At 48.4% G+C, this 61,249-nt stretch overlaps 6 protein-coding genes across 6 annotated transcripts; 2 read left to right on the top strand and 4 right to left on the bottom strand.

Moving 5' to 3' along the window:
• Positions 1-4,547: 4,547 nt before the first annotated feature.
• N7506_000124 (uncharacterized protein) lies at positions 4,548-9,360 on the bottom strand (the record flags this gene model as incomplete). The annotated part of the gene is made up of 2 exons (XM_056949420.1): positions 4,548-6,959; positions 7,048-9,360. The coding sequence occupies 2 exons, from the start codon at positions 9,358-9,360 to the stop codon at positions 4,548-4,550; spliced, it is 4,725 nt and encodes a 1,574-aa protein (XP_056815335.1).
• A 13,507-nt stretch (positions 9,361-22,867) lies between these two features.
• On the bottom strand, positions 22,868-24,490 carry N7506_000125 (RING finger protein; the record flags this gene model as incomplete). Its single annotated transcript, XM_056949421.1, has 1 exon — positions 22,868-24,490. The coding sequence occupies one exon, from the start codon at positions 24,488-24,490 to the stop codon at positions 22,868-22,870; it is 1,623 nt and encodes a 540-aa protein (XP_056815336.1).
• Positions 24,491-24,910: 420 nt separating this feature from the next.
• Positions 24,911-25,636, top strand: N7506_000126 (uncharacterized protein; the record flags this gene model as incomplete). The annotated part of the gene is made up of 2 exons (XM_056949422.1): positions 24,911-25,347; positions 25,411-25,636. 2 exons carry the CDS (start codon positions 24,911-24,913, stop codon positions 25,634-25,636), a joined length of 663 nt encoding a protein of 220 aa, XP_056815337.1.
• A 978-nt stretch (positions 25,637-26,614) lies between these two features.
• On the top strand, positions 26,615-28,045 carry N7506_000127 (uncharacterized protein; the record flags this gene model as incomplete). Its single annotated transcript, XM_056949423.1, has 1 exon — positions 26,615-28,045. The coding sequence occupies one exon, from the start codon at positions 26,615-26,617 to the stop codon at positions 28,043-28,045; it is 1,431 nt and encodes a 476-aa protein (XP_056815338.1).
• Positions 28,046-48,849: 20,804 nt separating this feature from the next.
• N7506_000128 (something about silencing 4 family protein) lies at positions 48,850-49,460 on the bottom strand (the record flags this gene model as incomplete). Its single annotated transcript, XM_056949424.1, has 2 exons — positions 48,850-49,371; positions 49,425-49,460. The coding sequence occupies 2 exons, from the start codon at positions 49,458-49,460 to the stop codon at positions 48,850-48,852; spliced, it is 558 nt and encodes a 185-aa protein (XP_056815339.1).
• Positions 49,461-55,288: 5,828 nt separating this feature from the next.
• Positions 55,289-55,852, bottom strand: N7506_000129 (ankyrin repeat domain-containing protein; the record flags this gene model as incomplete). The annotated part of the gene is made up of 1 exon (XM_056949425.1): positions 55,289-55,852. The coding sequence occupies one exon, from the start codon at positions 55,850-55,852 to the stop codon at positions 55,289-55,291; it is 564 nt and encodes a 187-aa protein (XP_056815340.1).
• Positions 55,853-61,249: the final 5,397 nt, after the last annotated feature.

Below are 61,249 nucleotides of genomic sequence, written 5' to 3' on the forward strand. Positions count from 1 at the left end.
CTCGCGCAGGCAATGGAATTGGTCAATCAACAGAGCGGCCAAATCGGGCATATTCACTAGATTTTCATCAACTCGCCCCTCATTATATTTCTTGAGAAAATGCTGGATCAAGAAATATCCAAGTAGATACATCCGGCTCGGGGCAAGCTGAGCTTTCGTCAGTTCCTGTTTGCATACGGCTGTCTTCATTGAAGCGGATCGAGCAGATGTCCGTTCTTCGAGCTGAGATTGTAATGCCGAAAGGTGTGCATGAAGAAGCAAAATCCGTCGTGAATTGCGATGAGCGGCTTGACTCAATCTCTTCAGCTTCGGCCAGTTGCGTCTCTTTAGAAGTTGAATCTTAGTCACAATTTGACTTGTGTTCACTAAATTCCGTAATGGTAGCCGGGCCTTCTTGAGAGGGAGGGTTATCTTGTCAATACCCTTCCTCCCCTGCGAAACTTGTGTAAGCTGTGCTTGAGCGAACAGATCCGATACCGAAGTCATCGGGGCAAATGCTAGATTCAAACGTGGACGGTGAACTTTGGGCATTGTCGCCGGCAATGTTCCCACTGGCCGCTCTAGTTCATTGGTGACGACAGTCATACGATTCACTGGGGAGGTGCCCGAAAAGAGTAAGAACAAAAGTATCATACAACTGATGTAGCTTTCATCGGAGCCTTGACTTCGCTCATTTGACGGCTTCTTTTTTTGTAAAGCTGTGCCGAGACTTTGCTCAAACAAGTGATTTTTAGAATCCGTGGCCGGGTTGGCACAGGTACCGTGAGCTTTCATTTGCGCCGTGAATTTGGTATCTTCGTGCATTAAATGACCTGTCTGCACCGGACTATTAACCTTAAATAGTGATTGAATACGATATAATAACTGAAACGAGTTTTGAGTTTGGCAGTACATTATAATGCCACCTCGGCCAGCACTGTCGATTTCTGAGGCTACTCTCTAGTTGCGGGCCCTTTAGAATCAACGGTATGATGGTCGTTCTGGCAGGCAGCGAAATTGGACGCTGTGCAGCCTCACTATGGGAATGGCAATGGTCATACCAGGCTAAAGTCAACATCTAGAAATGGTAGTGTACATGCTCAAAACACGACCGAGCTTACAATGGGTTGACGATGACGATCTTCACCGTATTTACTCATTCCATTGTCATTCCGCTATGACTCCATGCTCATGCTCAGTTTTACCACTGGAAAGTAGCTGGGGCTTGAAATAACAGTTTTCTCGACATGATTGAGTCCTAGGTCTGGATTCCGTATCCCAAAGTCGGGTTGGAGAGGCAAGCTGCCCTGAGAAGAACTGTTCGCTCAAACTATCAAAATCCAGATCTAGAGAGCTATTGCAGATTATGTACGTTAATAACTTCACGAATCCCAGCCACTATGCGATATATATTCAAGTGTCAATTGAAAAGTGCGAAAACTCAGCTGTCCTAGGCAATATTCTCTTTTTTTATCCGGAAAACTCACAGCCGCATGCGGGCGAACAGCCACCGACCCCCCAGTCTGCTTATGCAAACGAAGCAGGATAAAGCCACGTATAGCAAAAATACCGATCAAAACGAGAATGCCACCGAGGACAATACTAAGTAAAAGCGCCACGCCCTGTTTTGAAAACCCCACCGATATGTTACTGCCTGATATTGCCGTGTCTTGCCATTCACGATTTGAGGTTTTCGTGACTGATATGGGTCCTATTGTCTGCGAACTACTTTGAGAACTGGTTGTTTCTGCCAAAGTTTGTGACAAAGTTGGGAAATCATGAGTGGTGACCTCAGATGAAGAATGTCTCGTGGTCTCACTGATATGTCCAGCAATGACAGACCTCCCGGTACCAAAATTGCTTGTCATCTCTTTCTGCGAGAGGTTCCCCTTGCCAGTTTCTGTGCCCATGCCATCTTTTGTATGCTCCTGGCTCAAAGAAAAATCTAGAGGCGCCACGTAGGATTCCGATGAATGTTCTGGATGCGATGTATCCGAACTCGCAAAGCCTTGAGGAGGAACACGATCTAACTCAACCGGTAGAAGCGCAATTTTGCTAATGACTTCCTGAAGCAAGCTTGTAGCGTCGCTCTTTGAATCTGCTTTCGGTAGGATGCGGTCATCAAAGCCAGTGTTGATGTGTTGTCCTCTTATGGTACCAGTTGAGAGATCTACCCCGGTCACTCTTCCACTATGGTCTAATTTCGTTGCAGATGCAACGGCAAGGGTGTTGACTGGAGAGTTGGACTTTGATCGCAAATGATCACAATATAATGGTCGGTGCAAGGTCAGCGAGGAAGACTGTTTTGAGACTGGCATTTCGTGAAGTCTCGAACTGTCCTCAGGTGATACCTGGCTTATCTCAGAACCAGTGAAATGATTGGATGTAGGCTTCCGCGAAGCAAATGTCGGCTGCGTGTTCCTTGTTGTCAGCCATATGTCCAGAAAAGCGACAGTTGATCTCGAGATGTCGTAGGAAACAAGGGGAAGTCGGGATAGAGGCATGTACGATACATACGTTAGCTTGGCGGTAGTTGCCTTTTTCCATTGCAAGTTGCTTCACGTGCTTGATGTGAAATTAATCAAGCAAGGGAAGGCCAGAGCATCTCTCCGCTTAGTCTCATACTGATATAAGCTGACTAGCCCAATATGTTGGGTCTTTGCCAAATGGCTGGTATGATTCCTTGTATCCAACATTAGAATTTGAGGTAAGATCCAAGGAACGTAGACTCACATTGTTACTTTATGCCTCATGCTGGGGATAGAAAATGTCAATCTTGCATATCAACGTCGAGCCGCATTTCTTGAATTCTCTAACCCGCAATTGGTCTAGCCCGCAATTTATATCGTAACAGGTGAGAATCGTTGGGAAAATCCGCGGATGCGGTGAGCATCGTTGAAGTCAGCTTCGATGCTCAGTCCATGGCATTGCGACATACATAAATGCTGCATGCAGCCGTGGCAAACTGCTGTTTGATTGCAGTAAATTAATCGACAGATGGCGCCTGCTCTAAGCCGTGTCGAGCGAGAGGAACTCCGCAAGCGCCGGGTCAAGCGAGAGCAACTCCGCAAGCGCCGCAACAATCTATTACGGCGCCACAATGAATTTTGGCTTCTATATGGGATGAAGAGCTGGCTCATCATGGAATCGCCTGATGGTCAGATTTTCACATATCACTCTCACCCAGATACCCCTCCACCCTCCAGGGAAGACATGGTAAGACGATGTTGACATAAGGAATGGTGATTTGCCGCTGATTGGTGAAAGAAAATACGCCCCAAGTCTACTGTTGTTCGAACGCCTCGCTATTATAGCTCCATGGCCTCTGCTCAGCCAGTCGACAAAGAGCCCCCCCGTTCTCTGCGCTCCAGTTCGTCAATACAACAGATGGGAAGCTCTAGCGCAGCTTTTGGAGAATAGTCGTCGCATGTTTTCGTGATCATCGAACCCTTTTGCGCCTACTTAGTTCACTTTGGTGCACAGTGGGATTCGAGAATTAGCAGATCTCAGCGCAGTCGCTGAAGCAATATATCAGCTCTGTATGACATTAAATCTCTTTGGGTTGCTAGCAAATCTTGCTATGTTTTTTGTGTACCCCATACATGCTCTGTGGACTGTGGTATATTGTTAAAGGGACAGTATCTGTCGGATCCGAGGGATGCAGGCACTAGTACTCGAACAAGCACCAGCAAGAAACAGACCAAAAAACGAGTGATTCAACATACATAATTTACTACCCTCTTTGGTTTGTGAAATGGCTTTGGCTCACTGACAGGAGGGGACCGACCGTCGGTGGGTGCTTAGTCACGATGATGGGTTGATGGGCCCCAAATGGGCCCCAAACAGTACAAACATGCCGAGAATTCAGGTGCCAAGCAAAGTTGAACCCTCTTTTTCGGATTTATCAATTACCTTCCGTTTTAGTTACCACCGTTTTTCTACCTTATCACTAAGGTAATTTTTAGTTAATTTTGTTATTTTAGAATTAGTTCCTATTAACTCTTTATATGACGTCTAAAGTCGCGAAAAGACGCGTGTATTTAGGAATTTTATAAATTACAGAGGTTCACTAGAAAGTGGTGGTATATATATCCAAGATCAAAACATGAATATCAACATTTTTCGCGATATCTTGACTTCCACCGGTCGGATCCAACTCAAAACTGAAACATGTAATAGTATCACTACTATAAATCTATCTTTCAAATTTGAACTTTGTACGACTAGTTGAAGTTCGTGTTACAGCGATTACACATGTCGATTTGTCAGCGTTGAAATGGGTTTTAACTAGTTGTCGGAACGTGGTCGTTACAGTACGGACTAATACGGGCATAGCCAATTGAGTACTTGAGAGTGTGTTTTCTATATACTATAGAAAGTGCAGAATAAATAGGGGATGAGCTTAGTAAGGTCGTTGAGAGCCTTACGATCGTCAGGCAGAGGGGGTGCTGAATATTCCTCGGGCGCACTAGTAAAATGGCGACCCTCTTTTGTTGACACACCCCCCAGCAGCCAGCTCATGTCTGAGAACGCGACGTTGAGTGCGATCTTCTTTTCTCACTTCCACCTCATTTGATAAGGTGCTGTATGTTCGTGAGTCCGAGAGCGCGCATGAAACTGCTGTGATTTTGAGCAGGTAAGAGCTTCGTGAGTCCATCCGCGGCCATATCTTTGGTGGGAACCCAGCGGATAGCGATTTCTCCGGCTTGGACGGCCTGCCGAAGCCAGTGATTGTGAATATCAACGTGGCGAAGCTTAGTACTGAGTTGAGGCGTCTCCTTGGTGAGAAGGCCGACGGTCTGGGTGTTATCGCACTGAATTTCCATCGCTTCTGAGTTCTGGTATTCGAGGTTGACCGCGGCGAGTAGACGTTTCCACCAAAGAGCTGATTTCGCTGCCTCGGATAGGGCTAGCAGCTCTGCTTCTGTGGTAGAAGTTGTCACGGTCTTTTGCTTTCCAGCTTTCCAGTCGACTGCCCCGCCGAACAGCTTGCAGAGGTATCCTTCCGAGCTCTTGCGGTCCTTATGGTCGCCGAACGATGCGTCGCTAGCGAATTGAAGGGCAGGCTCGAGGTCATGCATTGGATGGTACTCGCGGGCGAAGTAACGAGTGGAGTCGAGGTAACGGATGAGCCGGTCGGCTGCTTCAAGGTGTTGAGGTCCGGGATTAGTGAGGAATTCGGCCAAGTGGCTGGCAGACTTCGCAGCATCTGGACGGGTGATGATGGTCCCGTATAGAGCGGATCCAACCTTTTGCTGATATTCGTGGATCTGTGAGGCTGTAGCTTGGCCTGTGAACGAAGCCATACGTTCCACGGGCAGTGGTGAGAGATATTTCCGACCACTGGAAAGATGATAGCGTGCAGCTACCGATGAGAAGTAGGAGTCTTGGCAGAGCCAAAGCTTATGATTTTGCCGGTCGCGCAGGATTCGAATCCCAAGAAACCAGGTGGCTTCTCCCATATCGCGAAGCTCCCAGTGCTTCTGGAGCTGCGTGCGGAGCTGACTGGCCTCGCTAGATTTCGAACGATGGTAGACGATGACGATGTCGTCTACATAGAAGAAGACTATGATGCCGCTGCGGGTGAAGAGGCAGAGGTCTTCTGGGACGGCCTGAAAGCCCAGCTTCTCGAGTACCCGGGTGGCTTCTTGTTGCCAGAGTCTCGGGGACTTCCGCAATCCATAAAGGGCTTTATTCAGCTTCCAGCAGCTCTCTCTGTCCGTGAATCCTTCGGGCATCTGAGTATAGACCTCTTCATCGAGAGTACTGTTCAGGAATGCGTTCACGGCGTCGAGCTGCATTGTTTCTAGGTCGAATGCGGCCACCAGGGCGAAGATAGATCTTGCTGTACGAGCTGCGAGGGTTGCGGCTCGTTTCTCTTCTGAATTGATGGCTTGGAGGTCTCCACGGACACAGATGCGAGCCTTGAGCTTCTGAAGAAAGCCATTGCAGTCAAATTTGTAGGTGAAGACCCAGGTGAGAGGCAGCACCTGAACGCTGCGGTCTTGGGGCCTTCGGGAATTGGTGAATGTGCCTCGTATTCCTAAGGATTCAATCTCGAGGCCTGCTGCAGCCAACCAACCTTCGCTGAATGTGTGGCTAACGGCTTGTTTCCAGTTCTGGGGTTCCGGCGGCAGATCATCGCGATGCTTTCGGTGCTGATCAGGCCTTGGTGCAGAGATTGCAGTGGCAAAGGCAGCTAAGACCCCCTCTTGCTCTTCCTCGTCATCGTACGTAAAATAACTGGCGAGGTATGGGTCTGAAGGTGGTTTTCGCTTCCGTTTTCCCTCCACGACATTATCTTCTGATATCCCTTCTTGGCGCCGATGTGGTGGCTGAAAGCCCATCGAAGGTCCGGGTGTGCCTGCTGGAAAGCTGCTTGTGATAGCTGCCTGTGGTTGCCTTGGCGGATCTAAAGATGTTCGGACCGGACCTGGCGGCATCGAGTCTTGAATGAGCTGCTCTGGCACTGCCGGGAGCGAATGTGTGTGTTCAGATGGTATCTGAGATGGTGTTGAAGATGGTGTGAGTTGCCTCGCTAGCGGCGAGGGCAGTGACACCGGAATGGGTGGCTCTGAATGAGCTGGTGAGAACTCCGATTCAGCTGGATGCGGCTCCTTCTCGATGCTTTCCTGCGGGGTTGCGGCCCGCTGGATGTCTGAGAGCGGAGATGGTGCAGCCTGGGTTTGAGATGTCGCAATGTCTTGTGACTGGGCCGAGAGTCGTTGAAGAGCCTGTTCGAGCTCGATGTCTAGCTCATCTTCTTGTACGACTTCTGTGGCTTCTGGAACGAGCTCGGGAGCTGGTTGTCGGGTGTGTTTGTGATGTTTGAAGCTAACATTCTCATCGAATTTAGCGTCCCGTACAAGCTTTACCATGTGAAGCCTAGGGAACCACACACGCCAGACATTCGTGGTTTTATAGCCAGTGAGATAGCCAATCTCAGCTCGTGGGCGCATTTTATCGGACTGAGGAATGCCCTGGATGCGTACGTACGTACGGCAACCATAGATACGAAGATTAGAGAGGTTGATAGGGATTTGGATGCCTGTCCCTAGGCGGTGGAACTCCTGCTGCGGAATGATCCAGCGTCCATCCGGTAGCCTCGTGGGCGATCTGTTGAGGATATATACCGCTGCGTGTACAGCTTCGGGCCAGAGGGACCGCGGAAGGTGGGAGTCGTGAAGCAGTGACCGTGAGGCTAAGATGATCACCCCCCCCAGATCGCTCCGCGTAGCTATTCATCTCGGGTGTGCCTACCAGACTGTGTATGACTACAAATCCACAGTCTTCGAGGTACTGCCGTACGGTATTACCCGCTGAACGTTCGTTGTCATAGTGGAAAACCCGGATTGGAAGGTTGAACCAGTTACGAAGGGTGGCAACGAATCTCCGTACTGCATCCTGGCAGCCGTTCTTCTTTGGGTGCGTTTCCACATGATGATACCGGATACCATCAAGATAGAAGTGAGTGATCCATAGATCACCATTGAACCCTTCCTTGATTTGCATGAGATCGAAATGAACTCGTCCAAGAGCCCCATATACCGGTGCTTGGGCTCGTCGGGAGACTTGACGAGTAGCTTTTGTCAGTTGGCACGTCTCGCAATGCTCGGGGTCCTCTTCCGTGCGCGTCTCCGCTGTGAGCTCAATACCGTCCGCCATCTCAGCAAGTTTTTCGACCCTCTGCTCGTACATATGGGCCAGACGCTGATGCCAGCGTTTTGGAGTGGCTTTGGATGTGAGAGATAAGGCCGAGCGCCGTGGGTGGGTGCTAAATGCTGCTGGCGATGAGAATTGAGCCTGATCTAGCATGAATAGCCCGTCCCATTCCTTTACTCTGGCTACCAGTCTTCCAGATACGGTCCCGATAGCCTCCTTTTGTGTATCCCAAAGTACGCCTTTCTTCTTCATCAAGCCCACGGATAACAAGCTGGTGTGAAATCCTGGTGAATAACGAACGTTTTCGACCGTCAGTGGGACTTGACGGTCCGTTTCTGGGTTTCTGCCCCAGATTTTTACTGTTCCTACTCCGTAAACGCCTGTCTCGGTGTCTCCAACCTGGATGTTTGCGCTAATCTCTTTGAATGAGATAAAAGCTTCGCGGTTATTGGTCACATGACGGTTGGCTGCGGAGTCAATTAGCCAGGCGCTTTTGAGTGGATTCTCGGCGTTATGCGTGAAGAAAGCGTAGGGGACTGGCCGAGGAATGTTCTGCTTGAGCGTATCCTCACTCGCACGGTCGGACTGCTGAGTAACATCATACGTGAAAAAACCGAGTCCGGTGTCATTGTCCGAATCCATGTTGGCAAAGTTCACGCTGTTCTTCGAATACACCTCTTTGTAGAGCTTTTCCGCCTTTGCTTTGGCGAACGGACTAAGCTTTCCGATGGTTTCTGGGATCTTCCTTTCGATAGCAGGATCTGGTTTCCATCCAGATGGCCGTGCGGATACAACTAGGTATGGACATGACTGGAAAAAGTGCTTCTGCCCACAGACACAGTCCGGGAGCTGTCTGGAAGATTTCTGCCGGGCTGACTGCGCTGGTGTTGATCCAGCTTCCTTCTGGCCATCCAAGGTGGCGAACCCCACTGCGGATCCTTTTCCACTCCTTTTCTTCTGCGACGTCGCGCGGAGCTGGCGGAAAGCGTTGATCACGCTGGTGAATGAGACAACATTATCCTCCTTCGTCTCCTTGAAGACTTTTTGGTAGGTATAGAAATAGAAATTCTCATCTAGCGGACGGGCGGCGCAGAGGAAGTCATATACTGCCACACGAGAATTGGTGGTATCAGGGACTTGAGCGCCGACGGCTTCTGTGTATAGATTTTCCCATTCCGTGAGCCATGCATCCACCTGCGAGTCCTTTGGAGACGACCTTGCCTTGTTGAGCCACCTCACCCGCAATTCCAGCATGCGTTCTATTTCCGAAGGGGAGAAACGGTCCTTAAGGGCTTGAAGGAGTGTTCGGGGATTCTCGATATCGGCGATGAGGTGTTGGTGGCTGGTAGCAACAGTCCGTCGGATTTGCTGGCCAACTCGGTCCAAATTTCGTTGTGTCCACCTGAACTGAAGGGTTTGACGATCTTGATGGGCAAGCAGGCGCTGAAAGACCTTGTAATTATCATCTGTCAGGTCTATTATTTCCTGAGCTCCCTCCTGGGCGTCGCCAGGCTGTGTTTCTCGGGGCTCCTCGGGGATCTTCTCTGGATTAGAAGCATCTGGATCCAGATACTTCCACACACCAAGGCTCTTAGCGGTGACCTTGATGGTGCTATACCAGGTCCTCCATTGGTCGGAAGAGCCTAGAATGATGCCTCCAGAGGCGCTGGGGCTGGATCCAGTGTCCAGGGCCTCGAGGTCTTGATATGGAAGTGACATCTCGCGTCCGGTTTGAAGGGACTGTATGTTGACAAGGACGTTCGGCTATGTATAGCTGCAGGGTGGTAAATATCGGTCGATATTGTGTTTACCACGGGCTAATCGGGCTCATAACTGTCGGAACGTGGTCGTTACAGTACGGACTAGTACGGGCATAGCCAATTGAGTACTTGAGAGTGTGTTTTCTATATACTATAGAAAGTGCAGAATAAATAGGGGATGAGCTTAGTAAGGTCGTTGAGAGCCTTACGATCGTCAGGCAGAGGGGGTGCTGAATATTCCTCGGGCGCACTAGTAAAATGGCGACCCTCTTTTGTTGACACTAGTTAATGGGGTGTATGGCCCCCACCAATGGGCCGTGGGCTCGAAGTTTAGGCCCAACCGGCTTATTGCGAGAGTCTAGGTTTACAATAGAGGGTGGTGGAGATGATATGATTCTCGACGATGAGGAATCAAAGCAAAGAATATATTCACCATGGGTACCGGCAAAACCGGTTGCTCAGCCTACTTTACCTTCTATGCCCTTAGTTCGGCGGCAGGTAACATTATCTAGCTGTGAAATAAAAGGTTAGACATGTTCTAAATGCCCTACACGTGTTCAATAGCTAAACATATGTTCTTATTGTACTTTTGATAGTGGACAAAATCGAATGGTTTTTGTTGTGATATGAGGCTGGTGCAGATCAGGAACCAAGCCGCACCGTCGGAATTAGCTCCGAAGTGTCTATACAGACGACCAAGTTGATTTCCAATCAACTTGGCTCATTGTTGTATATATAGGCTCATGTATTCCTCTGAAATAACAAGTCATTTCATACCTCTGAACAACAACAGGTTATGAGCCCGAGAGCAAAATCTCGGGTGCCGTCTCTACTCATCTGAGAATCAACTTGTCAATCTTGATTATATATCTACCCCGCTTTAGCAGTCATCACTATGTCTGCTCTGGTCCATGACTCGCCTGACCGAGCTGTCACGGCCATCGAACCTCTGACAGGAAGCGATAACTTCGCGACCTGGAAACGTCTCATGACCTCCTACCTGAAAGCCAGGCAGGTCTGGGATGTAGTGTCGGGCGACCTTCAGCGTCCCGACTGTCTATTCAAGTACGCCAAACCTATTACGGCGGACATCCACCCCTTGGTGGAGCCCCACCTCAATGGGGCGGTGAGGCAGCGAGCCATGGAAGCGCGCCTCGAAGTGGAGGTCCAGGCATTCGAGCGCCACCGTGAATGGTCGCGCCGCGAAGCCGAGGCCTACCACACCATCTTCCGGTACCTGTCCCCCCACATCAGCATTCATGTCGCGGGACTCGAGACGTCTCGTGACCTCTGGAATGAACTTGAAGAACGGTACCGGCGGATGGAACTCGCCACTTTCTGCGAACTATTTGCTCAACTTCGTGAGACAACCGGCGAACGATGTGCCAGTGCGCGTGATTTTGTTGATCGCGTACGGCTACTTGTACATCGATTGAATGCCATTGCTCCAGGATCAATCGGTGACAAGACTCATATTGCGATACTGCTTACGCAGATCGGACCGGAATACATCCTGGTTGTGGATGCGATCCAGAATGACAAGGATCCGGTCAACCCGACCACGATCGGAAATCGGCTGTCCAACGCCGAGCAGACGGTCCGACGAAAGGAGTCTCCCGTGCCCCCACAGGGAGTCCCAGGACCGTCAATAAATGCAGTGCAGAGAAATCCCAAGAAATGTACCTACTGCAGGAAGCGCGGCCATGTGGTCGCGGAGTGCTGGAAGAAACAGCGCGAAATTCACCTGCCTAGGGACCATGCCCTGAAGGCTGAACGGAGTGCTTCCGGCTCACCAAGAAACAACATGCAAAATATACCGTCAAGCCAGAGAGAAGATCGGCAGGGCCCGCCGACTTCCAAGAGACCGAGGATCAATATCGTGAGGGCGAGGGTGACGACCCTCTATACCCACGCACCGCAACCCCGGTGGATCCTGGACTCGGCCGCCACCAGCCACATCTGCTGGGACCGGAGCTGCTCCAGCAGTCTACGGCCCCACCGCGAGATGTTGGACACGGCGGGCGATCCAGTGGAAGCCGAAGGGATTGGTACGGTGAAGCTCACGCTCCGGGGGAAGTTCAACCAACCCCTGGTGTTAAAGAATGTATACTTCGCGCCACGCGTCGGGATGAACCTGATCAGCGTGCCGAAGCTGTTGCGAGACCGCTACTCGGTGGTGGCGCACCCGCAGAACGTCTTTGTGCAACGCCGAGGACGGACCGTGGGGACTGCCTACCATGCGGAGGAGGATCTGTTGATCCTGCGGTGCCATGTGAGCAGAAGATCTCGAGAGCGAGTCCAACTGGCGAGGGCGCCGGCGACCCGTGGCCATGCAGATTCCCTGGAACCGCAGGCGGTGGCCATGGACGTCGACGACCCTCAGGAGTCAAGTGACGCAGAATGCGCAACGTCAACCTCTGAACTCGGTGGTGAAGCTGTGATACTCGAAGAAGATGCGTGCAAAGGAGTGGACCAGGCATCCGAAGCGATGTGGCACGCTCGGATGGGACATCTGAACCGGGGAGACTTGAGGGTGGTCCTCCGGCAGACCGGCACTCCGTACCGACCGCTAACGCAGGCGCAGCTGCTGGCAACGCCGCAGTGCCCAGCGTGTATGTCGGGTAAGCAGCATCAGAAGAGGAACTCCCGTGCAAGACGGCCACGTCTGCATTCAACGAGAATCTTTGAAATGATCCATTCGGACATCATGGAGATGCCGATCGCCAAAGATGGCTCCAGGTACGTGATCACCTTTACTGACGATTATTCTCGTGGCTCGTGGGCATATGCCATGAGATGGAAGCATGAAGCGCTCCAGAAGTTCCGACAATTTGAGGCCTGGGTGCACCGACAGTTCGGCGCCCAGATCAAGAGGTTCCTCACCGACAATGGGAGAGAATACCTGCCGATCGGAACACACCTCGAGACCCAGGGAGTTGAGTTTGACACCTCGCCGCCATACTGCAAAGGGCAGAATGGACTGGCCGAACGCACGAATCGCACTATCCGGGAGCGGATCAACACGCTCCTGTCTGATGCGAACCTTCCTCCTTCCTGGTGGACCGAGCTTGTGGACACGGTGGTCTATTTGAAGCTGCGCGCGCCAGCATCAATTTTGCAGAAGAAGACCCCGTACGAAATCATCTACGAGAAGCCGCCCTCGCTGTTGCATCTGCGACGGATTGGCTCCCGCGCATGGGTGTTGATCCCGAAAGAGCAACGAGCAAAACTCGGACCCAGATCCTCCGAGTGCCGATTGCTAGGTTACTATGAACCGAACCAGTACAAGCTGTATGAGATTCATTCAGGCAAGACAGTATTTTCCCGTGATGTCGAGTTCGATGAGAGGACCCCAGTGGCGCCACTCATCGAGGGGGAAACAGGCAACGACCTCCCGGACAACGCTCCTCCATCACCTGTCTTTTCACCAGTGGTGCCACCTCCATCTAGCGCACTGCCTACGCCACCAGCATCGCCTCCAGACTTGGCTGAACGACTGAAAACGCCATCTCAGCATGTGGAAACACTTCCACCGGTCAATCCAATCGAACAGGAAGCAGAGTCCACACAGGACCTCGGCTATTCCATCTATGGCCGCAGAAGAAGACCCTCACGGCGCTTGCTGGAATCACTTGGCAAGGTGTACACCGCAGGCGCACTGAATCCCAAATCTGCGCGCACAGTCGATCCGTCGACTTTCCACGAGGCCGTGTCGTGCCCGAATCAACTGGAATGGTGGGCAGCCATCCAGAAAGAATATTCGTCTCTTCTCGAACACGGAACATGGGAAAAGGTTCGGCGAACAGACGTACCCGCCGGAGATCATGTGATTGGCTGCAAATGGGTCTTTAAGACCAAAGCCAACGGAACGCGCAAAGCGCGACTGGTCATCAAAGGCTACCGGCAGAAGCACGGCATCGACTACCATGAAACATTTGCTGCGGTGTCACGGATGGACTCGGTTCGCTGCATCATCGCCAGCGCCGTGTTACGAGGATGGAAGCTTCACCAATTTGATGCGGTCACTGCATTCTTACATGGTGACGTTGACTCTTCCATCTACATGGAGTTGCCTGAAGGCTTCGAAGAACCGGGATACGTTTGCCGGCTTCGTCGTTCCTTGTATGGACTCAAGCAGGCCCCGCGGATTTGGTACCAATGCGTCCACCGCGTTCTGGCCGCTCATGGCTTCACCATGGCACAATCGGACAACTGCGTGTTCTATAAATCCACTTGCGTGATCTGCGTCTACGTCGATGACTTTCTCGTTGCTGCATCAACCTCGCACGAGATAGACCAAGTGCAACGAGCACTGGAAAAAGAATTCCGATTGAACGACCTTGGAACTCCACGTTCGTTCCTCGGGATCCAATTAGACTACCATGCCGACGGAGCCGTTTCCATTCACCAACAACAGTACATCCAAAAGGTTCTTTCCGACTTTGGCATGGAAACCTGCCAGGCGAAATCTACCCCTATGAATCCCAAGCAAGACTTGAATCGCCGTCCAGACGAAGAACCTCCGGATGAGGAAACAAAAGCACGATACGCAACCGCCATCGGTTCATTGATGTATCTGATGGTCGGAACGCGGCCGGACATTGCGTTCGCGCTGGGTACGTTGAGTCGCTTCACGTCTCAGCCGCAATCGCACCATCAGGTTGCCCTGCAGCGATTGCTTCGCTATGTCAAAGCCACGCAATGCCATCGCATTACATACCGCAGTGGTCAGTTGATCGGATACACAGATGCCGACTTCGGTGGCTCCGTCGTCACTGATGGGGCATACTCCACGTCTGGCTATGTGTTCCAACTTGCAGGCGCACCAGTCTCCTGGTCGTCCAAGAGACAGGGGGAAGTGGCCACGTCGACGACTCATGCCGAGTACATTGGACAATACAATGCCCTTCTACATCTGCAGTGGCTCCGCACCTTCCTAGCAGAAACGCAAATGTATCGGTCCCCGGTCACCAACATCATGGCTGACAACCAGTCCGCTATTGCCCTCTCGCGCAATCCCGAGTTCCACAAACGGACCAAACATTTCAACGTGAAATTCCATTATCAGCGAGCAGTGCTGAATGCTGGCGAGATTGGTCTTCAATATGTTCCTACTCAGGAACAGGCCGCTGACGGTCTCACCAAGCCGTTGGGACCTACGGCTTTTGCCAAGTTCTGTAGTCTTCTAGGAATCGAAGCCTTGGAGACTCGGAGGCAACAAACGTGACAGCGCAGGCGCTCTTTCCACTTTATTTTCCCACGAAGGTTTTTGAGTGGTTTTACCGAGGCTTGCCTACACAGCGTTAATCCAGTATCGCCTTGCCAGCAAAGCGATCCTGAGGGGGAATGTTGTGATATGAGGCTGGTGCAGATCAGGAACCAAGCCGCACCGTCGGAATTAGCTCCGAAGTGTCTATACAGACGACCAAGTTGATTTCCAATCAACTTGGCTCATTGTTGTATATATAGGCTCATGTATTCCTCTGAAATAACAAGTCATTTCATACCTCTGAACAACAACAGTTTTCACTAATTTAAAGGGGAAGGTCGCTCGTGCGACCGTGGGTCACGTTGTGTGGGTAGCCCAGTGGCTAATGAGCCAGCGGAATAACCTTGTCCCGCATCCGTCTCCGACGCTATCTACCAGTAACGTGCCTCCGGCGATGCCGGTGGAGTCGACCGTGTTGTGCGCTTGAATCGAGAACAACTGGAACATGGCATAAGCAGACAGACCGTTTCTCAAAGGGTTAAAACACTCACTGATGGGGTCACTAGACAGATCGTTGTTTCGTCTCACGCTGTGAGCGCGTAGTGGGACAGGTGTCTGCGTTGCAAAAGAACTATCAGCGCAAGTCCTCGCGATACCGTGCTGTATGAACAGCATCCCTTACTTCCGGCTCTGATGTGAACATGATTGCCTTTAAGGGCCTGGAAGTCTAGTAAAGTTTTAGCATGTCTCGAACTCGGACGAAGCAAGGGCCATACCACTGGAATCGTGACCAGCAGGACGCTCAGGATGAAGATCCCCAGCGCAATCATCTTGTTTATACAGAAAAGTCGAAAGCACCGCAAAGCAAAGAAGAGAAAAATCCGCCGTTATATATCCGGCCCCTCCTTGGTAATCCAAAGAAACAAATAAAATGGTATTACCGGTATGAGAGAGCTACCGACCGCTGTGAAGTCACAATTTAAATTGATGAGCCCGCAGCAATATGATGCTATCACCAAAAACATGAGGATATGCGACCTACTGACACAGTCACCTCAATTTTACGTCTGGCTCATTCGACAAATTCCTCACATGCATACAACGGTGTATATGTAGGAAATCTTGTCAGCTCGCTGGCTCGATGTCGTTTCACTGACTTCCAACTTTGTTTGACAACACCAAAGAGCTGAAATTCACAGCTCCAATCACCTCTATGGCCCAGAATGATTTGCTAAATGAGGGTATGTCGGACACCTAGGTATTGACAACTGCAGTGGATGTGTATTAGCTAACCATATTGGATAGGAGTGATGGAGATCATAAGCTCATCGCCCGGATTTTCGGCTGACTACTTTTCGTTTCGCGCTCAACACCATATCCTGCAGGTCATACAACGTCAACTCGAAAATCATGCCTTCCGCTTCCTTCGGCAATGGCTTCTGTCGGACTCTCTCGCGGCCGGATGGACGTGCCCAGAAGCTTTAGAGTTACACAAGTTCTTTCGATTCTTGAAAGCTCATCGAAACAAAGTCAAGGACGAATGTTTTCAGTTGACTCTGACCGCGTTGACAGGATGGCATCGCGTGATTACCAGTATTCGCCACGCAGCTGTGCACCGCATTCCACACGATCGGAAAAATCTCCTTAAGATGCTTCGCGGGGCCATTGAATTTTCGAAATGCATCGCTGGCTTCAAAGAGACCAAAAGTCTTTGTCGCATTCAAGAGTTCGTGAAGACAGCGCTGTCAGAGTTCGACCAGCTGACAGCCCAGCTAAAGCAAAAAGCTCTCCTAAAGATTTCTTTATGTGAATGCCGCCCCCAGCATCTGGATCGGCGGATCATCTTGCTTCCGGAAGCGGTCAAGAGAGTGCTTCAGAGCATTGAAGACGATTTTGTCTCCAAAGTGAAACGGTTTTTACGCGCGGAGTTCAAAAGCTCCTAAAGCTCGTCGGTTTATCCCTACAACGCGAAGCGCATGGTGAAATGCACGGCCCCTCTGCTGTGGCTAATATGAAAAATACATAGGGTTCCGAAAGGAATAAAGGAATGCGAATATACAACATAATCATATTCGCAGTCCGCGAATATGAATATATGAATTTTTTATTCGCGCGAATAAACGCATTATTCATATTCGCATTCATATTATTCATATTATGAAATTCCTCCGCATTAATACTTTGTCCGGTACAGCGGTTATCGTATTACCGAAATGCGCTTAGTGGTCGATTTCACAATACCATCACTTCATCAGCAAAGCTAAGCTATGAATTTCCATTGCGAATATATGCTGGGAGGTACAACCTACCTATGTAGAGTTGACCAGCTTGATATACCATAGTGGATCTTTTTGAGACATGATACTCGTTCACGTGGGTCTGTCCATAGAAACTTGACACCGGCCACGAAGATCCGTTAATATTATATATATCTGTCAACCTAGTTGCAAATCATCTTAGGCAATTAAACGAATAGCTCTTCTCAGTTCCCTGATTTTATTCCAATACACTCCAAACTTGGTACACAAAGTAGCTTTGAGAAATAGCACGTAAAAACGCGTTTACTCCACGACCCAGAGCCTCCAATGACCCTGGCTGCATTTATTTACATTTAGAATCGTCAATATCGCGTTGCAGAAAACAGAAAAGAGATCTATCAACTTTCCACGTCAACAAGGGCATATAAAGCGTGAACATGACTAGGCTTATCAACCATCATCCTATCCTCAAATCCCCTATCAGTTTCTAACCCCAGCCCAGGTAGCTCAAGGTATATAATGCATCACCGTCGATACCATTTTAATATACTAATACCAGGAAACAGTAACATGGTATTTATACCTAATCCGTCCATACAAAGAACGCGTGGTCTTCCACATCGAGACTATAATACTCTACACAATAGCCTGGTTTCATCACCTTCAGAGCAGTTTAAGGAATCCACCTTTAAAACAGGACGCCCTTACTCTCCTAAGCCTTCCCCACCTAGGAACACCGAAGACACGCCTCAGACGAAACAGTCTTATTCTTTGCTTAGCTCTTCCCCCTCCCCGTTTGATCCTACATTTTCAGAAAGCAGGAGCAATACTAGTAGTCCGCACCCACATAAAAAACAAAAAACCAAGTCGTATTCTAGTTGGACTATTAAGCACTTTTAGACCACAGATCTAGATAGCACTTAGTGTCAGCAGGGTGGCCCACTAAAAAAAGACCGACTACTGATTTGCAAATATTGCAGCTAGTCCTCTAGAGATTCGTCACGCTATAATTCCACTTCAAATTTATTGGTGCATCTCTAGAAAAAGCATCGTATCAAGTCTAGAGCTGACTCCATCTTCTTACCCGCGGTCGAAGGAAATCTCAACCAGTTCTTGGAGTCGCTGAGAAAGAAGGTTGGCGTTGAAGAAATACTAGTCCGATAAGTCATTTAAACAAGACAGCCTTTTACAGTAGTAGAGCATCCAGCTTTCAAGGCACTTATTAAAACAACGGGGGCTTCTTTACCCATCAAGACTGCTAATACTCTTTTTAACCGAATCAAAGAAGAATTCCATTCAAGTAGGGCTTCAGTAAAAGAGGAGCTTACCAGGAGTAGCCGCACACTCGCTTTATCTCTTAACGTTTAGACATCGGAAAATCAGATTGCGATAATAGGTATCTTTAGCTATTGGATCACCCCCGATTTTAAAAAGCGAGATGAGCTTCTCAAGTTCACCAAGATCAATAGGCCACATTCTGGAGAGAATCTAGCAGAAATTGTATTAAAGATACTCGCCGAATTAGACATCACACCAAAGCTCCTAACTATCATAGAAGACAATGCAGGTAATAATGGGACGCTCTGTGATAGCCTGTATAACCAGCTCCTCAAGAAGTATAATAATAACGATAACCACTTTCGCATTAGGCCTCTAATACAATTCCGCAGACAACCAAGCTTCATTCCTTACCTTGCCCATATCCTCAATCTAATTTACAAAGATATGTTAGCTTCTTTAAGAGCTAGTTCGGCTCAAGAAGCAAAGGCGATCCTAGACGACATAGCCATTCATACTAACCCAGCATTCAACTCCATTCACAGCACAAAAGAAGCAATCATAAAAATACAACTTCTGACGCTATAGATCGCCCGTAACCCACAGCGCCACCGGGATTAGAAAGAAGTATCACCTAAAAAACAAGTCAGTTATGATGTTGACACCCAATAGAACTCAACATATATCATGATTCAAGATACCCTTCAGCTACAAACTGAGCTAGGACAGTTTGTGCGGATACATCCAGAAATTCAGGCCCTCCAGCTTACCGATAACAAGTAGTCGACACTTCAGCAAGTAGCCAAGATCCTCAAGCCATTCTAGGACCACACAAACTCTATTTCAAAGACATACCCAACAATTGTAGAAAGTCTACCAATTTACTGAAGTTTAGACGATTTGTTAAATAACATTCGAAATGCGGAGAGAGATTTTGAAGACGTGAACATTGAAATTCGCAATACAGTGGAAAGAGGCATTCATAAGATAAACAAGTTTACTAGGAAAATAGACGACAACCTTCTTTACTATATAGCTTCCGTGTTAGATCCGCGCATCAAATCGTCTCTAATTATGTCTCAAATAAGCGAGCAAGATTCAGGGCTTATCGTCTCGCAAATACGGGAATTTCTTAAAAAGAATACCCTCCAGAGCCATTTACGTCATATGAAGTTGACCATCCACGTCCAGCAAGGATATCGGAAACAATGTAGAGAACTCTGCGCAAAGTCCAGCCATCCAAAGAGACATCTTTGTCGGATATTGACAAGTATTTAGATTCCCCGCCGGTCAACTGGTCCCACCACATGATCGGCGATACAGACGCAGAATAGGTCCTAAAATAGTAGAAGGCAAACGCCTTTAATTTTCCACTCATAGCAAAAGCCGCTCACGATTACCTACCCATCCCTTCAGCAGAAATCGGGATTGAGCGCGAGTTCAGCAATGCTCGAGATGTCTTGGGCCTCCGAAGGCACCGTCTGAACGCGGAGACTATGCGATGGCTAATACTATTGAGAGGAAAGTCTCAGACATAAATCTCCACCGGTGCATGCATGTAATTTTCAGTACTTCGATATTAAAGACAGGCACATAATTCGCTATGGAATAAAGTGTCTGAGCATGATTGATGTATTCGAATGTAATGAAACGAATGGTAATGTATGGTATTTTATTATATGAATAAATATGAATTAATCATATATTCATGAATATTGCGAATATGAATAAAGGGCTTATTCATATTCATATGATTCAATTCATATTATTCATATTCGCAAATATTCATGAATATTCATGAATAATCATATTCCTTTCGGATCCCTAAAAATACATAGCACGGATTCTGATATGCGATTCAATTGTTGCAGAAAAACCTCAAGCCACAGATCAAACCTCGTCTAGTATTCAAAGTCACCCCACGGCCTTTGTTTTAAATCCAGCTCAACCGGTTATCCTAAATGGTCTTGACAGGCCAAAGACACAAAGCTCCCAAAGTGTCAAAGCCATCGAACTGAAGACTGTCGAACAGAAGAGACCCTCCACTGCTGCTTCCACTCCTGCTCTGCACTGGTTTCCTCAGCTCGGGATTTATCAAGAGCCACTCTCAATAAAACAATAGCTCGAATCAGGCGCGGGTCACCAGAAGGGCTTTTTGCGGGGTTGAAATGATACTGCAGAGCAAGACTTTGGGTTGCGTCCATTGTGGTGCTGACGAGTTGGTGGAAGCTCTCAAAACACTTGGAATAAAAATTGTTCTCAAGCCCCTGCTGACTATATTGTTGCATTCGTTCGGCCTTTAACTCCAAAATCGACATTTGGGGTTGTGTTTTGGATTTTCTCAGTCGCGGCCGTGTGGTTTCCAAGGCCATAGTAGACCCACGAGCCATAGAGATTTGGTGGTCCAGTAGATTCATCTCAGGAAGAGATGGCTTGATTTGTAGGGTAGTTGATATGGTAGTCATAGGGATAGCATCTTTGGCCGTGTCGGTGGATCGACTGTAGATGCTTGAGGTGGTGTCGCCAGAGCGACCGCGAATTTGTTTTTGAAAAGGGTTCATCGGATATTGATCGCAGACTGACGTCTCAGGTCACTGAAACCGAGGTTGGGCTCGAGATTCGCAGGCTTTTTAAGAACGAAAGGTCTGTTTTATGGGCGAACGCAGTCGATTGGTGCTCTTGGGTACTTTCTCAACGGCTTTCCTCGCATTCTCACCACCGTTGGCGGACCTCGAATTCTTAGTCGTAGACCAGCACCGGCAGAGCACCACGCCAGCCTGTTGATAATCCCAACGATGTTTCTAGGCGCCAATTGCACCGCCATTCTAATAGGTGGTATATTGGAGACGGCGCATGGTTCTTTGCCACCGAGTGAACTTCATGACGATTTCTTTTGCAACGCCCTACTCGCAATATCTAGATTTTTTACAAACAAGGGCGGCCATCACGTGTGTGCATAGCGCAGAAGTACCGACACGGCATGTTGGAGTTTAGACTCAGACGGCCTAAGCATAATATTGATTTGTTTTGATTGTTCCCAACTGGTTTTATTGCCAGGGTAAACCAGAAAGACAGAAAGGGGCGGGGAAAGCGGCAGACGAGACTGGGCACGGGCCCCGTCTTATTGGATGCCAGAGTTTCCTGGATTTCCCGTCTAGCCTAAATTGAATATTGCTTCTAATGTTAACTTTTATCTTCCTAGAACACCGAATGACAAATCTACACAGCTCAGAGCCGCCGTCTTTTCTGCCCAACAGTAGGCTCCAAGAAGTGGACTAGTCGCTTTGACCCACGATAGCAGTAACAAGATCTCCGTGGCGGCCAATCTAGGATTTGATGATCTGCACGTCCAAACTGAGCGTAAGCCTTCTGCTCATCGAGAAATTCTAGCGTCGATTTGGGGAAGCCGCCAATCTTTTCACGAAAGGTATCATTGGCAATCTCAATTGAGACTCTTTCCTCAAGGCTGGTGACCCGAAAAGCAACGCCCTTTCTGAAATATCCACAAAGTTGGCAAACGTCGACTGGATCTATGCTTCCCAAATCGTGGTCCTGACCAGACCGAAACCTGGCGCCGGGGAACTCGACAAGAACTCGCTGCAGGATGTCGGTAGGGTTCGGTCGTGAACAAAGAACAGATCCCCGACAATAAAAGGAAGCATTGCCCTGGACGGGAGATTCATCTAACTCAAAGAAAAACATGGCCGACGCAAGAATGCTCCTCACAAGCTCAGCTGGCACTGCAAAGTCCATATTCGACATTATTTCCAGCGAGCACGTATCGTCTAATGCTGGCAGTGTACCATCGATGGCCTGGTCCAGCCGGAAAATATCGGGTGTCGACGAATGGGGAAGATAATTGAGAGCTTCCAAAAACCCTTGCCTTCCATCCATAGAGGGAGAAGACATCATGGCCCGAAACAGTCGGGGAAGAGCACCCTCCCGAATGCGATCAAGAAAACCAGTTGAATCGCTGGGGCTAGACGTGGAGAATCCTGTTCCGACAGATAGGAGAAGGTCGTGCCTTTTCGCCATGGGCCAGATAATGCCCGACTCTCGCAAAGCAATGGCTAGCGGATTGTTCGCCCGAACCCCACCATCTTGCAAGAGACCAAGGCCTGGCAAAGTTTTGGTCTGGAAGTAACTAGAGAGTGTCAGCGCGATACTATGTCTCATGGTGTCTGAACTCACAAGGGTGCTGCAACACTGCATATAGCTCTGTCAAAAGCTAATCGTTAGCAAAATCGGCTACTACTATTCACATTGGGTGCACTCGGACAGTCGACTTACGCTTCCCATAGAAAAGGATCCTCCCGGTCATCATGTGGCGCCAAAAATTGATAGGCGGTATTTGCGGAACGTGGGCTTTTTCTTCGGTAGTTGGCCAATACGCAGGCTTTGCCATCGGAGGTACGACTTGCCACAATAGCGATCCGGCAACCCGCAGGGCTAGCCGTGGCAACATCGAACATGCGGCGAGATGGGCCAACGGCTGCTTTGAAAATTTGTGACAGCCCATCGGAATCATAAAGACCATCTGTGATCAGGTTGAACGCCGAGGCAAGCCACCGAATAGAGCGAGGGACTGGGCTATTTGAGGAAGGACGAAAGATATTTCGCGCAAGGTCGGGGAATGCATTGAAACATTGCGTGACTGAAGATTGATTGAGAATGATGTTAATAGTGGATAATGCGCCTGAATCGCCAGTTTTGTTAGTCTATCAACCATAATCACTCGGCCAGTGGTCGTACGTACCTACACTAGTTCCAGTGCACAGATCTGGTAGAGATGCGATCGGAACACCAATGCGCCTTTCTAAAGCTTGTAGAAGGCCTAGTTGAATCAGACCGCGCACTCCACCGCCATCTAAACTGAGAATCACCGGATGCTTAGTTGGAGGTAGTTGGCGGACAGTGACGTTGGACCTCTCGTCGCAGATAGGGCATTGAGCGACCTCGAAGTGATACTCCCCAAGCGAACTTGGATTTCCGAAGATCACGACGCAGGTGTCACATATTGCATGTTTGCAGGGGAGCATATGCTCCGGGGGTCGACACAGACAGACCAAGCAAGTAGTGGTGGAACGAAGACCACCCCACCGGCGATACAAGCGATGCAACGTCTCCTTTCGAATGGCTGCTGAAGTTCTCACAGAGCTCAACTGCCCGAAACTTTGTACGAAGCGGAATGAAACGCCAGCAATATGGCCCTGGAACTTTGCGTCCCAGATACTGAGACATAATTTCTCATAAAATGCGGCGAAAACCAAGATGGGCGAGAAACCTGGGCAATTCAGCTTTGAAGTCGAGATATGAATGTGCGAGTAAAAAGAAATCGAACTTACCATGCATTCCAGGGGGTAGGCATCCATCAAGAAAGCCGTAGCTACAAGGTCATCAAAGTCCTCCTCTGAGCAGCCAACGGATGGTTTATGCTGGCTGACCTCTCGAAGACAATCGCCCATCGTATCATTTCTAGTATAGCCCCTTCGGGCCCTTTCCAATAAATCAAATGGCGGTGCATCGAGCAGCCTTTGGTGACTTTGTACATGAGTGTTCCAGAAAGCACAGAGGTGAACTGCTGAGAACCGCCGACAAGCTGATAGTTGCTCGGCCTGGACTATACCGAGTTGCTTGAGGATCAAGCATTGCAGTGGCGCAAAAACGACGTTGTCCGAAAGCCCGCTACGTGGACTGACATCGAGAATCGTGACTGTCCCGGTCTTGATCATCTTTTGAAGCTGTGCGTATTCTTGTGTGAAGGCTTTTGTTGTATGCTTGCCGTTGGTCAAGACAATGACTATCTGCGTGGGAGCCGGAATACCCTCGTCGCCAATAGTCAGCTGTCGACGTGGTTGTTGGAGTAAGTTTCTTGCGGCCTGAATGTCAGCGGCGGAATCGAGGAACAAACACAGGATCTGGGTCCATGGTAAAACAATTTGCCTCTTCACTTCTTGTTGTAGCCTTGCAGGGGGCAACAGCCCTTCTGCGCCCGTTATAGAGAAGCTTCGATGCTTTGTCGTTGAGTGCTTGAGCCATTTCGAGTCGCCCAAGCTGTACTCCAGGCATAAACTGCTTTCAGCAAACAGAATAGGGCTCTGTGTATGAGCGGTCTTAGTGCTGAGATGAAGACGAATCAAGCCTGCGGGGCCTTTGCGTGTGATGTTGTTGTATGGGAACAGAGCCCGCAAAGCTTTCATGCGGTTTGAATTACCGGTAAAATACAGCAGAGATGGATATTGAAATTTTGGATAGGGTAATTCCTGCACAAGTTCTCCCAAGCGGTTGGTATCCACCAAGTGCCATACTTCATTCTCGCTGACGAGATCAAGCCAAGCAGCCATTAGATGGAGTGGGAGATCTAAAAAGAAAGAGGTCTGCTGGAGGCTTTATATTCGGGGACTGGTCTGAAATTGACAAGAGGCGCTTCAAAGTGTCGCTGGGCCCTCAACTTGGAACTGGCGTGGTATTTTCTCGTCTCAGAATTTGATCTCAAGGGAAAACATTTGGGCGCCAGGTTTCTTCTTCTTGTGTATCTGCAAGTTGCGGTCGTTTGAATCAAGTTTGCAACAAATGTCACTTTCTGTCAGACTCACCGCGAGACAAAGCTGCGGCTTCCTCTATATTAGAATGGTAGCAATCTTGCACTACTGACTATATAATGCATTCTAAAGCCCTTTCTTGCTTTGTGGCCTTTTCATAATAGTCCCTAACATTCCTCGGCTATTACCTCTGTGGGCAACCATCTAAGTATGACAGGTAAAATGGGATCAGAAAGGATTGCCCTTCCTGCAATGAAGTCTGCGCTTGTTCCGTTCCGCCCAGCTGAAAATGTGACGCCTGCGCTGTCTAGAGCCAGCCAGATCGACGACCCGATTGAGACCACTTATGTCAGAATGCTCAGGGAAGAGGCAGAAATGGACATCAGCTTCAATATCACGGTCGGTATGGCTAATTGGGCACTGCTGGCCGGTTATCTCGTCATCCCCGGCACGTTCACTTCACTGCAAACTTCAAACCAGGTCGAAAAGGCTTTGCAAGTCAACAAAGCCGGTCGTACCGTGCTGCATACCATCCAGAACCCTCCATTACTCGGGATTGCGTGCCTTCTTCTTGTGAGTGGCATTGGAGCTCTCATGTGGCTGATGCACTTCCCAAAGCTCAGGGGAAACTACCTATGGCTGGTCAATAAACTCTTTGTGTAAGTGAGCAACGCCGTGAGGCAGATTTGGAGAGCGCGGGCTCAAGACTAAAACCGAACTAGGCCTCTATGCTTGAATGCTGCCGCCGGGCTGCTGACCACTGTCATCAACGTGTGCACGTCTCAAGGTGGAGATTGGTCGGTAATGGCAATTGTCACAACTGCTGTAACTGGAGCGACACTTTCTAACTGTTCAGCACTTCTGGCGATCTACAAATTCTACAAGTTGGAGGAGATTATAAAAGAAGATGAGTATATCAGGCGTTTTCGAGCTGCGATCTCAAAGTGATGTGAAAGTTTCAGACGGTGAAAGGGCTTGGTCACATGTACCACTGATCATTTAACAGTGGTGTTGGATTTGTGCTGGCTTTCATGCCGAGATGTCAATCCGTGCTTTTTGTTTAGTTGTAGAGTTCGATATTATTGTTCTGGTCCCTATACAGTTTTGATCACGCACCTCTATCATGTAAATTGTACTAACCAGAGCCAAAATGCTAGCAAGATTAGTTATTAAGTGTCAAAGGATGCTCCATAAATATAGTAATTTTGAATACCCAATGGACCGAGGATCGACGGAAGGCCACTCTCAACGCCATCCTTGCACAGGAAATTCTAGAAAAGAAACAAATCGCTAGGTATCATTTTGATCCCACGTAGCAGCTGTATTGCATACAAGACAAATTTGCAACTTGGGACCGACTTTTTGTCTCCATAAAATTTCTCAAATTGACACTGACCCAATGAATGATTCTGGGGGTCAACGCATCTGCACTCATTGGTCAAAAGCCTAGCGAAAGTCGCCGCAATTAAATATCTATGAGGGATTATGCTGCTCTAGTGCTTATACGTTGGTCTGCTATCCTTTCTCATGAAACAGCTGGCCATAGTCGTTATTTGTCAGGAGAGAAAAAATGCCTTTCAAAACAAAAATCAACAAGCTGTTTCCGGACACAAAAAGAGATCATATTCAAAGCCTAGGTTCCAGAACTCGTCAACAACATATGGTCGCATTCCATTGCCTCTTTATTCTGAGACAGAATTCTAACGAGCTAGAGTGTAGTTAAATAAATGCTCACTTGCTCCTTTTGAAAGTTGAGCACACTCAAACAACTTGCGGTGCACGCATTTAGTTGTAACGCACATTAAAATATCGCGGTCTTGCGTCTTCAGAAAGACTTCGCTCAGAATCTCGAAATGCATAAATACATGCCATTAACCGCGTGAATGATTTGTTTTTCGCAGAGAACATCGCGGTCGGTCATTCATTATGGCATCGAGTGGTGGTGTTAATAAAATCTCTACCGGCAACACCAAGGGCAAAAAATCTCACCTTCCTGAAATGTTAGAACGAGACAAAGAAGGCCATCTGCCCCCTGGATTTATGGAAAGGGTAGCTGCACAGGCGTCTATTTCGCAAGGGCGTCACCCGCCAGACAACCCCGCAGACACATACGATGGAGGTCAGCTTGACGACAATGGCCCGATTGACCAAGCCAATTCTTCGCCACCATCAGACAGCTCAGTGGTGAAATCTATCGAGAGAGATGACACCCCGATGCATGATGCTGGAACCGGGTCACGCTCGAGTGGTCATGAACGCCCTCCTGCAGCCGGTCATTCACAGAATCAAGATGATTTGTCTCCCAGTACCCGAGGTACCACCGAGCCCGAAGAGCCAGAGCTTCTAGCCACCCTTGATCCCTCCAATGATGAGGAGGAAAGCGACGCGCTCGTAGATGGATGGGGAACCCTGCGAGGATCAACCTTTGTCATTCTCCAGTACGGGCCTCGCCATGGAGCCAGATACAAATTCAAATACCGACATGGATATACCAATGAATTCATGAATAGCATGTCTGAATCGTCTCTGCGGATCTCCCAGATCAAAGTTAGTCCAGGAAGCAAAAACTGGCGGTATTCCAAGAACAATGTTGTCGGGATCTACGGAATTGCCTCGGAAGAAAGAAAGAATCCAAATAAAAAATACAAGTCTGATCCCTGTACTTGGTTGAAGATAAAATGGAAGGACCTGAGGTCAGAAGATACCGACAAAACGCAAAATTTTTGTTCTTGGATTCCCAGATCCGATTTCATTCGCTTCTGCAATGGCAAGCGCGCTGCAGATGCAAAGATCAAAGAGGTCTGGGACAAACAAGAAGAACGCTATCAGCGCGTGCTCCAGAGTGACACTGGAAGAGGCTCTGAGGATCGGTCTCCCACCCCTTGCCCATTAGGGTCAGCAGCAAGGCAATCACTTGAGCGAGAGCATACACAACGTCTCAGTTCACCTGCAACTCAATTCGTATCTGCGGGCCAATATGAAATTCCCCCTTCCACTGCACAATTGCGTCCAAGACAGGGGTCGTCAACCAACCCAATCAACCTTGATGGAGATGAGGCAGCTCAGAATCCAGTTTCCTCCGGCGCTGCTTTGAACTCGAACACCAACGCCGTGCAGAACAAGTCCAACCTCGCAATTGGCCAAAGAGCCATACGTACAGAAGCGGAATTCATTGCAGAAAGGGAGAAAGACGAGGGATGGCATGATCTAGACGATATCCAGAGAGAAACTCGCCTTACGGTGGCGAAAGCCATGTATGACTTGTACCGGGACACAATCGCCCAGAATATGCAACCCCAAGGCTCGGTCAATACTCCAATTGGCGAACGACCAGGAGTAGCCGTCGCCGCCCATTGATGCCTTGATTTCCTCTAGATTGCTGACGTTGAATTGGGCGTTTTGATTTACCAGTTCGATAAATTGATTCATGGATCGATAAATAGACCGATAGATAGCTTTCTTTTATTTCAAATTGAAACAAATTTGTTTTCTTGGGTTTTTTTATGTGGTGTTCAGATCCAAAACAGATTCCACAAATGAAGTGATCTGGCGTATATCGTCTCCAGAAGGTCCCGAGTCATTTCATTCTTGTTGTTCTATTTGCAGTATATCCACACTGCCACTCGGTGACGAACTTTAAGTGTCCGTTATGTATCAAAATGTGAGAAAAGAATTAGAATCTTGGCCAACTGGATGTAATAAGTTTTGACGGGTGATATGAATCTGTTAATCGTATCCGAGAATTTGGCGGGATTGTACTAGACGAGTGCCCGACTCAATTCCCCAAGGTACAGCGATTTTCGAAAACAGTTTACCCCTCAGACACTCACACTTTGTTTGTCGGCCCGTACCCGAAACAAGCTAAACCCGTATTGGGACAAGTGGTAAGGTATCATCCACTTATGGATCAGTTTAATTTATGAGCTAGCCGAATTAGGCCTAGCCTTGTCTCGGGTACGGGCCGAGAAACGAAGAGTGCGTCTCTGAGGGGTAAACTGCTTTCGAAAATCGCTGTAAGGGGTTTTGAGACACAACGAGCAAATAGTACGATAACAAGCACTAAGGAACTAACAGCCCGTAAGAGCATTCAAGAGCTGTTTTCTGACGCAAAGCAAGCTACCAAGCGAAAACGTTGAAACGTCAACCGATTGTGATTGATATAGATCATCAAGAGTTCACCATAGCCTGCTAATTTGCGGGATATTACTTTTAAGTTGCAGTGAGATAGTAATATGATGTCGTGACCAAGTGCCATCGTGATGAGGGCCAAAGGGGCATGTAGAAATCAAGCTTTGGCGATATAAATTCCAGTGTAATTCCCACTGCCCTTTTCCATAAGTCGCCAAAACCACACACAAAGATGAAGGACAATCAGGTCAGCCCTAGTCGGCCTCCGACTGTGTGGGTTGATCAATCTGCTTTCTTCCAGGAGCACCCGAGTTCAAAACCAATTGCTTCTCCGGATATTCAACCCTCGCCGAGTCAGAAAATGATTGCCGCCGCAATCGCCCTCAGTTTGAAGAAATCACTCCCGGATCGCCCAAAGCGAAAGATCCCACAGCTGAACCAAAACCCATGGGATACTTTCGAACCTGTTGCTGCATCATCGCAAGATCGATCTCTGATCTTTGCCCGACACAAGACGATGAAAGAAGAGTTGGTGCATATCCAAGAACTCAAACAACAGTTCTCGCCCGCTACAGGTTTCCTAGAACTGATGGAACAAATCTCTCATCCAAGTTTCTTGAGGCTGATCGAATGTTACCATCAGGATGCATCCTGCACGTTGGTCTGGGAGCCAACGGAAGTGTCAGTCAGCCACATTTTAGCCTCCAGCTGCTCAATTACCAACGATGAACGCTTGGAATTGTCAAACCGGTGAGTCAAACACAAGAATCTTGCAGATGCAGCTGCAGCTAACTCAGAATAGGTATTGGAAGGAATACAATATCTGCGCGGGCTTGGAAGAGCACTCGCTACCCTGGGCCCGGAAACAGTCCTGCTTACACAGCCTGGTGATGTCAAGATCAGTGAGGCATCCACTTATATGATTAGTAACTACAAAGACTGACATTCACTAGTCGGGGCCGAAAATAGCTGCCAGATCCATGAATCAGAAATGAATCCTGCGACAATGAAACTATGCGCTCTAGCTGATGTTGTCACCAAATTGATGCTGAGGAACCCTACCTACGAATGGGAACCCGAGATCAAAGACTTGCCTTGCCAGCTGGAAAGTATATCGGTTGACGAACTCTTGCAGGTCAGTTCATTCTTCCATGTCACCAGATTCTCAGCTAATGTGACAGAATACCATCTTCACCCGAGCAACATGCGAGGGGGAGTTGAAGTTGTTGGTCAGTGTAGCCAACAAGACTGCGTATCACGGTATCAAATCTTACTATGCTCGTTGCTGAACGATGAACTCATTGGTGTTGGCTTGGCTCTTTGCTTGAAGGCCTATCCAGAAAGATCTCGCGATCCTGTCTTTCATCTTTGCTGCTCGGATACTATATGTGTGGTACATAAGCAAGTTAGGAGGGGAAGTTCAATAGACAAAGCACGTTTCGCAGGTGGTAGTTTACAAACGCGTTTTCAACGATAGACTTGTCTTAGTTTGAAAGTGCTCCCCGACTAATCCACAAACGCTCACTTAACATGTGGCCTGTTGTTAGAACCAATCGTTGCTTATGTGAGCGACCGATCTCAGTCCATTAGCGCTTCTTTGTCGTCTATTGTGGTTGCACTTTGTGTAGGATGAGAAGTGCGATGCCTCTGTTTTTCTTTTCTGCATGATCATACCGGTCGAGCAAGATACTATCATTGTTTCGCACAATGCCGTGCTGAAGCGAGAATGTTGAGACCAAATTTGTAATCCAGAACGATAGATGGAACATTGTAGACTAAGTCTATGATGGTAGCTACTTATGTGGACTTTGTACTTTGCAGGCCATTTTGATTAAGCTAAATAATCGGGTCTCTCCAGTCTATATAGCTCAAAGCTGCAAGGACCCCATCGTTCGGCCGCTGATATAAGTCTAGTTACCCTGGCAGCCACAGGAACAACACGTTGAGTGGGAATTTTCAGTCATGGAATCTGCCGCGCCGGTGTCGGCTGGATCGGTGACTTGAATTGGACCGAATGTAGGATTTCCGCTGCACACCGGTTCGCTCTCTTCCGGGAGGTTGTTTCTGTTGCCATTATATTCAACAATACTTCCAGGCGAAGGAAACCTGATGTCTACATTCTCTCTGGTCATGCAACCGTTGATATTGGCAACGAACATAGGAGGAAAAGCAGGCGATTGTTTGGGCGTGTCGTCGAACGCATTCGAGGGTGAGTCATTGGCCACAGTGATGGGTGCGCAGTTCATGTACATCTCACGATTGCCGATACGATTGAACCACGTCCAGGCCAAGGTGTATTTCCCGGGCTCAATTCCCTTGGGAATCGCGAAGTGGAGTTGGAGGGAATGGTCCGACGTGGCATCACCAGGAAGAATGCCGGGTACACTTGCGGGGCATCCTCCTTCGTAGGACTTGATGACTTTCCATTCCGATCTCTTTGTCGGCTCGCGATCACTGGTGAGGCTCACCTGGCAAGACCCTCCACCATGGGTGGCGCTGCCCAGAAGCTTGATGGTGTTATTCTGCCCGGCCCAATAAATCGATTCTTCTGTCGGGGCATGAAAGGCGCCTGGTTGTAGCTTGCAAGGAAAATCACTACCATCTGCAGCCAGTGGCGAGTTGTTAATTGTGTCTCTACTGTAGGGCTCGGGTGAAGTCATTTTCAGGTGCGCATAGACAGGCGAAAACGCAGCTGCCATTTCACGAATATCATAGCAGGAGGTGAGATGATCTTCGGCGGTAAAAGCTGATTTCGAAATCGGGTAGCTGAAGACTATGACAGGATCAGCTACGGCTTGATATATATTCACAACGTATGTGGGTGGAGAGGACGCCTGAACTGCCGTGGCTGCCGCGGATATTTGAGTCCACCAGAAAGTCACATTAAAACCTAGCTCTGCTAGTCTTTCGCCTCAAGATGTGCTGCCGCCAATCATCACAAAAACTTGGTTTTCAAACACTGGTGGTTGTATTCGTTGAAAGGAAGCGGTGAGCCAACTGTACTAAAAGAGTTCTCGCATTGCCTAAAGTGAAGTGGAAGCCCTCATTCAACTGAGTCGCGACAACTCACCAGTCGTTGTGAAATCCGAGAGCAGTTCAACAATACGTCCATGCCCTGGTTTTCGCTTACACTGCGAACGCTACTGTCCTACTACCCTTGAGTCCCCCATTCACATAAGTGCAGGGTTTGCTATGGACCACCATTTATCTATCAAGTCACTACTGAAAATTTCGAGTTTTGATCGACTGTTTGGCTGTTTTTTGATCTGATCTTTTCATTTCCTATCTGCTGGAATAACTAGCCACAGGCGACAATATGGTCGTTCCGCCAAAATCGGAAACCAACCTAGCAGACGCAGTCAATCAAAAGGCGCGCACAAGACGAAGGACACTTTTCAAAAAAGCGTCTGAGTATAGCTCAGAATGCGGTGCCGACATACATATTGTTCTTCGCATGAAGAAATCTGGGAAGATTTTCATTTTGACATCGAACACAAAAGATTGGCCTCTTTCCCAAAACCAACTAGCAAGTTTCTCTTTGTTATCCATTTCGTCACTATGCAGATACTAATTCGATTCCAAGATGTCTTATCATCCTACACCAATCCATGCATCTCCAGACAGCCCATAGACGAAGCCGTGGGACTACCGGGTTGTCAACAAGTGTCGCTCTTGGCAATTCTTCGTACAAGGCGCCTCCTGAAACTTCCAGTCGATCAGCTTGCAATTTTGATGGCTGCCAAAGCTATTTTCCCGTGATATCTCTATGGATAGGATCAACCTCATGTCGACCAAAGGGACATGCAATAAATTCGCTGTCTGACAAGGAAAACATTGTAGGAATCAATGGTACTCCACAGAATTTGCCAATCGCTCTTGAATAATCTTATAAGAACTGTCTTTCTCTAATCTAGAGCCTCTCTGGTACCCATATGCATCTTCTCGGACGGATGTAGTAGACACAAATTCAGGGCCGTAGCCTGGCGGCTCGACCAGGCTACATCCGGTGGGTTGAACCAGACAGGACAATTCCCAACATTGTTTGACGGCAAGCTTGGGTGTGAATAGTACAGTTCTTGTTTCGTATGCTACTTCTATCTCGCAGTCTTGTGTATTGCCTTTTTATTCAATCTCGTTCTCCGAAAATCTCACTGACCTATTGCTCCGACATATCGATACAGACCACAATCACATGGCGGGCGCAAGTCGCATTGCCTCTGAAAAGATTTACCAGTTATTCAGTCTGAAAAGACTTCAAATCAAGCGCCACGGCCGAGCTGTTGCTAGCTAGCTAGCACGGCTATACCTGGTCATGTGTCACCACTACCACCACCACCACCCGCACCTCCGCTGCTCATTCCACAAGCCCAGCAACACCCAGCCTTCATCTTTGCCAGAACGCTCAGATATCGAACTTTGGTGAAAATTCAGATAGACTCAGTTCCAGTGCCGGTAAAGATTCCGATGATCCAGTCGGATGGGTGCTTGAGTGGCTATCGGGGAGGGTTCCTGAGTATGCAATGTCTCCAAGGCATATGGTACTCTCGCTGGACAATTCTCGTGGCGCTGCCTGATGCCCATAGAGGCAGCCTGGTAGCAAACAATGGCGTGATATCTCTCCTGGGGCAACTGCAGGTTGCAATGCCATCTCTGGTCCCACAGTTGTCTGTGGAAGGCGTCTATTAAAGATGTCCTGATCACTTGGCCGGCCCCGCTCCGTGGATTCACGCTTGCAGGTGCAGGGGAGAACCGCCAAGCTAAGACGATTGAGCACAGAAAACTCCAACTTCAGCTTGATGCTGTACACCACAGTCTTAAAGCTCACCTGAATGTAGTGGAGCTTGTATTCTGCCAGGATGAGTAGGATATTCAGGAATACGACAAGAATGTTGATCCAAAATAAATGGATGATTGCGCTGCGGCTGTTGCGACCGCGAATTGTACCGATCAACTTGAAAGCACCAACTGCTTCGTAAATGTAGATACCACCGATGACGAAATCTTGTATGCAGAAGTCCGTCAATTGGATTCGGTCGAATATCGCCGCAGGGCGAGCGAAATGTGTATCACCGTTGTTGACACCGAAGAAGAGGACGGTCATAGGAATATGTAGAAGGCAGGCGTTGATGACGATCATCCATAGAACCCAACGCATATTTCTCATATTGGAGACGAGGAGGTGCAGACGCGAGTACAGTACGACGGCTTGGCCGGTAACCATCGCGTACCATCCGATCATGAAGGGGATTGACGTCGCGAGATTGGATGCTTGAGAAACGAAGCGAGCCATGGCAGGAAGGGCGTGCACCAGGATTCCCCAGGATGCAACCTGTATACTCCAGAAATACAGACTGCGATATTTTTTGAAAGTATCGAATGCGACAATTGCGGTTTCTAGAGCATTGTATGCGCCGATCGAGAACATGGACACAGTCTGAATAATTGAGATGTTCTCCACAAGGATGGCTCCCACTTTTGGGGGAGGCTGGTTATGACCGTGTCCATGATCTGGTAGCACTTGACACGAGTAGAAGGAATTTTCTAATGAAAGGTGATGGGTGGGAGCAGCAGCAGGTTTTATAAGTTTCTCATGGAACCAAGAGGTGAGTGTCCGCGAAATGAGATCTTGACATAATAGCCAGTGATCTCCTAAAAGGCTCTGAAGTTCTTAGAACACTTATCAGCTAGAGCTCAAGAGCCTTGAATGGTTTAAACTGGGGAGGTGGGTCGACAACAGAGTTGTCTATACTGTAGAGCTGCGACGCATATGATTGATCCTCGATCCTCGCCCAATCTTGTTTATTGGGACGTTTTTTGTTCCAGCCAGTATGAAGAGGGCATGCTGTTGCGCAGCTGGAACAAAGGGCTCTTTCCATCCAAGTCGTACTAGAGGTTACTATCACAACGACCGTGGAACGCAGAGCGGGATCCACGGTCAGCGGCGGCCGATCGTCAAACTATCGTGAAAAATTATTGTTCTATGAATCACGGAACCGAACACTGGAGGGAAGACTGCAATGATTCATGGAAATTAGGATTTAACTTTCGACCCAGTCAGAAAGGTTATATCCTGTCTTCTGCTTCTGGTTTCTAGACCTATCATGAATATGGCTGCCAGTACACTTCAAGCTATTTTACTGGAGAAAAGGAATCCCTGTATCACCATCTCAAACTGTTGAATTTAGTATTCTATGAAATGACTGCAATGTTGTTAGTGAATCTTATTGGTCGCGCGATCCCGAATATTGGCAATGATGAGAAGGATGTTGGAAATAGTAGGCCTTTCGACTGTCCAAATTTGGACCCACATTTTCGATCTAAGGCCAATCGATCTCAAACTGTAGTACAGAAATCGAAGATATCTATACAATATTCTCTGCTCCCTCCAATAACAGCTTAAATTCATATAGGCTGTCTGCAAGTATTACCAGACTGGCGAAGATATTGAAGCAAGGCTAGGGGAGGAAACATCGGATAGGAAGGGAATATGCTTATTTGGGGATGGCTGATGAAAAGTGATATAGATACCATCTAGAACGTTCTATAAACTACGTGAATGAAGAACCAGAATTGTAGCAACCGACAAATGGCCAAAGGGTTCTGGGGAACCATGATAACACAGCTTTTTTTAGCTAACCATTTTGCTCTGGGAAGATTGCGTGATATTCCGAATATCTCACCTGTCTAAATCGTACATCCTTAGCAACGAAAACTTTCCACTCGTTGACAACGGACCATTAAGTTCAAGGTTTTGGATCCTGCCTGGATTTTTCCAAGTTCTGCCACTTTTTTTCTCGATTCCAGAAATAGAACCTCCTTGATCTAATGTCCCAAGGGTCATTACTAGGAATTTCATCCCAGAAGATTCTCAGCGTCGATCCATGTTTACGCGCGTTTCTTGATTGGTCCAGCTGGTGTTTTATGTACCCAGGGTCTCATCAGAAGTGTGATAGTAGCGTTGCAATCTCGCGAAGGTGGCAATGGACGAGGGACCAGATCATGAGCCTTGGTAGCTGAAATTGCTCATATGGTTGTCCTGGGAACCATAATTTGGTTCTGTTGTCGTAGAACGGCTTAGAGTTTAGATGTTGCCTCTGATATAACAGCGTGCATCAATGAGAGACGTGACGGGGGAGGATCGCTGATCGTAATCAGATGACACCGTGAATGTATATCTGTGCAAGAGACATCAAGTGAACTATAATAAGGGCAAAGAGTACTCTTCTCGTACAAAAGTGACCCTGAGTCTTCAAACCCAGCCGGTATTGAAACAACACTGATTGGATGGATGTAGCGCGGACCGGCCGATCACTTCCTCCACAATGGACTGGCAAGCTTGTTTTTCTTCTTTTTTGTTCTTGTCCTCTTCTCTCCTTTTCTTTAATTTATTTTCATTTTTTTTCTAGTTTGAGCTAGCATCGAATGGGGTTCGGTGTGCAGGATGGTTCCTCGATCATCTCTGCCCATGGTCCAGAGGCTAGCAAATAAAGCCTTGGCAAGGGCTAACAGCGCCTTCACCTCGTTTCAGGTCTTTTCTTTGGTCTCCACCTAGACCTTTAAAGCCGTTGCATCTCAGGGGCTATTACACTCAGTCATCTTTTCCAGTTAGCCTGCGTCTTACTTGAATCAACGATAACCCCTCAAACCGAAGAAATCAATATGGCAAATGACCCCAAGCCCCCTCGGAGTGCAGAGCGCATTGCCGCCAAAGCAAAGTCCCGTTCGGGCAGGTCGCGTGCTGGTTCGCCCTGTTCTGTCCGGTCGGCGGGCTCTACGTCCAAGGCGGACCGTGGCCTTCTGAGCTCGGTAGCGAATGTACGCAAAGGAATTGTATGTCACACTCTCACTTACTCTCGCTTATTTGTATCTTGCCGTACTCTAGGTCATCATGTGATCTTCTTTATGCAGTGTGCTATTGGCTGACCATCGTTTCCAGGGACATTCTGTGACGAAAAGCACCAGGCATAAAGAGGACGAAGCAACCCATCGGGAATGTCTGCATATGATGGATCAGATTCAAGAAGAGTTTGAACTCGCTCTTGGGGCGGTAGCCGATGAAAGAGCCCATCATTCTCAGTCCATCCAGCGTCTGCATGATGAAAAGGCCCGGGAGATTTCGAAATTACAGCAAGCAATCACAACAAAAGACAAAGCCTTGGTTGAAAAACAGAGGCTTGAAAGAGAGCTCTGCCAGATTCAGCAGCAGCAGGAGTCAGTGAACGCCACTATGCAGGACCAGATTTCATGGCACGATATTCAGCCGGTCCTGCATCAGGCGCATGGCGAGCTGGCATCGGCAACCACTCAGTTCTGGAACACGATCGAATCCCTTCACAACTATAGAGTGGCATCCTATTTGCCGGGCTCTGGAGTGATCCACGGAACTTGGCCCGACCAGAACAGTCCGCTGGTGTCTTTGGGTCACGATGCCCGTCCCGGGTTCTCCGCATCGAGTGATTATCCTCTTGCTACCCAGCAAGCGCCAGAATCAACCAACCAGTATGCATCGCTTGTGTGAAGAATGGAGGGCTTGAGGCTTGGGCCCGTTCTGCTTGTTGTGGCGAACCACATAGTCGATTTTATATGACCACTACGCATATAGATAGCTCATAACATAATCTTCACCATTACCACCACAGTCTCATGGAATAGTAAAAGATAGATATGCGTCGACCAGTTTTCTTAATTAGACTTTCGTTCCGCCAAAGGGCAGCCTCGGAGAATATTCCGTGGCCGCTGAATATGGTTAGCGCAGGGTCCCCAGCTCGGTGGGTCATGATCGTCCGGAAAGCAATCGAAAGTGACTGATCACAACCATGGTCTCCACCGACCATTTAATAGGTAACGCAATCCCATCTCTGTCAAGTTTTTTTGGCCCTACGAGTCATGAAGAAAAAATCCAGTTCTTTTGCGTGCATCGTCTGTCCGAGGATTGTCTGGCCACTTCACAGGTAATCAAGTCCCAAATGGCAGGTTACGCTGCTGGCTTTTAGCTATGGTACATCTTTGTTCCACCCACAGTTATTGAAACTCAATTGAGCGGGCTATCCGCGGGTCATAAGATTTGGAATACTCTACCACAAGTACGACGGTCAATCAATGCATCTCAATTGATCCACCGCTGGGACTTGAGGATGGATCCAAGTGGGCCAGGGAGTGGCTAAAATGATCGGCAAGTGCTTAAACCCCCGAAAACCTTGATAGCCTGTCTTATCTTATCATTATACGGCCATCAAGCTATCAGCAACGAAGCCAGAGAATTAATCTCGTCATACCGAATTTATAGCGACGTTTTGTCTAAGTTTAGCAGCCTTGCGGTTATATACAGCTTCAAGTCAGAGTCTGCTCCGGTGAGATAGGATTGGTCTGAAATTACAATTGCATGATGGCACCTCAACCGTCAAGGGCCAACTCCAGGCTTTAAAATCTAAACTTCCACCTCATCAAATCTTGATCCAGATCACTGCTGTGACCGAAGCGTTCGCCTAGTTGCATTGCCCTTTGTAGTATCGCTCTCCCCCTCTTTGGCCACCATCTCCATAGTTGTCTCCACAGCCGCCAAACGACTGCGGATGTCCTCCAGATCACTGCGAAAAGTTGCAATCCAGCTGTTCTGATTATTCAGTGACTTTTGCATGGACCTGGAACAAGTCAGTCTTCGTTCTTTTCGCTCGGTCGCACGACTAACTTCGTTCGGATATCTAGACTTAATGTTGTAAGCAGACGTATCGCAAAACATCATTCCAGATTATTGTGGCACTCACTCAGCCACACATTGGAAGGCGATCATAGTGTAGTCTCCAGAAAGATCATCCTGTCGGGGTAGTTCCAGTTCGTTCTCGGATCTCGGGCTCCTACAACCTGTGTGGTGAAGGAGATTCCTGGTCATAATCCGCCGAGATACGGATGCGTTCGTTGCCAAAGTTGGCATTTTCTTGAACAGAGGCCTCGTCCTCTGTAGTATCACCCGCCGCAGACCTTGACGGACTCCGGATAACCTCAGACTCGGAGGGTGGCAGGGATAGAGCGCGCTGTAATCGGCTCCGAAAGCTTTGTCTGTGATCAGTGTACGGAATTTTTCGAATCCCAGCCATGATTGCACCTGAGTCACGCTGGAATTACAAACGTCTCCAAATATGGCCAAATGTCAAAGGAGTCGTTCAGGCTTTTAAAGAGAGCTGGATCATCATATCGGAGGTTGCAATCGGGTTTTACAAGGCGCATTGTCTGCCATCTGCACATCCCCCACTTGTCGCTTATTTTGAAATACATTCTGGCCAATGAGTCATAAAAGCCATTCTGTTTTAGGTGGGGAAACTTGGCGTATTTGCCGCCAAAGTCTGTTTAATGTTACATTATTCAATACCCAGTGGGGCTCGGTCTGAGAATTCGCTGCTGTTTTCATTTCAACCCACAGTAGCTACATCCAAGAGCAGTCTTTAGAAGCACAAAATTAAAATTTGCTCGCTACTGTAGATAGGGATATGTTCGAACGCTGGGGCTTCGAGAGAGTCTGAAGTACGGCGTCGATAGGTAACAGCTCAGACCCGCTGAATTGACACGCCAAAAGGGTTCATGGGTCATCTTGTTGCGCTTTTGAAAGTTTCTGATGAACCAACCCACGGTACTATCTTAGCTTTTCACTGGGACCTGAAGGGGGTTTAAGCTCACCTTTCCCATCCGCATGAATTCAAACCGTGCCATTGCCTCAAAAAGTCTCTCTGACTACTGCTAGTTCATGCGAGCACTATGTCCCCTCGCAGCGAAATTGTCTGGTCGGAATGGGAGGAGGAAAACATTCTTTCCTGGCTCGATGCACACCGGGCGTTGCCGTGGAAAGCCCCCTCCGACGCATATTATGAACAACATCAGGTGCGCCGAAGCGTTGAGTCTCTACGAGGGAAAAAATATCATATTCTGCGCAAGCAACGTGGTACTGGTGCCAAACTGCCTAAGCATTCAGAGAATAGAAGCCAGGCAGGAGCCGCTCGTCGATCGGTGGGCGGAAGAGCTTCATTGGAAGCGCTTCCAAAGAAAGGTCCTGGCCAAAGTAACACTGCAATATGGTTTCACACAATTCTAACCGCCGACCCTATCCATACCGATAGCATTGAGTCAACCGAGGAGAAGGGCTCGAGACTAGGTATGAATCGACCTTTATCCACTATTGGTGACAAACTGATCGTTCATATCAGGCGGCGCGAGGCCACTGCTCAGCCATCCGCGACATAAAGAAATACGATTGTTATCGCAGATTTGGGACTATGTGCATCGTGTCTGTGCAGCGACAAAGCTGAGATACCGCTGAGCAGAACGTTCATGCTACCAGCGGTTTGATTGCATGCGCGCTACATCGTGAGCTCCGAGCATCGATCCTAACTATCTCAATGAATGAAGGTTGTTAGGTGTTGCTAGGGACGGAGGATTTATTTTTATGAATTCAGATAGTTCGCAATATATCCAAACATCCTTGGAATCAAAACAATAGCGAGGGGGTCACAAGGTCATGGATTGACTAAAGTTATCCCATAGACCGTAGAAGTTGGCTGGGATCGTCGATCAATCGCAGAGTCCTGAAATTAAAATTCGATGAACCATGGGAAAGGTCGCTCGGTGAGAGAATGCGGTTGTCATTAATGATCCTCGAGGAAAGCTTATCTACAAGCCTCTGCTCCACTCGCTTTTAGGTTGCTTGCAATTAAGCCCTGCAGCTCTAAAGAGATCTAGGGCAGAATCACCAACTTCTCGGTCGGATCATGTATATGATATTGCAAGACACAATACTTTATCAGGAAGATCTTCTACATTCAGCGTCATGATCAAGATGCGCAAGGTGATTGAAATAAAGTTAAGGGCCGTAGGAGTGCCGGCCCACAATGCCGACCCTTGTTTGGGAGCCAATCGATGTCTCTGTTCTAGTCCAAAAACCGGAGATATTTTTTTACCTCATGTGGCTTGTCCGTAGTTAGCATATTTTCTACAAGCCATCTGCTAGAGATATCAAATTGGCGATCGGATTTGGCAGATGGAGAGGATGGGTCAGGCTCAAAGAGAGTATAGTTTGCACGAGGAAGGTTTATACAAGACAAAAGACATAGCTTCTAGAACCTTCTATAGACCAGATAAAGATAGCAGCAGCTTCCGTACGAAGGACCAGTCTCTCTTGCGAGGGCAACTAAACCGCAGATCGGACCTCGTTGAGAAAAGTTTGCGATATTCTAAATACCTCATCTGCCCCAACCGACTGCCCAAGCAACAAAGACCTGTCCCATCTGTACTCTGACGGCCCGTCAAGACTAGGTTTTGGATCGTGTCTGGACCCTTGCAGATCCTTCCGATTTCTTCTGCGGGCCACAAATAGAACCTCCGTGATCTACTATCCCGTGGGTCGTCCCTGGGATCTGTATCGCTGAACCGTATCTGCGTCTGTCTAAAGTCACGCGCGTTGAGGCATCCAATTGCAACTTGAGTGATGTGTAGGAATCAGATTTTTGCGGCGTTACTTTCTGCTCAACAGGTGATGATAATGGTTCACCACACTCAACGCAGGTTTTGAACGCAATGAATCCAGGTTGAAACTTGAGTCTGTAGGCCACAAAGTCTCCTAACGCCATTTCAATGTTGTTCAAATGTCTTCAACGCCAATAACGAGACGGTGATTCTCGCTACCATCTGCGCAACTGGTTCCTTGGTCGAGACGTAGCCGAAAAAATATAAAAGGGTCCAGATTCCCAGCCCAAAAGAATCAGGACTTCGGTCCTCACACTCCGCTGTGTCACGATGTCCCTCTCTTGCCTGCGGGCTTGAGCGTCTCCGTGGCCACGGCTGTCGCTGCCACGAGCCCAGCGATGTAAGAGGGTGCTTCGCAGGATAGGTCTGCGTCAACAACAATCCTCGCAGGAGACCGCTGCGTTAACAAGTTCTCTGCAGGAGACCGCTGCATCACCAAGTTGTCTGCAGGAGACCGCTGCATTACCAAGCTCTCCGCAGCCTAGGTCCTGCGTCAACAACAATCCTCGCAGGATGGGCTCTGCGTCATCAACTGTGTCTCGCAGGATAGGCTCTGCGTTATCAACTGTGTCTCGCAGGACAGGCTCTGCGTTATCAACTGTGTCTCGCAGGACAGGCTCTGCGTTATCAACTGTGTCTCGCAGGACAGGCTCTGCGTCATCAACTGTGTCTCGCAGGATAGGCTCTGCGTTATCAACTGTGTCTCGCAGGACAGGCTCTGCGTTATCAACTGTGTCTCGCAGGATAGGTCTGCGTCAACAACAATCCTCGCAGGGGGGCGCTGCGTTACCAAGTGAACTCCGCAGGGGGACGCTGTGATGACAAGTGAGACCCGCAGGAGACCGCTGCGTTAACAAGTTCTCTGCAGGAGACCGCTGCATTACCAAGTTCTCCGCAGACTAGGTCCTGCGTCAACAAAGCGCCTCGCAGGGACATCTGCGACACCAAGAGTCTCCGCAGGGACATCTGCGACAAAAAGAGTCTCCGCAGGGACATCTGCGATACCAAGAGTCTCCGCAGGGACATCTGCGACACCAAGAGTCTCCGCAGGGACATCTGCGACAAAAAGAGTCTCCGCAGGGACATCTGCGACAAAAAGAGTCTCCGCAGGGACATCTGCGATACCAAGAGTCTCCGCAGGGACATCTGCGACACCAAGAGTCTCCGCAGGGACATCTGCGACAAAAAGAGTCTCCGCAGGGACATCTGCGAAAACAAGAGTCTCCGCAGGGACATCTGCGATAAGAAGCCCCTCTAGCCCGTGCAGGCACCTCTTCGTGGTGCTAGGGACCAGTATTCGAGTATCAAGAGTACTCGAAGAAGCAAAGACCTGCGCACCATCTTGATGATGTATTTTGTATTTCGAATGATCGTCTTTGGAGAAATAAAATGAGCCCTAGATAGAAGCAAACCAATATCAGAATCGTAACTTCATGATTCAACCTTCGTTATCGAGTGCCGTATTCCCAACCCTCCTGTCTTAATGGTTTGCGGCCGACTAGTCTTCCCGCCGCAATAGAATGTATCTGCCATCAGGGCGTGGAGCGAACAAAATGGTGAGTATTTGGGTGCGTCGTGGATGTGTTGACCGGGCGTTGATGGTCGTTGATGGTCGTTGATGGTCGTTGATGGTCGTTGATGGTCGTTGATGGTCGTTGATGGTCGTTGATGGTCGTTGATGGTCGTTGATGGTCGTTGATGGTCGTTGATGGTCGTTGATGGTCATTGACGATAGTATGGACGAGGGTGTTGATGTGTGTATTGTGGTATATGGCCAGGCGGTGATGTTGAGTAATGGTCACTAGACTTCAGCACAGCCCAACCAAGCCCATTTCTATGCACACAACTACCGTCTTAGCATTCATAACCCTGCTGATTAATGTCTTTTTTTATGCATGTTCTAACTAGTCTGTAAGCCCAGCTCTCGGCCCGACGTTTTCCCTGGCCCAATCCGGGGGTTCAACTACTCCAAGAAGCAAGATATCAAGTATCAACGGCAACGACCTGGTAATAAAAGTCATGGAAAACAATGGCGACACTTAAGACCCGTTTGTATAGGAATTACCAAGAAAAAGTCGAGTTTTACCAGAATTTGGAACTATTCTGGCACTTAGAGAATTCATGAGCGCCAGCACATAGATATATATATTTCATAAAAGCAGAAGTAGGCGTATGTTCCTATTCAAGTATGACATTTTCAATTGTGGAAACCCTCATTTTTAGGTTTATAGAATTCAATTTTATACCCAAAGCTAGCTAATTTCTCACAATGGGTGTCCTTTTTTACAGAGATTGATACTGGGAAAATCTACACTACTTATGCAAATGCCAAGAATTGGCATGTTTATATTGGGCCCCACGAAAGCCCAGGGAACTTCTACCTTAGGCCCATAGAATATCTGTAGGTTGGGGTCGGGTTGGGCCTTGGGCTTTTGCCGGTCCGGAAGTCTACATATGACAGAAATATCAGTTTCATTGTTTGATTCTGCACCATTTGGCATCACTTGCTATTACGATGATCCCCTGGTGTTTACTCGGTATTTTTGGCACACAGCCTCCAATTCGATTGAGCTGGTCCAATGCAAACAACAATATCCCTCGGTGAAGCTATAATGAGGCAAAAACCCACGATCAGACCTACCAGGTCTAGATGAAGCATTGAAAGAGCGCTCGAAATACATTTTGTTGCTCAGATAATCACGGTGATGCGATAGACTGTTCCTGGCGTAGTCGGATTTGCTGCTTCAGGCGGCTTGCAAGTCACTCACTCTGCTGTAGAATGCCTACATCCACAACGGTCGCGAGTCAAAGTGAACTCCCAATAAAGAGAATGAAGAAATTGAGGGGCTTGGCCCGAAAATTTCCGGTTGGCTGCTTCTACATCGGAGCCGTCGCACCTTGGTCAGTTACAGCAATTGCGATTCATATTGCGAGCCCATCTCCTATGTAGCAACCACACCGGACTCAAATTGGCGACCACTGCTTTTTGGGCGTGGTACCCGAGTTCACGCAATCGAACATACTCTACTGTGTAGAGAACATGGTTGCAGCCCGATCGGGTCTAGCAAGCGCCATTTTGACCAGATCTGGTAAAGATGATTCCGCCAGCATTTACGACGGACTTGGATTGGAGCCGCAGCAGACATGCGCGTAACCAACCCCGCCGAAAGCAATCATATGAATGCTGATTAGGTGTAGAAAAATTAGCATAGGCTGTCATAGATAGTCAGAGAGGTCGCACAGAGGATGGCTCTGAGTAAAGTTGTGCAGACATCCAACTCACTTTACAAAGGATCTGCTTGAACAGTGATATGCCAAATGTCGTCCAGGGCTCGGTGAGGGTTGACAATATATATTTGATGCCCAAGGACCAAGGACAGGCGACGTAGGGGACGTAGAGAGCTCGGCCATTCCCAGAGAAAACCGCTTGCACGCGATATGTCAGAAGACGATTTCAGTGAGAGATACACGCGCTCGGGTTGACTAACCTGGAGATGCAGTGACATCCAGGGCAAATGGTCTTTGCACACGTAACTCGGCTTGATAGAAAAAAAGGTGCTTAGGCATCAGATCCAGCCAGCGTATATCCAAAGACACCACAGCAGTTCTGACGGTGCTCTTGATGCAGCGTCGTGCATGTCCGGTTGATTCACTTTCACTTGTTCGTTTCCGCTTGGTAGCTCCACCCGCTGGAATACATCGACCGGCTCAGCAACGCGGAGTAGGATCGGGTAGGACAGTATGGGTCGGTGATTCGTAGCTCGTGGCTCTCTAGTTGACTCGGCTATGGCTCGACACCCTACCATCTCCTTTTATCGGTCCGTACCTGATATGGCCAATGTTCATCTGTAGGCTCGAAATAATGGGGTCCCGCCTCACCCTCTCCTTGCACGCAGACTTAGACCCACAGCCTGCTCGTCGGTGAAAGTAGGACTCGTCCGCCATGAGCCAGACCGAAACATGAGCTCATCCCGGTGCCTGTCGAGCTGCCAGGCATCAAAAGACGTGAGATGCGAATCGAGGATAATGAGGATCGCTCATTGGACGTCAGGAATTTGATCCACAAGGAGGCTATTCTTTCGCGGTGTTCGAATGCCGAGACACGGTGGTATAAGCCCATTACGGTTTGGGCTTCGCATCGGGTAGACACATCAGCACATGACTGATGCACAGAGTCGACTGAGAGAAGGGCCGAGACGATCTGGACTTTATATTGGCTCATCATCGATGCCACCAGTAGCTGTGTGGAAATGATAGACAGCATGCGATCGCATCGGTATAGGGGAACTCGAGCAGAGAAAATGAGGACGTCCTGTTGTTCGATGCGGGTCAGCCAGGCTTACCACTTGACGAGTTGTTATGACTTACCTTTCATAGAGTTCGCAGAGGGCACGCTATGTACGCTTGAGACGAGACGATCAGCGATATTCGTGGTCATATGAACTTGCCAAATAGATCACTTACAATCCTCTTCGACAAGGTAATGCAGCACCATTCATGCCATGTTGTGTTCTGGTTCACCGCGCTCTCCGGCCGTTGCTTCCAAAAGGCCGGGCTGTGGACAAAACCACCAGCATTCCTCGGTCTTTTGGAGTTCCAGGATTAAGACGCGAGATTCCAACCGAGGACAATGAATATCACCCATTGGACGCCAGGAATTCGATCCACAAGGAACCTATTCTTTCGCGGTGTTCGAATACCGAGACAGACGGTGGTTTAGCCCATTATGCCCTGGAATTTGTATCGGTAGACACATTAGCACATTACTGATGCATAGTGTCGACTGAGAGAAGGGCCGAGACGATGTGAACCTTCCAGTCATTCATCGTCCATGCCACCAGTGGTCATGAGGAAGGGACAGATAGCTTGCGATCGCATCGGTATAGAGGAGCTCGAGTAGACAAGATTGCTCGCTTCGCATTCGACTCGAGTGACGGGACTGTGAGGGGCGCTGGTGTACGATCCGAGTCAGTAAGGCTTACCACTTGGACGAGATTTTATGATTTACCTGTTCATGAAGTTCGCACAACGTTCGCTTGACACGAAACGATCAATTAGCTTCGTGGTCATATCTTACCGACGAGATGACTTACAATGTCTTCATCAATGGAGTCACCATTCATGCCATGTTGACATGATGTTGTATCCAGTTCGTCGCACTCTCCGGCTGTCGCTTCGAATAAGCCGCCCTGGGTGCAGAAAGGCGTGTGACGAACCACCTTTAGAGGGTGATTGCACAGTTGTAATGAGAAGAGACCTCGCGATGAGGACGGCGCGGGGTTCATACACTCTGTGTGAGGGCGGTGAGGTTGAGGCGGAAGACGCGATAGTGACGCCTTGTTCTTATCTCTGATGCGGCGATAGAACTCCCAACAGGTATGTTTCACAGTGGCGATGGCTGCTCCTATGTACGATGGCATAAAATCAGCAATGGTGCTCGTGTTTTGGAGCACAAGATTGCACAAATATTTGATATAGCGCAGCAGAGGGTGCGATAAATCACACAATTCCAGGAAGAATGGACATCTCAAGCTCGCAATCGGATATTCGCACCTTTATTTGGCCGCTGCTTTGATTCACTTCAGCTAGGGTATGATGTGTGGTCTGAAGCGACGGGGCCAAGAATAGTATGTAGGCAGTGGCTTTGTGCAGAGCACTAACGGGGGTGCTGTATCCTCAGGGACTTCTGGTGCGATGTCAATGTTTACTATCGTTTATTAGCTTATAGATCGGCGACAGAATTCATGACTCACATTTTCTGGTGGCCAAGCCTAGGGACGAAGAACGGCAAAGAGTTGCGGTCCTTGCGCTCGTGCATTGTGGTCGAATGTCGGTTCTATTGGAATCGTATCGTCTTCAGGATCAGTAGAATTCAGACAAGTCAAGCTAAGATTCACATACCTGCGACGTGGATATTCGCACTTTCTCTTGGGAATACACACAGGCTGTACAGTAGATCAGCTCAGTCGGCTTCTGTGGCGGAGGCATCTTTGCATAGACATCTTTAATCGGCTGTTGTGAATGGCAGTGCATCTGTTGGGAGTCATACAGCACCTGTATGTATTTCCCGCTGGCACTGTCTGGCTTGTAAACCCACGATGTATTCTATAAATGTCAGTACAGTGGGAACTTCAGTACTGGATCAAATGGGGAAGAACTCATTAAGTGGGCTCAGGCACAAGCCTGTTCGATTTTGCAGAGTCAAGTGAACAAAATGAAGAGCGAATTGCCGGGGGTAAAAAACGTATTTATAGGCTTCTCGGCTCGTCCTTTCGCACACAAGTGCGCTGCTTGGTAGAACGCGTTGAGGGACAACTCCCTTAATCGAGGCCTGTTGAAACCCACATCTTTTTTTTTACCGCAAATGTGTGCAGCGACATTTCTAATGCTTTAGCTGCTCAGCGAGAGAGACAAGAGTGGTGTTGAGAAAAGGATGCTGGGTCGGTCAAGAATCGTTGGCTGTGTTGAATCCTTCATAGCCGTCTTAAATTGAGGCTTTGTGGTCCATCCGCAATGGCAGGCTCATATTTCTTGTTCCGATACCTCATCTGTGAGCGACTCAACGTTGAATCGCCGAAAAACGTCTAGAATTTGATTCCGAGAAGTTACGGATTTTCTTTTTCTAGCCTCGCTTTAGTGTGGTGTTGGTTGTGTTGAGCTGTGGATCTGTCCGTCTCGACTGCGCAACTTTCGGACTTGTGATCAAGAACATAGAAACATCAAAGTATTCTTTTTTATTACTGAAAGTTCTAGAATGTACCATTTTTCGAATTTCTAAAACTTTCAACGAAGGGCGACGAGGTGTCCGAGTAAAATATATATCCCAATGAGCGTTCATGCTTGACCCTCAACGTTGTGAGACTAGATAATTTTACCGACCGACTTGTTGATCACTATCCTTTAATTAAGTTGAATGTCAATAGCCTGCTGAAAACTAAAACAGCTCCAGTCAGAATTTGACTGCTTCAACAGACCGTGGTGGTGATTGTAAAGCTCAGTCCATAGCCACCTGCGTGTGCATAGTCCATAAGAGACACCGAGGATCGATGAAAATGGTATTATCTAGATCTTGAGTTCTCCTGCAAACAAAGTGGATGCCCCGAAGATCTCGCCAGACCAGGAAAAAGAAGGAGAACGGCAGTCCAGTGTATTGGAAACCCTTAGCGAAAAAGACAAATCTCAGGAGATCATGTTCCTCCCTTGGTAAGTGAAGCGATTCGGCTTCAAAAATTTTTGGGAGCCCAGATGAGGGAGAGGAGTGCTTGTTCATGGTTTTTTTGATGATGGGACTGGAGCTGGCGCCGAAGCAGGGGTTGGAGCTGGAGTGTTTAATTTCTTGCGCTTAGGACCCGGTTCTGATTCCTTTTCGATCTGAATCGGAGTCGATTTCGTAGTCGAGTTGCGCTTCTTCGATTTCGCTGCACCAGTTGACCTAGTATCCTGATGTAATTGTCTCGCCGCCCATGCACCAACATCTTGGATTAGGCGCACTCTGCAAAGCACCTGGAGCAGGTGAACTATTATCATCGAGATGGGAACGTTTTCTCGAGCGAGGATCTGCGTCGTCTGGTTTTTCTTTTTCTTTTTCTTCTTTCCTGTCGTCGTTCTTCTTCCTTCCATGCTTGTAATTTGCTGATTAGGGTGACGAGTTCTTGGACTAGAATTTCACGCTTTGGCTCGTAGGTGTTCTTTTCTGTTTCGTGGACGCTGGGCAGGCCCATTACGCGCAGCCAGTCTTGGCCGCGTAGCTCGTCTATGAGACTTTCTAGGACTTGTTGTTCGTGTTGAGCGCGGTTGCGCTCGATGTTGCGGAGTTGCTTTTCTTGACGTTCGAATTTACGGTGCGCGCGGAAATACGTCGCTTCATTTAGGGGGTCTGTGGCTGTTGTGCTTGGGTCTTGGTCTGGGAGGAAGGGGAGGGAGAGCTTTGTGCAGCCGTGCAGGTCTAGGATGGGGTTGCCGAAGGGTGTTGGAACTGATTTTGGGATTGGAAGGGGTTGGGATAGGTCGTCAATCAGCATAAGGGTGGTTTTGGCTGCCAGGAACTCTGCACGGCGTCAGTTGTGCATTAGACATGGTTGATATAGTAGTCACGTACCTGATTTGGGGTCTTCCAGACTGATGATTTGTTCATAGTTATGGAAATACCGCGCCAGTTCGCTCTTACACCGCGACCCGATATCAGCCGAGCGAAGCGACCGTCGTCCAGAACTCGTTTCCCCGATTTCGTCGATCGCGTCCCTGTGACCCGACATGGCCGCAGTCCTAGTCGCTTCTAAGGCGCTTTCCCACCTTCTCGACGCGATTATCAATGCGATGAGTTTTGAGCGGTACAGGCGAACCAAGGGGCTTGACATCATCCGCAATTGCAGGCGTGACGGTGGGCTGCTTCGGAGCGACCAAGGGCGCAGGGGAGATCGTGTCTAGCGGGTCAGGCGACTCATGGACGACTCATGGATGCCGGAAAAGTTCGTGGCAGAGTGCGTAGTAGGATCGCGACGTGCGCGAGCAGACTTGATCCCATTTCCATGGTCATTTGTTTTGGTCGCTGGCGTCGCCAAATGCCCCGCTAGTGAGGCGACGTTGACGGAGAAGGTGCGGTGAGTCGGTGACGGGTGCGAGATTGCGATTGCGATTTCAGATTGGGACGGAGATTTACTAATTTTTTCACCGTTGTGGAGTCCCGACAGTCTGGAGAACTTCTGCGACGCTCGGGTGGGCTCTCCATCCGTTTCTTTAGAGTGTTGGTAGGTTCTTCGGAGGCCCGTCGCACAGAAACGCGGAGAGAGGTTTTGATTCGTCCACCGAGTCCCCTTGGCAGATGCCGAGACAAACTCCGTCCACCCGGTAACTGAATCATGAACCGATAGAGAACCTGTCACCGTCAGGCATTCAGCACCAAACGAACCGAGTCAGAGTCAGCCGCGTCAGCAGCCAGTGGAATCCCCAGGGGTACCAGTCGAGCAGCGTGGGCCCGTCGCTCAGCCAGACTGGGAGGGGCTCATCGACCGCAAGACTCTCTAAGCTACCCACCGCTTCGCCGGTCGGCACGAGTGACTTCCGCTCAACGTAATTGATCGCCCTTCACAGCGAACGGATAAGAGAATGGGAAAGTGGCGAAGCGGCGAAGCGGCGGTCTGGCATACGTGACAGGACGTGACCAGGCCGCGGCATTCGAACCAGCAACAGAGAGATATGGAGTTTTGGAGCAAGCTGAGCAACCAAATGAATGAAATCCTGATCGTTCAGCTCTTCAGAACACTACGCGACTAATTCAGGTTTGCAAGTACTAGATGTAAAATGAGCCTAAAGATCCCATTGGGAGTTTGCTTCATTCTAGATGTCGTAGCTCGAAGCCGAGTGCCATGGAGCACGAAGGCGGACCTTTTTGGCAGAAAATACAGCTCGCGGGTCGGCTGGCGAGTCTCGACAATTCTTCCATACTGCCTCACGACATATTAAAATCAGCTCATCTATATTAGTTCACAATCATTGTTAATCTGACTCTGAGAACTAATACACTGATCCTGGAAACGCCAAAAGCGATTATAGGAGCTGTTTTTTTCTCTGGAAACTCGTCTTTAGCTCCTGGGGCCATTTCCTGGTTCCAGGAAACTGAGTTCTACCCCTGGGATCTCCACTATACGGTCCTGACTGGTTACGAACTGGCTCTGGGAACACATTGGCTAAATCTGGGAACTGTTGCGCTCCTGGGACCCTACTTCCGGATCCTAGAGTCATTATTCTGCCTTCTGGGGTGGCGGAAAGCCCTCACAAGACACCTTCACCAGGCCTGCGCACAAATCTGCCTAATTCGATTACTCCCGGAAAGGCTGGGCCATAGCCCCAGGAACCGCAGTTGAGGTTCCAGGAGGTGATGAAACTGTCAACAGGAATATGACTTTGGTTCCCCGAGGTGAAAGTACTAGACCCCAGAAGCTATGTCGGGCTTCCTGGGGGCTACGTGGCTCCCAGAAGTTGATTTTTTGCCCCCAGAAACCGCACTAAATCCACTGGGAGCAAAAGAGCTCATAGGGCCAAGGTGTGCATTCCCAGGGCTGTTAGAGCTGTCAACAGGGGCGTGACTGATTTTGTGAGGGTGGAAATGGATAGTCTAGAGGTTACGTACGATTTCCTGGGGCTATGTGATCCCTGGGTAGCTCACATTATTGTCGAGTCGGCCTTTGAAATCTTGACGGCCACCAAGGTTGATGGATATTTGCGCAGAGCAGGTCGTCAACCATCACCTGTCTGCTACATCAAGCCACTCAGCATACTGCTCAAATATTGGCTACGATTGGTTGGCTAATCAAATCAATCGATGAGCATGCTTTGGTTCCAATCAGGACACTGAATTGGTAGATTATCTTATCAGCTCCGTAAGTCCATGACCCTACTCGTCGCACTTCTCTAATGTTCTTGGGCTCCACCCCCGCATTCTTGAAAAATCATCATCAAGTTCTGTGATTCTTTTTATTCGTAATCCCCGCTGGCTTGTTCTTCCAAGCCCTACTCTAGGAAGCAGCTGGAACCGCCTCTGACTGTTTTGTAGCTTGGTGCGCGTACTCAACTAGTGATCTCGTAAGCCATGTAAGGCAAGACGCCGGAGAGACATAATGGCCCCTAGAACACCGAATGTGGACTGGCCAACGGCTCCATAATGCATAATCTTGTAGTATGGAAAGTGGCTCGCACTGTCAAAAAATCTCGAAGGATGTCTGAAAGCCGTGGACGTGGCTGGCCACATAACCCCCCTAAGGAGAGAATGATCAAGCTCACAACGATTTGAATGCAACTGTAGTAGACTCGAGTAGTGCAGTCCTCTTGTATCCACTTCTGGTAGACCGCAAGAACAAACCCAAAGATGGAAAACAGGGCTGAGACAAGGCCAACAACCACCATGCCCACAACAACGTTTTCCCATGAGGTTTTAGAATGTGATGTTCCAAGATAGAGTCCCTCAAGGTGACGAGGTCAGGTTTTGCGCGGTCTCGCAGGACGACCGCAAACGGTACAGTGGCGGAACTGAGACCGGCGAGGTCCAGCCAGGTGATGGCAACGAAAAGGATGGCGAGACGCATTCGAATCACAGCGCCGCCAGTATTAAGAGGCATTTTGTGTCCGTAAACACAATTGAATTGATAACAAGAAAGTGAGGTTTGTTTTGCTCAGAGTAATAGCTGAAGAAATAATGGGTGAAAAAAAGAAAAATGAAGAACATCAATATCACCCATACTGCCTTAAAAGCAAATGGTCCAGCTGATAGTGAGCCGTGCGAGTGCCTTTTTCATACTTTGTTGGAGAGTGGCAATCCTTATAGGCGTTTTCTAGGTAATAATGTATCAAGTAGAAGCACTATCTCTATCCTTGAGATCTACGGCCACGGATCCCGTCTCCGATCCTTGGTAGTAAAACAGCTCTAAGAATTACCCCGTGTATTCCTAGAGTTTACCGTACTGCGACACGGGGCCAGTATATTATCATCATCTCCAAGACGGGTGATGGATTGTGCATAACATATTTCAAGTCAAATAGTGATCGCAGGAAAAGTCTGATACAGAGAGAGTTGGCCTTGGTGTTTTTGCTTCGAGTTTCAGAGGCCGAGCATACATAGAAGCTTGGGTGTTTGGTCGCTGACCAAAGATTGTGCCTTTTTGGCCTGTTAGCCTAGTGGTACAACCCAAGCAACCGCATCCCTGACATCGAGGGACATATTCTTTGCTGTTGATTGGCAAACTTCCGAACACTTCCACAGGAAGACAGATACTATTTTCTTTCGTTTCTGCTTAGCTTACTGTAATTTTTGCCAGTTAGCTTAGGATCTGCTTCCCACCACAGGGCAACCCTCACTGTTCGATGAACCAACGCGGCCGATCGAGAATTAATTTTGAACCAGGAAATTTAACAAAGTCCTGGTATGTAGTGATCAGGTAACAAATATAGCTCAAGTAGATATTTTCTATGGGCGAAAAACTCATATGCTGTTGTTGTTCAGTGGTTTTCATGTTCAACGTTGATATAAACGTTGATATCAACTTTCTCACACCATTCACCACCCGTACATCGTCAAAGGTGATTATCTGAGAACACACAGCGGATGTATCAGCACGATACTACCAAACTATTTTGGAAGAGTTCAAAGGCCCAGTGCTGCTGGAAGTACAGTGATCTGAAAACATCCTACGGGTGGCATCATACCAGCGCGCTGCTAGCGGAGTATTACCGAGGATACCAAAAAGCTCCAGTACTCCTGAAAGCACAAACAGTGCTCCGCCGGTCGTCTTTTTACTTTGACTTTTTGCGAGTCTAAATCATGACGCAATGGTAACCTCCGAGATATCGAAAGTACAACTCCCTTCCGCATGTTTCTATTCATGACCAGCTCCAATATGGCAGCCAGGTTGCTCCTTGGAATGAGCTTCAAATTTATTGGTGGTTCGGGCACCACGTGGATACGGCAAGTGGATTGCAACATCGTTCATTCGCTCATAGCATTGATCTACGTACCGTGATTAAGGCAACAAATCAACATCTGCAGTCCTCCTCGGAGCCGGCGCTGATATTGGTGACCCGCGAGGCCTTGATAGTGGGTACATCTTTCATGGTAGACATCAAACATTTAGAAGCTCATTACTGCCTCATGGTAGATACCATTATAGCTTCTTATGCTCCAATAACTTGCCAGTGCAGTACCATCACTAGAAAGACCAGGTAATCATAACACAGGTATCAAAGAGGTCCAATACTCCAGACACAGAAGAGCACAATGAGCTTACATGGCAAACCGGTATTGTTTTTTTAGGTCTCTTCTGGGGAATCGATCGGCTGACAATCTATCTCATGGAGGCAATGAATCGGCTGAAATCTTCCGTCGGGTCGTTGGCCAGTTTGTCCACGGGAATCGCGGCCACACAAGCCAGGCTCTAAAGCCATCTGTTGACCAGTCCACTGGATTGGTAGCTACAGAGGTAGCTACCTCTGTTCCTATCTCGAGGGACTATATGATGCCTCCAAGCGCCATAAAGGCTGAAAATCAAGACTTGCCCCCAATGAACGCGAGAAAGAGAGTAGCCGACTCCTCAAACCTCCCACAAAAGCAACGTCGACATTCATGCTCCGCATCTCAAAAACAGGGCGTCTCACAACTGGCGGCCCGGAGAGATAAAGGTTACTTCGTCACGATATTTGCTCGTCAATTTTCCAGGACAAATCATGCTATCAAAATATAGACAGTAAGGTTATAAGAACAGAAAATGCCTCAATCATACAGCTGCTCCTCATCTGTAGCAGCTCACTTCCGGCACTTCTCTTCTGGCTGTGTCGGTAGGAAAGTAGATTCGGACACAGCGTCTGTTTCCATCTCTTGCCTCACGATCATAACTTCGTACCTGCTCTGTAGCGGTTGCGTGGCGAGATGCGTCGTGTCCCAGTTCCTGGAGGATACGGCGTCAGAGATCAAGATGCGGTCGGATAGCGTTTGTAGGTAATGGGTTGTATCGCTAACCAGTTTCCTACTAATTGTTGTAGGGTTAAGGGGTCTCTTTCGATGCATTTCTTGGGTCCTCGATAGATTACTTTGCTTCTATCCTAGAGCGATAGAGCCTCATTTTAGACTCCCCGATATTGTTCGTAAACTAATCTCATCTAGAGAGAGAAAAAAAGACCAATTAGTGCTTGATCCTGCACATTCACGGCGGCGAAGATCAGGTTTCGCGGATTACAACCAGGAGCTCCTCCTCGGGAGATGTATTGTTTTATATGGCACATGAGTTTACAAGTACTCAAACGCCCGTTTCTGTTACTTTGGCGGCGTGTGACAGGCAGATGGCGCCATTTGGAAAGATGCTGAATGGTACAGGAAGCATAATACACACGCTGATGTCTCCCATCCTCAAATATTCCGGTCATCATAGCCACTCTCAGAAGATGCGACTTGGTACTTGATATCATCTCACAACATCCTCATCCAGCCTCGACTGATTGAGTGAGCATTTGTACGACTTCCCCGTGCCCTTCATCCATTGCTAGCATAACAGCTGTATATCCATCATCATCTCTCGAATCTATATCCAATTCATCTTGTTCGACCAGCACTTGGACAACCGCGCTCTGGCCTCTTCGCGCCGCCCATGCCGGAGGCGTATATCCGTCTTTGTCCTTCGAATTGATTTCCACGCCTGATTGGCCGAGAAGTATGCGGACTATGTTCTCAAATCCCATCGCCGCGGCCCGCGAGAGAGGTGTACAGCCCTCCTTGTCAATCGAGTCGGCCTCCACGTCATGGCGCTGGAGCAGGCAGACCACCACTCTTTGATGTCCTCGTTCAGCTGCCAACGCTAACGGTGTGGCATTGAAGGCATTTCTCGAGTCGGCTTGGACTTCTTCTCGCTTTAGTAGGGCGTTTACCACGGGTTCGTACCCTTCCTCAGCGGCGAGTGCCAGTGGCGTGTTTCCATAGTGGTCTTGGAATTCACATCCACCCTGCTGTGTTTGAGAAGCAGGCGCACAATAGCGGCATGGCCCCATGCTGCTGCTCGGGCAAGAGGAGTCCTTCCATGAATATTCTTTAAATCCACCTCCAGGCCGTGGTATCCCAAAATTTGCTTCGCTAGTGGAAGATTACCGTGTCTCGCCGCCAATGCCAGAGGTGTGTTGCCACGGTGGTCTGTTGCATTGATGTCATAATTACACCCTGCGACAGGCTCAGCCGCAACTTGCTCCATAGATGTCGCAGTATCACAAGCCCAAGGCATGAGATTTTAATTTGAAACGATCATTCAGGGGATTCAGTCAGCATGGGAGGTTTCGGACCACTAATCTGCCGCCCGCGGCCCACAAAATTTCGCAATCCGGGCATTCTTTATGTTCCATGGTACCGAGAAGCCGCTAATGCAATGACGCATTGCGGCGAAAGCGCTAACGGTTGATCCCCTCGCGCGTGTGAGTTTTTAGCACAGGAGATCGCGCTCAGACCCCCTTGCTGCCAGAGCCCAAGTTTTGGCGCCCAACTTGTGGAGACACGCCAAGGAGCGCGTCTCCTTTGAGAAATACATCAGTCTTTATCGTTTGCTACTATTTTCGCTCTCGTAAGACAGTGGAGACCTTTTTTAATTTTGTGGTTTTGTCGAACTAAGGGTGGTATTTTAACCACTCAGGACGGGTTGTTCTTGTTTATCGAGTACCCATTCTCTCTTTGTCTTTGTATGGTAACTTAAACGGGGTATACTCAGGTTACCAGCGGTGCAGTAACACGCTTGGAACGGCTCCTGAAATCGGACAACGCTTCAACAGTGAGATCCAACCAGAACAACATCAATGAACCCCAGTGGGATCCTTCAATACTAGCACATACCAGTATCCGACTGCCCGACAGGTATTAAAAGGCAAAGGGACCTTCGGTGGGTCGCGCCGAACCGAGCTGACCTCACAGATCCGCTTGAACCCCCGAATCGAACCACTCTATTTGCGTTAGGACTACGGCAAGAGCAGTTCGTCAGATTAGGTCAAAGTCTGCGAAGGCTTTGTGTCAAGAAGCATTGCCACCTTGGCAATATTTATCGCCCAGATTTCCATTGCCCATTCCTTTCGAGCCGTTTCCCTAACTCGTCTTTTACTTCTGCTACGTAGCCAGGCAACAACAACCAAGCGAAAATAATCTTATGCGATTTCTAGCGCTGCAGTAGAGCCATCGTATGTTGGGTCGCCCATAAGAATTTTGAACAATTTCCTGTTCGCGGCCAACGACTAAAGTATTAGCCAAGAAGAGTCATTTTTCGTGAGGATGAATTGCGAGACTAGCCATTGAATCCCAAACGTCCCTACAAACAACAGCGTCTATTGGTTGGTCAATAATGGAGCATGGGTTCCAATCTTATCAAAAATTGACCTCGGTACCTAGAATAGATCTGCTCGCGCATTCGAAACAAGTGCTATGACTTGCAGCATCAAGCGCCCCCACTGGATGCACGAACGAGGCAGATTACATCCACTCGCGACCCACCATCATACTTAATTAATGAAACAATTCAGCCTCACAGACTCTATACCATACATTGTGATCAAAGCTAAACAAGTTCCTTAGGCTGGCTAGCGATTGTATATTCAATTTTTACGGAAATCAGTGACTTGGCGCATCGAGCCCCAGCTTAGCCCAATCATCTAGCTATCGTAGTGTATTGTTTTTCAGTTTGCACATGAGCCAGGTCTTATAAATGCAGCCATCCCATGTCGGTCGAACTTACCTTTTGACAATGATATTCTTTGTCGCAATGCCGACACTTACCCGGGTCCCTAGCCCTTCCAATTCTGTTCATAATGTGCGCATTCTCCATGGAGATGAGCACTACGTGGTGGAAACCTATCAATTCCATGCGCATCTCTGTTATCAATGCGTACACCCTTTTCGACGACGTGGGCTATGCGAACAAGGCATCTTCCTTGCTCACGATGTTGTCAAACACTTGTATAAACGGAACGAAAGATTCTTCGCCGTTAACAACCATGACTATGATAAGACCGATGAGGTCGACATTCCGAGAAGTGCCTATCAAGTCCGCAATCTTCTTGCAGCTGTAGAGATTGGCCTGTTTCTTCGCCCTCCACATACAACAAGCAATTTTGCCCTGTGCCCACTTTCAGGAAATCCGATAGAGATCATCGAACGAAGACCACGCAACTCCGTCTCAAGCCACCGAGGTGTCCAATATTTCCCTTTTTGTTCGATAAATCCTACTTTTCTACAACGCAGGTCGCAAATGAAGAATTCCGAATCCCTTTCGCTGCCCTCGAAGCTTAAGGGGAAGTGTACACCTCAAAATCTGGTTGTCCGGGTTGACATAAGGATCCTCCGCCGAGGATACTAAGCGAAATCGACTGTCGAGTAGCGAACAAATTGAATGACAGCAAACAATACGATCTGAGCTTGGAATATCTCCTAACAATGATTGCCACTTTATGTTTCTCGAATTTTCAGACAGCATTATTTTCCATCTGCCGAGCAATGAAACTTCAAGTGAATTATACGGAAGCAACCTGACCTATCATCGGCAGTGTACAAAGAGCAGACTCGCCGAAAGAGAAACCCATCCCAACCTTGTGAATAAACTTACGTGCAAAAATTATGAATGTATATTCTCAGCCAATCTCCCGTAATTAAGTTTGTGCTACGGCGATCAGAAAAATAGCCAATGCCTCGCTTAAAGCGTGCGTGCTCAAGTTCATGCGATCAGCCATGCTCTGTCGCTAAACGAATACAATCAAAGCCAGACCAAGATTTAGAGATCAAGCGCCTGTTGATTTGGGAGTCTTATAAAGACATGCCATCCCTCGTTGATCAAGGCGAATCCTCATGGAGATATATCCTCGCCAGTGGTGCTCAAGGAATGGGATGTAGAGGACTCGGTCTTTCCGGTCAAGGGCTGCTTGCGCGCGATATGTTAGAAGACGTTTTCAGTGAGAAAACGATACAAACGCTCGACTTGGCTGACCAGAAGATGGAGAATCTCGGATAAATTTTTTTTGCACATGTTGCTCGGGTTTGGGTAGAAAAAGCGTACTTACCCGTCAAATCTACCAAAAATCTGTCCAAACACAGCACAACATTTCTCACAGCGCCCTTGTTGCAGCGTCACGTATGTCCGGTTGCTTCTTTCTTGCTTATTCGTTTCCGTTCGTTAGATTTTACCCGCTCGAATATGTCTACCGGCTCAGCAACGCGGAGTAGGATTAGGTACGACTGTAGGCCGGAGATTCTTAACATGCGGCTCTATAGTTGGCTCGGCTAGAACTCGGGACCAGATGGTCTCCTTTCTCTGCTCGCCACTGATATAGCAAATGTTAACCTGTGGGCACGACATAATGGGGCATTTGCCTCACCTTCTCCTTGCACGAAGACTTGGACTAATAATCTAGCCATCTGCGAAGGCATGGCTAACCTGCCTGAAGCAAGACAAAACACCAGCATTCCTCGGGTCTTTCAGAGTTCCAGGACTAAAAGCACGCGAGACGCCAACCGAGGACAATGAGGATCACCCAATGGACGCCAGAATGTCAATCCACAAGAACCTGTTCTTTCGCATACCGAGACGCACGGGGGTATAAGCCCATTGTGCCTTGGACTTTGTATCGGTAGACACATCGCACATGACTGATGCATAGAGTCGACTGAGAGAAGGGCCGAGACGATCTGGACCTTACATTGGCTCATCATCGATGCAACCAGTAGTTATGTGGAAATGATAGACAGCATACAATCGCATCGGAAGAGGGGAGCTCGAGCAGAGAAAATGAGGGCGTCCTGTTGTACGATACGAGTCAGCTAGGCTTACCACTTGGACGAGTTGTTATGACCTACCTGTTCATAGAATTTGCAGCATGTTCGCTTGAGACGAAACGATCAATTAGCTTGTGGTCATATCTTACCGACGAGATCACTTACAACTGTCTTCATCAAAGCAGTCACCATTCATGCCATTTGACATGATGTTGTATCCAGTTCGTCGCACTCTCCGGCTGTCGCTTCGAATAAGCCGCGCTGGGTGCACCGGGCAACTTTTGAGAGCCAAAGGCGCGTGACGAACCACCTGTGACAGGAAAATGTACAGTCATAATGGGATAAGGCCTCGCGATGGGACGGCGAGAGGTTCATGCACGCCGCCGTTCGTGGTGTGGAGGCGGTGAGGTCGAGGCGCAAGACGCGATGAGCACGCGTCGTAGTGCGACCTTAGTCTTAACTGCGATCCGGCGATAGGACTCCCAACATGGATGTTTCACAGTGGCAGTGGACTGCTCCTATGTACAATGGCATGAAAATCAGTAATGTTGTTTGTGTTTTGGAGCACGAAAACTCTCCGAGAAATGATATTGCGCAGCAGAGGACGCGATTGTTGTGATATGAAGCTGGTGCAGATCAGGAACCAAGCCGCACCGTCGGAATTAACTCCGAGGTGCCTATATGGACGACCAAGTCGATCTTAAAATCAATTTGGCTCATTGTTGTATATATAGGTTCATCTATCCCTCTACACAAGACACTAGACCGCACAGAAATGTATAATTCAAGCTCACATGGTCGATTCCTACTCGCAGAGGCCGTAAAACGCATGAGCATAGACAGATTTGTTGGTATTGGAACGATCAACCCGAGATCTTTACCGCAATGGTAATCTCTGTAATCCATGGAGATCGAGATCCAATTAGCTCGAGAGATACAGGTGTGGCAAGCGTATTGCCACGACCATTTCAAACCCAGTACAACAAGGTCACATCACCATACCTCCTTCATATTCAAAGTAGGTGGGCTGTCTGGCCTCCCTGTAGCCTATAGACCTCGCAGCGACCATGAATTCGCAATTTGCTTGCGCTTTGGACCTATGGCCCACTGATCTTGTGCTAAAGAGGGGACTACATTGTTTAGAAGTTTCTACAATTTACGAAATACAGCTATGTGAGAAAACGTGCGTTATGAAGCTTGTAGGTATGGTTGATCTTTTCGACTTCCAAGATCAATGCTGACGTGTCAGTTCCATGATAATGGCGACCCAGGGTACACGAGGAAAGGTCGGGACTTAAATCGTTTTCGCTGCGAATTGAACGCCTAACATCATCTCTATGAATTCGGTGTGTGCGACCGTGGCATCGTTCCCGCATTTTACGGCTATATCGATCGAATTGATCCGTCTGCATTTCACCCACCACTTGAAAATTTTGTCAACGACAAATTTCAGCCCAGGGCCACTCTGCTCGATTACCTGCCCCATGCAGAAAAACTAGACTGTTCGAATCATTCCCAAGATCTCGTTCGCTATGCGGTTAATGGCAAACGAGAGATCCATAGCGCCTTTGTCCACCACCGTGATATCTACCCAAAAAATATGCTTGTTGTGTCTGGTGACAGGATCGTATGGATTGGTTTCGATGTTGCGA

This window comes from Penicillium brevicompactum, assembly GCF_028827555.1.
Source record: "Penicillium brevicompactum strain IBT 35665 chromosome Unknown utg000001l_segment0_segment0, whole genome shotgun sequence".
Classification (NCBI taxonomy): Eukaryota; Fungi; Ascomycota; class Eurotiomycetes; order Eurotiales; family Aspergillaceae; genus Penicillium; species Penicillium brevicompactum.